This window comes from Lissotriton vulgaris, chromosome 1_1 (genome assembly GCF_964263255.1).
Source record: "Lissotriton vulgaris chromosome 1_1, aLisVul1.2, whole genome shotgun sequence".
Lineage (NCBI taxonomy): Eukaryota > Metazoa > Chordata > Amphibia > Caudata > Salamandridae > Lissotriton > Lissotriton vulgaris.
In genome coordinates this window covers 1,081,515,219-1,081,587,307 of record NC_141685.1, presented here as the reverse complement: position 1 = coordinate 1,081,587,307, position 72,089 = coordinate 1,081,515,219, and the positions used below count along the sequence as shown (strand labels likewise).

General features: G+C 46.2%; 1 protein-coding gene across 1 annotated transcript; it reads left to right on the top strand.

Annotated features, from left to right (window-relative positions):
* Positions 1 to 13,586: 13,586 nt before the first annotated feature.
* Positions 13,587 to 69,073, top strand: CBX7 (chromobox 7). Its single transcript, XM_086963409.1, has 6 exons — positions 13,587 to 14,890; positions 18,380 to 18,423; positions 38,368 to 38,433; positions 40,769 to 40,835; positions 41,185 to 41,530; positions 67,250 to 69,073. The coding sequence occupies exons 1-6, from the start codon at positions 14,822 to 14,824 to the stop codon at positions 67,405 to 67,407; spliced, it is 750 nt and encodes a 249-aa protein (XP_086819535.1). The 5' UTR covers positions 13,587 to 14,821; the 3' UTR covers positions 67,408 to 69,073.
* The last annotated feature ends 3,016 nt before the right edge of the window (positions 69,074 to 72,089 follow it).

The window sequence follows — 72,089 nt, the reverse complement described above, 5'->3', positions numbered from 1 at the left end:
GAAATTTGATTTTGACTGAAGGCATGAATAATACATTAAGTTGGGAGAGAGTTGCAGGTGTGAATGAAGATACATGGACCTCCCCCGGTGATAAGCCGCGATATACAAGTACCTGATTAACTGAAGAGTGTGAGGGAGTGAAGGGGAAGAGAAAGGGATGAAAACCCAAAGATGAAACAAGGAAATGAGTAGGAACAGATAGATGTAAAAGGAAAATGTGAATATCAGTTGAGGCAATGGGAAACAGAGTAAAGCAAGAGAATTATTAGAGCGAAAGGGGGATATGTACTAGATGGAGAGACTGTAGTATCAGAACAAGAAATACTCTGCAAGTACTTGAAGTCTGGAGTTTATTCAGACCTATAGAGGAAGTAGGGCCAAATACCAAAGAGAAGCATGGAGGCATTTTCTTGACAGTTTGTGTTAAAATTACCATACTGGGCTATTGCCTCGTAAATTGGTAATCCATTCCCTGTCGCACCAGTTGTGAAGGTCTATACTGCTATAGCAAGTGCTCAACATGTGCAGAATATAACAGCAGTCATAGAAGACTCACCAGGTCACCGGGTGACAGCAGGAGGACTTTTGGGATGCGGACATGAAACAAACCCTAAGTGAGAATGGAGTCAAAAGTTTGTATATTCACGCTTGCGTCTCTCTATACATTCCTTTTAGTGAATTAAGCACCTGCTCCAGCGATCAGTCTATAACCTACACATCACTCATGCCATAACTGTACATGTTCTGTGAGCATTGTAAGCTTGTACTTATGTGCCTTGCTGAATATGTTCTGTGGGGAATAGAACATTACACTTGCTGCCCTATGTGAGAGGGAAGCTTGCTTTGCCACAGCTGTGCTGCCCGTTCTATATGGAAAGAAAGTGGGCCTGTTGGACGTGGCCCATCTGGCAGGTCCGCCCCTGAAGTTTTTATGGTATATGTAACCTGGGGATGGTGATTTCCCCTCTGAGTGAGTGTGAGGAGAGAGCGACCTACCCTTCCATAGGAATGCATGGGGAATGGATGAGTCCTCGGTAGTTCCCGATGCGTAGGGTGTGCAGGGTCAAGTCTGGTATGTATGAACTCGTGAGATTGAATGCTGCGCAACGGTATATGAGGTATGAGTGTGTCTAGTATAGAAGTCCCCCTTTTGGAAGTTGGCATATTTGTGGAATATGTGCCTGGCGTATGATTGGCCGGGGCTGGCTGGTGAGCCTGGCTCCCAGGATCTGGGAGGGTCTGCCCCGGGGGTGAATGGAGTGTTTAGCATACTGATGTGAGGGGAGGAGTGAGCCTGGGTCTGCTTGTGGATTGACTGTCTGGTTTGAGTGTCATGAATGAGGCTGGGTTTTCCCCAGACAATGCTGGCTCCACCCCCTGGGGTGCGGCTGATGTTCCTAGCCTGGCCAGTGTAAAGAATCCCCCCATAACCAGTTCCAGCTGGTTCTCCCCCTGCCTGCCCCTTCAGACCAAGAATGTGTGTATAAAAAGGGTGCTGTGACACTCTGGACTTGTTCTTGTTCTCAACTTGAATCTACCAGGGGCTGCTGCTGCTTGGGCTCAGGGTTGGCTTGCCTCCCTGAGCCCTGCCCTACTCCTGGACTGCTGATGGCCTTTTCCCTGCCAGGAGCTGCTGTGCTCCCCCTGAGTTCCTGGACTCTTTGCTGGACCTTGCTGTCTCTCTGACCTGTGGGGCTTAAGGACACTGTATCCCCGCTACCTGCACTGGGAGCGCTGGTTCGGACCGGCGAGCGCGTGAGAGCATGTCATCTTGACCTAGCGCGTGGGGTAGCGCCTTATTCTTCTTTCCCCGACGGCCCATGCCGCTACTTGCTGATCATACCCCCCTGACAGGTGCCTACCCTGCACAGGGACTCTGCGCTGTGCCCATTGAGTGCCCACCTCGATTTCCGTCCCTTCTACCCCGAACCGGTGCCCACCCGGCATTGCTCCGAGATCGTCACCGCCGCTGCCGGATTCCGCCTGCGAGGCCCGGCGCCCGCCTCCCTATCCAGGGCCGCGCTGCCATTGGCGGCCCTGGAGAAAGCAGGCTGCCTGCTCATTGGTCCCGGCCGCCGGGACTCCGGCGACGTCATTGCTGGGCCGCGCAGGGATTGGCCCGGCCCGGAGGGCTTCCCCAGGCGCCCCCCGGCAGTCTATTGATCTTCCCGAGGGAGGAGCGCTGCCATCGACGCACCGAGGAGCCTCGAGGAGAGGAGCTGAGACCCCGTAGAGCCGCCGCCTCTAACAGCCGGTGAGTGCGGACGCTCCTCTGCCCGGGGGAGTGCTGTGGGTCCGCGAGGCCTCCTCCCTGGGTCCCAGAGTCCGGAAGGACTCCCACGATGCTCCGCATACGGCTCCTCCTTCCTTGAGCCCCTGAGAGGCTCCCTCTTGGCCCCCCTCATCTCCGAGCCCGGCGAGGCTCCCCCTTGGGCCCCCCTTACCTCTGAGCCCGGCGAGGCTCCCCCTTTGGCCCCCTTTACCTCTGAGCCCGGCGAGGCTCCGCCTTGGGCCCCCTTCATCTCTCGAGCCCTGCGAGGCTCCACCTGTGGCCCCCCTCAACCCCAGAGCCCGAGAGGCTCCACCGTGCCAATGCCCCCTCGTTCTCGAGCCCGAGTGGCTCCACCAGTTGGCATTCCTTGTCCCCAGGGTCGGCGAGGCCCACACGATGTCCCTCAGTTGCCCAGCACTTAGTGGGCAACTGCTACGTTTAGGTTTGCCCCGGGCTGCCTGCCATGAACATCGAGACTCTTGGGCACCTTGCCCCAGAAAGGCCCGCTGGCCTGTGGATGGCTATGGACTAAGACTAAGGTGATCCCTACAAGTATTCTATGTTGCACCTCTACCGGTGCTCCTGTATGTTGTGTACCTTGACCTCCTTCACCCCCCTCTGAATGCCAGATGTCCCCTGTATGTGATTCCTGGCAGTGGTCCCTTGGCCCTGTGCTGTACCTTCTTCCCTGTAGCCCCTGCCCGTGCCCCTGGCACCTTGTACAATGTATGTTCCTATGTGCCCTGCTTAATACAAAGACTATTTTTATATATATATCTGGTGTGGAGTTCCTTTTGTGGGAGGCCGGGGATGTTGTTGTTGGTGGGTGCGTGCGCAAATGCTTCACATGTCCTCCGAGATAGGCCTGGCTGCCCGCGCCGCGTTACCCAGAGGGCGAGCAGGGGTCAACTTTTCATAGGAGTGGCGGTCTCTGACTGGCTGCGGCGCAAGCCCTGGCCGGCCGGGGGTCCCATTTCCTACACTGGTGGCTAGCGGTGGGATCCGGACTTGTGTTTGCGCAGTACCACAATGATAACTGGCCTCCCTACAAAACTCTGTATTGTAAATGGTCGCAAAGAAAAGAGATTATTGTTTTAAGAGTTTACGTAAATGTCCGTCCTATGAAAGATGTGTTCTGGTTAGATGGCCCTAGCTAGGGAGGGTAGATCAACTCCCTAGTACAATGTGTTTTCTGGAACTCACCGGAAGGGTGGGATCCAGTGGTGGCAGCATAATTAGGTTCAATGTATATGGTCCCTGTCCATTCCTTAGAATAATGGTACCTGTGCCACATAGGGTCAGGTCAGGTTGCTAAAAATGTCTGTGAAAAATGTTAAAGATTGTTAGAAATACCCGTCCTGTGGAAAGTTTTAAGGGTTACTTAAATATCTGTTCTGTAGAAAAAAATGTACATGTATGCTGAGAGTTAGGTGTCCCTAGCTTGGGAGGGTAAATCATCTCCCTAGTGTAATATGGTTTTCTGGATTCACCAGAAGGGTGGGATCCAGTGGTGGTTGCAAAATTGTGTTCAAATATGTATGGTCCTTGTCCCTGCCCTAGAGTAATGGTACCTGTGCCCCGAGGGTCAGGTTGAGGAATCAGGGGCGGTGGAAAACTGTCCTACCAGTCTAGGGAACGGTATGTGCATGAATGTTGAGGTATGCTGAGTAATGGAGTATAAGTTCTCTGGGATGGGGAGCTTGCTGAATCAACGTTAATCTTGTCCTTCCTTATCCTGATGAATTGTGTTTGATGCATCATGCGTTCCGTACTCCGCTGAATGTGGTTTAGGCGTCAGGTGTCGCCCTGGCTGAATTTATGTTAAGTTGTATCCCGGACAAGGAAGACCTGCTGGCTCGGCCGCGGCTTGCCTTGGGGAGAGCTGAACCTTGAGACCTGCTGGCGCTGCTGCAGCTCGTTTTGTTAAAGTTATGGTAGTTGTATCCCGGACAAGGAAGACCTGCTGGCTCGGCCGCGGCTTGCCTTGGGGAGAGCTGAACCTTGAGACCTGCTGGCGCTGCTGCAGCTCGTTTTGTTAAAGTTATGTTAGTTGTATCCCAGACAAGGAAGACCTGCTGGCTCGGCCGCGGCTTGCCTTGGGGAGAGCTGAACCTTGAGACCGGCTAGTACTGCCGCGGCTCGTTTTGTTGAATTTATGTTGAGTTGTATCCCGGACAAGGAAGACCTGCTGGCTCGGCCGCGGCTTGCCTTGGGGAGAGCTGAACGCTTAGTTCCCAGGTGGAAGACCAGTGGAGGGAGGAAGTTCCAAGACTGTTAGGAAAGTGTGTTCTGAGGGTGTTTCTCCTGGGAGAACGCGGAACCTCAGAAGTAGAGGTAGGGTGGGGCATTCTTGCCCGTGACCTCTGGCAAGCCTGAGGGTGTGGACCCTAGGTGGAAGGAACAGTGGTAGTCGTGGCTACCCTGAGAAAGGGAGTGGAGAAGGGCTATTGTGGGCCCGGGGTTACCACCCCCCACTTCGGATTTGCAGGGACCAGTGGTATCTGGGTGGCCTAGGGCCTGGTCCTAGTCACGGACAACTAAGGCGTGCCAGGGGGGTAGCCTGGTTGGACCTATGTCTTTATTATTTTTTTTATTTTTTTATTTTTCTTAATTTTTAGCCTGTGTGTGTCTATCGGCCCAGGTAGGCGTCGAACTGGAGGGTGGCTCGGTAGCTCGAGCCACGTCCATGTTCTATCGCCCTGCAGCAGGGAAGTCCATCACGGTAGTGATTGGTCTACCCTGCGTTTGGGCTGGGAGGGGCATGTGTTGGACGTGGCCCATCTGGCAGGTCCGCCCCTGAAGTTTTTATGGTATATGTAACCTGGGGATGGTGATTTCCCCTCTGAGTGAGTGTGAGGAGAGAGCGACCTACCCTTCCATAGGAATGCATGGGGAATGGATGAGTCCTCGGTAGTTCCCGATGCGTAGGGTGTGCAGGGTCAAGTCTGGTATGTATGAACTCGTGAGATTGAATGCTGCGCAACGGTATATGAGGTATGAGTGTGTCTAGTATAGAAGTCCCCCTTTTGGAAGTTGGCATATTTGTGGAATATGTGCCTGGCGTATGATTGGCCGGGGCTGGCTGGTGAGCCTGGCTCCCAGGATCTGGGAGGGTCTGCCCCGGGGGTGAATGGAGTGTTTAGCATACTGATGTGAGGGGAGGAGTGAGCCTGGGTCTGCTTGTGGATTGACTGTCTGGTTTGAGTGTCATGAATGAGGCTGGGTTTTCCCCAGACAATGCTGGCTCCACCCCCTGGGGTGCGGCTGATGTTCCTAGCCTGGCCAGTGTAAAGAATCCCCCCATAACCAGTTCCAGCTGGTTCTCCCCCTGCCTGCCCCTTCAGACCAAGAATGTGTGTATAAAAAGGGTGCTGTGACACTCTGGACTTGTTCTTGTTCTCAACTTGAATCTACCAGGGGCTGCTGCTGCTTGGGCTCAGGGTTGGCTTGCCTCCCTGAGCCCTGCCCTACTCCTGGACTGCTGATGGCCTTTTCCCTGCCAGGAGCTGCTGTGCTCCCCCTGAGTTCCTGGACTCTTTGCTGGACCTTGCTGTCTCTCTGACCTGTGGGGCTTAAGGACACTGTATCCCCGCTACCTGCACTGGGAGCGCTGGTTCGGACCGGCGAGCGCGTGAGAGCATGTCATCTTGACCTAGCGCGTGGGGTAGCGCCTTATTCTTCTTTCCCCGACGGCCCATGCCGCTACTTGCTGATCATACCCCCCTGACAGGTGCCTACCCTGCACAGGGACTCTGCGCTGTGCCCATTGAGTGCCCACCTCGATTTCCGTCCCTTCTACCCCGAACCGGTGCCCACCCGGCATTGCTCCGAGATCGTCACCGCCGCTGCCGGATTCCGCCTGCGAGGCCCGGCGCCCGCCTCCCTATCCAGGGCCGCGCTGCCATTGGCGGCCCTGGAGAAAGCAGTCTGCCTGCTCATTGGTCCCGGCCGCCGGGACTCCGGCGACGTCATTGCTGGGCCGCGCAGGGATTGGCCCGGCCCGGAGGGCTTCCCCAGGCGCCCCCCGGCAGTCTATTGATCTTCCCGAGGGAGGAGCGCTGCCATCGACGCACCGAGGAGCCTCGAGGAGAGGAGCTGAGACCCCGTAGAGCCGCCGCCTCTAACAGCCGGTGAGTGCGGACGCTCCTCTGCCCGGGGGAGTGCTGTGGGTCCGCGAGGCCTCCTCCCTGGGTCCCAGAGTCCGGAAGGACTCCCACGATGCTCCGCATACGGCTCCTCCTTCCTTGAGCCCCTGAGAGGCTCCCTCTTGGCCCCCCTCATCTCCGAGCCCGGCGAGGCTCCCCCTTGGGCCCCCCTTACCTCTGAGCCCGGCGAGGCTCCCCCTTTGGCCCCCTTTACCTCCGAGCCCGGCGAGGCTCCGCCTTGGGCCCCCTTCATCTCTCGAGCCCTGCGAGGCTCCACCTGTGGCCCCCCTCAACCCCAGAGCCCGAGAGGCTCCACCGTGCCAATGCCCCCTCGTTCTCGAGCCCGAGTGGCTCCACCAGTTGGCATTCCTTGTCCCCAGGGTCGGCGAGGCCCACACGATGTCCCTCAGTTGCCCAGCACTTAGTGGGCAACTGCTACGTTTAGGTTTGCCCCGGGCTCCCTGCCATGAACATCGAGACTCTTGGGCACCTTGCCCCAGAAAGGCCCGCTGGCCTGTGGATGGCTATGGACTAAGACTAAGGTGATCCCTACAAGTATTCTATGTTGCACCTCTACCGGTGCTCCTGTATGTTGTGTACCTTGACCTCCTTCACCCCCCTCTGAATGCCAGATGTCCCCTGTATGTGATTCCTGGCAGTGGTCCCTTGGCCCTGTGCTGTACCTTCTTCCCTGTAGCCCCTGCCCGTGCCCCTGGCACCTTGTACAATGTATGTTCCTATGTGCCCTGCTTAATACAAAGACTATTTTTATATATATATCTGGTGTGGAGTTCCTTTTGTGGGAGGCCGGGGATGTTGTTGTTGGTGGGTGCGTGCGCAAATGCTTCACATGTCCTCCGAGATAGGCCTGGCTGCCCGCGCCGCGTTACCCAGAGGGCGAGCAGGGGTCAACTTTTCATAGGAGTGGCGGTCTCTGACTGGCTGCGGCGCAAGCCCTGGCCGGCCGGGGGTCCCATTTCCTACAGGGCCCTGCTTCTATCTGATTTGAATGTGCCCTGTTGATATGTAAACTTGGGCTGCTGCCTAGTTGTACCTGTTTTCAGGAGGGAATCTTGCACACTTTGTGCTTCAAAGGTACCCATTCCATGATGAAAGAGTGTTTCCATTGCTATTATCCTATCTTTTGAAAAAGCAATGGATAGATTGAATGCACCTGCATAACATGCCGTTGGAATGCTATTAGACTATTTGCTGTGTGATACTGAAACTTATAGTCCTGAGGAAGGTGCTTGACTTTGTAGGGACAATATTTGCGCTCTGAAACATATCTACAGAAAATAGAAGCAGTATCTGTTGCTCAGCACTCCTGTTTTTAATCAACCCCAGTAAAATGCAATTTAGCTAACCTACACACACTTTACTTTAAGTTTGACAATAACAAAAGGCGAAGATACGTGTTGCTGTATGGGATATAATATCTCCCAAACTAGGAAATGCAAAACTATGAGATTGTACAACCAGTGTACAGTGTGGCAGGGTCGTGAACCAGGGTCAGCCGACTCGATAATTCTCGCCTCGGTGCCTACTCTAACCAGGGATTACACTCGGCAACTCTGGGCATTAGCTTGCCTCATCTCCACAACGGCCCCCCACAAACGCCGGGGATGCCTGGTTTCACCTTGGAGATACCCAGGAGGGAACATCTCACAGGGAAAGCCAGGACGGGTTCCCCAGCGGTCTATAGCACCAGGACGCCTCCGGGTAGCTGTGCGCTTTACAAGACACACACATTTACATTTTACATTTAGTATGTAGAACCTATTGAAAAAACATACCACACTAGTTTGGTGAAGGTTAATCACCATATGCAAGTACAGGAATATAGAGTAAATTCCCAAAAAAGTTTGGCTGTTTCTTCCAGGAGTGATGTACTTCTAGTATGCTTTATGTCTTTTTAGGGATAGCATACAACCGTCCTTTAACTCATCTGTGTCGGCTACTTGTGTTGTACTTGTTCTGCATGAGTAAGAAGACTGATTTTCCTCCTGCTACTTTTCCTTTTATTGTTTTTGTGTCAGAGAAGGTTGCACTGCTGCTGCTCATGTTGTACCTTTGTTGTGAAGCGTGATATTAAACACACAAGACAACATAATTTGCATTGGCCAAACTTGTTTTTGATTTATGATGTGAATGAAAGAGTCAACACTCAAAAAATGTGTGAGGAGAGTTTACTTTTACATGGGAAATCTGCATTTTTTATATGGACCAGACAACTGTAAGATTTTAAAGCATAGCAGACAAACAGATCATGTGACATATTACACCCTTTATCCAGTTCTCGCATTGAAGCTGAAAGCACTTAGCATAGAGTTTTTTGTAACCCATAATGATAGTGTTAAATATAAAAATCCAAGTCCCACAATGCAAAATGCTGTTCGCTGATAGTGTTGTGTGTCACTTAACAGACTTGTAAATGCAATATAAAATGTAGCTCCTAGCTTTCTGTTATTTATCTTTTAATCAATCGAGGGTTAAAAAGCCAAGTGGGTGAGATGGCAGATATAGCCTGCTAATGGGCTAACAATAACAATTTTTAGAAAAAAGAACCTGGCATGCTAAAAAGACATTACAAGAACAGTGGGAGCAGCAGCTGAACATGTCTGAAGACTCGACACTAAGAAAGGAAAAGTAATGTGCTAGTACTCCTCTTCTTGAGCCTATCCCTAGTTTAGAGGTTGGTATGACTTATTTGGAGGACCTGCAACACAACTATGATGCCCCCCGTCTAGAACAAGTGCAGCATATTCTGCCCTGCAAGGGCTGCCAATCTGTAAAAGCTCTGTAAGGTGAAAAATAGTGTGTTGACGCTAGTTTGAGCTTGCTAATTGTCCCTGTACTGCCTGTAAAATGTTGATGTGTAGATTGGTGCCAGACAGGCGTGGTTAACAGCATAATTCAACACGGGAACAGTGTTTTAAGTTCAGTCTTTTGCTAGTTATTGTTATTTGACATTCCATTGCACAATCTGGCATTGACAAGGTTTTGCAGCACTTTTCGAGTGTGTTGATCTCATCTGGGTCAAAAGCCACAATGCCACTTTGTCTCTGTCACCTATAGAATGACATTTTCTGTGCTGCCATGATCTGGCCCAAGGTCTTATGTGATTTTTCACTGATGTCATCAAAATGTTAATTGGTGAGCTAAAAAACTACTTTTCTCGCAGTAAGTTGCCAAGCATGTCCAATATAGCGATCCTTAATGTATTGTTTAACAGTTACTTTTACAGCCCTGCCAAGCACAACTCATCAGGGGGTAGAATAATGCATATCAGTGCTGGTGGCCGCATCACCACATCACAATACGTTGGTCACCTTTTTAAGGTCTCGCATGCGCTGCATAGGAGGACCATTAGCTGTCGCTCTGCTCTTTTTGGAAGCACATACTCGTGCTTGTGACGGCATCCACCTTACGGGAGCGAGCAGGGGCGCGCAACAAGCACGAGTATGTGCTTCTAAAAAGAGCAGTCTGCACACGCATGCACCACTCTCTGGCTTGTTCCTTCCATGCAGTTACCAGTACCACGAGTGCCCGAGCGCACACCAGTCCCTGCCGGGCTTGTTTCAGGTGTACTGGTTTGTATACTTTTGTATGCCATTTCACAGTTTTTATGACGGGTTTTTGTTTGTCTTCTTGTTTGTTTATCTTATAATAAATACTGAAATCTCTTATGCTGTGCATTTCCTCATCTGATCCGTGCCTACTCTTTTCTATGCACACTTTCTGCTGCAGGTTCAGGAGTAAATGTCTAGGAGTTATGTTAGCCACATTAAACCTTCATTTCTTCCTCTATTGCAAAACAATTTTTTCATGGGAAGGAACCCTTTCCATCAGCTGTCTGTGAAAAATGTAATTTTGGGGGCTATTTTGGCAAACTATGCATGCATACTTCAGTGACTCTTTTATATTTGCTGATGAAGTAAGTTTCATGTGGTAGCAAACATTTGAAATGGATGTGACAACTTGGTGGGTGTACACATCCTGTCCAGTTGACATTCCATGTTCGTTCCCTGGGTAAGCCATGTTGGTGTGTTTTTTGAGTGCACCAAAGCCATATCTTGGTGTGTGCGAAAAAGTGCAAATCAGACCATGTGTATTTTGCTTTTTCGTCATCTGTTGTTTGGTATCCACTTCTGTTAAGTTGTGTTGTAGCTTATTCTGTGTTATTGCATAATAGTCCCAACTTTTTCTGTCTTTATGCCAAATTAGTTTGTTGTGTTGGATTTTCCAGTGTTTCATTGTGTTCTCTTAATCAAAGTATTTTATGTAGTCACATGTTTAGTATCAGATTGTTGTGTCTTCTGAAAGGACGTAAAACACGTATTTGTCTGTGCGTGTATGGATGCTTACCAGATGCTTGTCTATCATCCTACTTGAATTTGGTTGTATTATGTTGTTGGTGTATGTCTTTCACACTCTCATGCACCCAAATTCATTTGGAACTATTTACAAATGAGTGTACTTTTTCAAGAAGCTGGATGTAATGATACATCAGGCTGGGGGATGACATTAGAATCAAAGATTTAATGGCTTGGAGGGTGTTCGGAGCACGGCATGCACGTGTGCAGTTAGCGTTAACAATGTTTGGCAAAGATTATGTCTTGACTTTTGACTTATTGACTTTTCCAATTTTTGGGGCAATATTCTGCAGTATCAGTAAAACGCAAGATGCGTTTTGACGATTCTGTGAAGCACTGGCAAGCGACAAAGAAAACAAGCATTGGCATAGCCAATAGGTCTTGCCTTTGGGACCTTATAATTGTTTAGCCATGCAACAGTTAATGTTGTTGCACCAAGGATATTGTGCTGCATAACTAAATACTTATAAGGTCTCAAAGGCGAGACCTATTGGCTATGCCAATGCTTATTTTATAGCTCCTGGGACCAACAGAAGCGACGCTGCATTCCTGTAAGGTAGACAGCTAAGCGCTCGGCTTGTCAAGCTGCATTTATAATTATCAGCTCATCACTGACTCAGTCAATTTCTCAAACAGAAGTAATGTTAAGGTCTTGGCTCTAGCATGCGGATCTCTTTCAGTGCATAGTTTTGTATGTATTAGAAGCGGCCACGGCGGAGAGAGGATGATCCTGGAGTTCCCATTATCAACAAACTGATATTAAAATGTATAGTCTGTCTTGCATTATTGTTCTAAGTCTAAATGTTACTTTGTTTATACATCAGTGGTCTGTAGGTGACTGCACTGACTTTAGTTAGAGCAATGGGCAGTCATTGTCTTTACAAGTAGTAGATTAGCTGCAATCTGAATGTCTTTCTGAGCACACTTTGAAAGAGTGGTATTGCATTAGCAATTTCAGAGAGTAACGATTATTGTGTAGCGTTAGGTTGACCCAAAATGAATGAAGCCAACAGCTTATTGGTGTGGTTAAATCTCTTTTATGACCCGGCACACTGGTTTATCACCTCATTTTGTTTTAAAGCTTCTTGGACCAACATTATAAGGGGTGCTGCATTTATATAGGGCAGTCAGCATACTTCGTGCTCCAGCTTGTCCAGCCGCAATTATTATCAGATAATCACGGACTCAGCCCAGCGGGGAGGTGTGAACTTTTCTGAGCTAGTATCAATCAATCAAAAGATTTCAAGAGTGCTACTAGTCACCCTTTTGGGTATCAGGTGCTGGCAGGGTCCAGTTGAATAGCCAGGTCTTCTGAGACTTTTGGAACTCTGGAAGAAATGGGGAGGTCTATGGATGAAAGGGTAGCTCGCTCCAGGTCTTCGCTGGTATGCTAGGTAGGAGAAGGAGTGACCTCTGCATCTGCTGCTGGGGTGAGGGTTAGAGAAAGTGACGCGGAGCGGAGGTGTCTGGTGGGCTGAAGGAAGTTCAGGCAGTGGTGTGAGTAGGCGGGTCCGCAGTTATGTTTTACCTTGCAATGGTGGGGTCAGGAGCCAACCTGCTGTCAGCTATGACATTTTTCTCCTCCAAGCAGTGATGTTGGCAGTATGACTGCGATTCCACCAGAGCCTGTCAGTAGCACGTGCTGCACTCAGAGGAGTACGGCTGTCAATGGCAGCACAGTCTGAATTCAGTGGCCTCACAGCACACTCCAGATTGTAAAGCATACGCAGGAGAGGAGTAGAAGTGTGAAGTAAATTATTGTGTTAGATGCCAACACAGCATGAGGAGAGGTGGAGATAACAGGAGGAGCGTCTGGGTGGCAGATCAGCATCTGGTGTCTGTCCACATTCCAGAACCCTCAGCTGATGAAGGAGGGGAGGGGTACAGGTGATGGAAGGGGACAACAGTGAGATGCAATCACAACACAGATCCAAGATATTCTCTGCTGGCTGAGTCATAGCCTTCCTTAGCAGGCTCTTCTGAGATGCACAGATACGTTCAACAGCAGGACACTACTCATTGCAATGAGGCAGTGTTAGCGCATGGGGATGTGTGGGGAAAAGCGTGAATTTAAAAAGACGAAATAATTCTGTCTGTATTTTTGTTGGCTTTTCACCTTACGGTAACTACATTTAAAATAACAGACTCATTTTAATTGTGAAACTCAATTGGCTAATGCAATCCCTCTGCAGATGTCTTTCTGTGCGTTAACAGCGAGAAACAGAAAAGAATCCGACCTGGCGGAGCAGGGAATAATAACCTGCCTACTTACAGAGCTACGACATCACAACCTGCAACTGCAAAAACTATTTGACTGTACAAGTCATTAATTGTATCTCAGACAGTAAAAGATAAGTGTTACTCAAAGTGTCACATACTTGGCTACAGAATACCACTCCAAGAGTTTGTTCGAAACTTTCTGCCACATTTTGAAATGCTTGGACCTAAGATTAGCGTCCTCTGGAAGTCACTAGCTACTGATTGGAGGTGCTCTCTTTCCCATTCCAAAATGGACATTTATTGAGTTCATACTATGGATGCACCACAACGTGCCGCAGCGCCCTTAAAAGATTTCATGTATATCATCATTCCGAAAAGATCGCAAGACCTACATACTGTGAAAGGAGTACAGCCTACTCTACTTGACCTCTCGGAAGTCCCTCCTATAATAAGTTGAAAACGGCGAATAGAGTAGTCCTGTACTGCCCAGTTAATGCCGTTCCAAGATGGCCACTGTTTTGACGCAGACACGTGGGTGTTTACAAGTTTGCGTGAGGGCGGTGAGTCAGCAATGCGCAGGCGTGGTGCGAAAACGTTGCGCAGCTTGTTTTCCAGAAGCGGGAAGAGCAAGGCAGAGAGAGAGCTGTGCAGGGGCGGCAGCGGGACTGCGTCACTCACCGAAGAGCTGCTATCCTAGCCCAGGGCTGCGTTCCTAGCCCGCGGCCCGCTCGCTATTGCAGCGACCCCGTTGCAAGCGTCGGGCTGCAGCAGCTGCGCAGGCGGCGGCGTTATTTACTCCTTAGTGCGTCACGAGCGCATCTTCTGCGACATCCCTGCACGTCACTGTTAACTGTCATTGCAAACACTGGAGGGGACATTGGGCGCTGCCGAGGGAGGGGGGCGCCGTGCACTGAGGTTCCTTGCGAGCACTGCACTGTGGGTGGGCGTGTCTCACTGCACTGGGTGGTTATACGTTGCAGGAATTGCAACAAGGGACCATTTCCCTGTGAGAGTTGTATTTGGTTACTTGCATTCCACCGAGGGGTTGTTCGCTGTGCATTTACAAGGTTGTGTTTGCACGCTGCTAAAGGGGGTGTGTCTGAAGGCCCTGATACGGGTGCGCCAAACACGTGCTTTAGTGAGCTTCATTGAGAGCAGTGGGGGAGGCTCACAGCTTCATTGAGAGCAGTGGGGGAGGCTCACTGCTAGGTAGCACATACAACGGTGGAAAGGCACTGCAAGGATAGTTTGGTGCAGTGTCAGGAGAGGTTTGGGATGCGCTACACGCACTGCATGGCAAAGGGCGTGGTCAAAGTACAACCTCTTAGAAAGTACGGTAGAAAGATACAGTGAGAAAGGGGTGCTAACGTGTCAGGGTGGACAGCACAATCCTACTGCAAAGGAGGGTAGCTAGCGTTGTTAGGGCGCACACACTGGGGTTGCTCATAGTGGATTCCCTTGGCGCTTCAGTTTGTTATGGTGGCTATTGAATAAAGGCACACTGGGCATTGCAGGTTTAGGGCTTTGCTAGAGCATTGCGCGGGTGCTTCTTAGCGAATAGACGGCTGCAGGCCGTCGCTGTAGTGCAAGAGGGCGCCCACCAAGAGCTGAAGATTGCGGCCCTTGCCCTAGCGGGGCTCTGCCCTGTGCTGCCGCTGTCCGAACCTACCCTTCTCTCCTGCTCGCGGCAGCCACCCTGCACGATTGAACCGTTGAGTCTCTTCCCGCCCTTCCGGGCCCTTGCTGCTTTCGTGGGGCCCCGTGTCGAGCCTCTTACACCGCCCCGGGCCTCTAGCCCCGACTGGTGCATGGAGCTGTCAGCCATCGGAGAGCAGGTCTTCGCTGTGGAAAACATCCGCAAGAAGCGCATCAGGAAGGTGAGGAGAAAGCGGCGCTTAAGCATCCAGGACCCCCAGCCTGTTTCAGAAACTCCACAATTCCCCTCACTTGGTATCTGAAGTCCACGTAGATATGTCATCTAATTCCCTCCTTGTGCATACTCCAATATTTACAAGGGCCTGCATCTCCCCAGGTGTTAGCAGCCTGTTGCTATTGCCTGAAAATCCCCTTAAAGTGACCGCCCCTTCACACTCCTATTGTACACCTGTAGAACATAGCCACACCTAATATACATTGCCAGCTCTAGCCCCCACAACCTTGTTCTTCATGCCTCCTCAAATACAGGAATGTGCTCCCTTCCTTTGCTGTATTCTAGTCATTGCGTGGCAACCTTCAAAGGATTCGCCAAGCTACCTCCTCTTCTTTGTCCCATTGGAGCATGCTTATTATACAATCTATACATAACTCGTCCTTCACGAGCTCCACTAATTAGATCGCTCGCACGTGATCCTGTCTCCCCAGATATTTTCCACACTCTGGAGTGGTGCATTAAAGCCAGGTGGAACAACCACCCAATAAGTCTTGTCCCAGTATGACCCTTCACCTTGCTTATCCCAGACCTCTTTAGAACAAGTCCTGCTCTCCCAGGGAGATTTTGGAAAAGTCCTAAACATTTTATTTTAAAGAGCATTCTCCTGGGGAACTGTCTGTCATTTGTTTGACTCGTGTGATCCAGTCCGCGTACCCATCTGTATTTGTCACAAGTTACAAGGTTCTGGCATGTATCAGAGTTCACAATCCATGTAGCAATGTTGATAAAAGATATCCGGATTTGGTTTATTGATGGGTGTGTTCTTGTGTGCATAACTTGGGGGTTTCACTGTTATTGCTTCAAGCTGTGTATGGCTTCAGTTGGCTTGGCCAAGATCTTCACTAGGTGTCAGAAGGGTTCGTAATGTACCGAAGGAGTGGCCTGAGTAACAGGATGGAAGACGGCACTCTGTCCTCGAAGAAATCCTAGAAGGGTAATGTCAGGTTATATGAGGTCACACTTCCTAGAATGATTTGCTACTGAGAAGTAATAGTCCTACTGGGATTACTTGGTGGCTGTGCTGAAATAGCACCTCTCTAGGTGATGTAATAATTATTTAAGTGTAACAAAATATTGTAATGCAGAAATATCGGGCCACAAAATGCAGAATGTTAGACATCGCAAACAAAGATTTGTTGGGAAGAGAGGAAAGTTTAAAGATGAAGAGTAAGATAATGTATGTAAATATATCTTGTGAGTATGTAAATATTACATTACACAGTGGCGCTTGCTACCGTGTAGTTATGGTGCAGCTGCATTTTCTATTGATTTTTTTTGTGGCTCCCCCATGAATTTGGATCCAGTGGATGGATTTGCACAACACTTGGCATATCACGAGTTTAATTACCCAAGTTCCGACATGCCAATTTTCGTGTGGAGAAGTGCAGGTAAATAAAGTTAAAGGTCGGGATGTTTTTTTTTTGTTTTTTTTAAAGGGGGGGGGGGGGAGGTCATTAACCAAGTTGGCTCCCACAGGAGACTTTGCTTGTACCTATAGGCCAAACTGCTGAATGGAAAATTACACCAGTTGGCACGAAAGTCTAACTTTACGAAAACGCGTGCTTTGGTGTTCAGAATATTTTTTGATATTTGTATTAAAATGATTTGGCATGCTTTAAAGGGTTTATACGTTTGTACATACCTGCCTTAATAACCTGAAAGCCGTTCCTGTCAGTCGGGTTGTTTAATTTAAGAAATGTGATGAGCTTAATAAGGGCTGAGTTTTTTTCCAGCTATCTTGAAACTCGAGTCAACTCCAAAGTGACTCGGATGTCCTGCTGTAAAAATGTTTGCACATCCACCAAGTGCGGCCCTCGCAGGTGCTTGACCCTATGGGAGCGTTAAGGGTTACTGAAAGGTGTGGAAACTGAGGGTCGGTCCCGCACTAGGACAACTACCAAGATTAGCTAGTGTCGCTAGTCACTTAAGATTCACGAGTCGTGAGTGGCATTTTAGATGCCCGAATCAGCCACTATTTTGTGATTAGCTCTCAAATCACTTCTGACTCCAGCGTTTAATGCTGTTTACTAAGAAAAGGGAAAAAACGCTTAACGAGTCTCTGACCACAAGCAAAGATCAAGCCCTTTTCCGGGCTCGATCAAATGCTGTGCATTATAGGCTATAACTCTTACTATGTATGGCAGGCTGTGCACAGCGGGGTTGACAAATGGTAGAGTTGGGCGCAGAACCTGGCCCTCGGCCCAACTTCTGGAGCACAAACCTTAAGTGGGCTGAACGGTGGCCTATCCGCACGGTTTGCCCTGAGTCCAACCCCGCGGTATACAAAGGCTGTGAGGTGAGAGGGTTGGTGAACTTCTGTGGGCCACTACTGAAGTTCGTGTACAGCAGGGATTGCGAATTAGTTATATATGAAGAATTTTAAAACTAAATGGAGGGGCAGTTGCTCATCTCCGTAAAAAATATTATTAATATTTTATGAATCTATTTAAAACATGAGGGATGTTTAAAAACACGAAGGAAACTACAGTACTCTTCTTAAAGGAAAAAGTAGAAATAACAAATAAGCTTAGGGGAAACTTTGAAGGCATAAGAAAAGAAAACACCGCTCCGTAAGTAATGCAAGACTGCCATCTACAGGGGATAAAAACTCGCAAATGTTTAATTGTTTGAATTTAATTCCAAACATAAGAAGTAGAAGTACAAGAACTACTTCCTTATCGCGTTCTTCATTAAACATATTTGCTTTGAAATAATCAGACAACCATTCACTGGTTTCGTGGTTGGAGTTAAAGTAGGCCTACAGGTTTGTCATCTCACATCATCTGCGGTTTTCATCCTCATTTCTCGCAGTCGAATCCAAGAAGATAAATCATTGCATTGTATCGTTTGTCCAGAAAAGACCTAAAGGCAACTTTGCTCCTGATTGCATTTGCAAAACCACTGGCTTTCTCCCACAATTTGAGGGTTGTCATGATGGAAAAGAAGTGTGCAAGAGGAGAGTATTCCTGCTACGAGTGCTTGACTAGTCGATCTTGCTTTTGTGGGATGATTTGATGAAATGTATAAGAGTTGTATCCCAAGCCATTGGACTGGAGCCGATTGCCTCGCCGGATTGGACTTGGTTAAAGAAATGTAGGAGAGGGCTACAGTCCCTCCATTAATGCACTAGTTTGAACACCCATGACAAGTGTACCCTAGTTCTTGCCCCTATCATCCGCGGATGGGCCCAATAAATGCATACATTGAGGAAGAAAGGTAGCCTCACACACCGCTCGATCTGAGAAATACTGGGTGGGGCAGTCTGATGGAGTGGGCCAAACGAGGAACGGTCCAAAGCAGCCCATTTAGGTTTCGTTCTCGTTCAGGAGAACCCAGCCCACTTGATACCAGCAGTATACCTTTGTGTCTCTTTATAGCATGTACTGACACTTGCCTTGATTAACCTCCTTTTTATACTTTATTTCTCTTTCTCCAGGGAAAAGTGGAATATTTGGTGAAATGGAAAGGATGGCCACCGAAGTAAGCTTTATTCATTTTCTATCACCTTTTTACATGCTTTAATTGTGCTAATAAGAGTACTTTATTATTAGAACAACATTTCATCTTATATTGGAACAAAATTGTCATGTTTATTCACAGCCCAAAAAAGAACAAGTCCATCACTAACCGGGGCTAAATAACCCAGAAAAGGTGCCCCTGTTTTGTCTACAGACGCAAAGCAAATCTCTTATCTATGGCATGCACAAATAAGTCTTGAACTGAAATGTGCTAACGAAACAGAATATCGTGGACAAGTAAATTAAAATCAGAAAAATAATTAAGTAAAAGCCTTAATTTTAACAAGAAACTCAAGATGAGTTAACTGAATTTTTGTTATCTGAAAGAGAACTCAGTTTCTCCTTTAAAATATCAGTGCGAGGCATTCATGTAATCAAAATTTTCAGCTGAGTCTGGGTTCCAGATTTTTACTTCCTTGTCTCAATGTTCCATCACCAAAAATTACGTGTATGTTCGCCTTTAAGTTCTTGGCAAGATATTTTCCCCAAAGGAATCTGATTCACAACTAATTCTTTTGCTACATGATTCCTTAAGAATATTACGAGACAGTACGGAGCCACCTGCTTTGATCTTTTATTCTTCTGCATCTGAGCTTCTCATCTCACAGGAGCGCCAGCAGAGGCTTTCGCTTTCTACCCACAGTGGTGCATTTTGGCAGGGTTCTTGAAAAAGGAAACACATACTTATAATCCTAGTTCTGCAAGTTGATATTTTCATTTAAGTCATAAAAGTTAAAACAGTCTCACCGATGTGCTTGCTCCCAGAACCCTTTTTCAATTTATATAAATCCTATACATGCTTTGGGTGTATATGTAAGCAGTTGTAGCCTATCTAAGGCACATTTTTCAGATTGTTTTTAATTCTCTCTTAAAATGATATGATTTAATTTTAAACAGCGCGCCTTATCTTTTCTGCATAAGTGTTAAAGAATACCTGTAGGAAATAGTGGGAAATACTGCTATGGATGGGCGAAAAACTAACAGTCGTTTAGAGGGATTTAAGCTTCCATATCTCCATATGTTTTGTATTGTGAGTTGCTTCAGAGCCTCAGTCATTTGTGATGGCTTTGTGGAATCCCACCTCACAACTTTTAACCATTCTGAAGTCTATGCCAGGGAGCTGAGTGGGTTTGTGACTAGATGAAGATTTCTAAGAGACAAAACTAGGATTCCAAACATATAGATTTTCCTTCAGCATTGCAGACTTAATAGTCCTAAGCTCTAGAATAGCAAGAAAATCTCCATAACTCGCGTGAACAGGTCGGAGTTGGGGGTGTAGGGAGGCGACTGCACATGTAACACCAGGCAATACGTAACCAAATATATTTTTTAATGCTGCTTCACCTACCACAATATTTGCTCAGGCAGAGTCAAGGCAGTAGGATATTGTCCAAGTGCAGAAAGGTCTGCATGAAGCTATTTTACAAATGGCCGCAAATTGGTGGGAAAAAAGCATTTGGAGCCGCTTTTCCTTCCTTCGGTTAAATAAGCCATTCGCTTGCCTGTAAAGCTTTGTTTGCTGATAGCGCAGCATCATGCAAGACACAATGCCCAAGGGAGCGTGGGCTCTTAATAAGTAGAGACCCTATTCTGATGTCGCCATAATAAAATTGAAGGACTTTTCTAACAGCTGCCATGTAGCAACATCTACTGGAGAGCAGTAATTCTGGGTGGGGGGGGAATTCGGCAAAGAAATGATTAACAAGAAAGTCTGAAACCAATTTTGAAAGGAATAGGGGGCGTGGCTGGCCGAGCTGCGAAATGGCCGCTTCTTAAGCGAGCTCCGCCTGCCGGAAAGAAATCCTGAACGTAATCCTGAACACGGTGAGGCTATAGAGGGGCCAACAAGCCTCACTGTGCTGGGGGAACACTGGTGCCTGCAGAGGCACCAATTTCACGAAGACCGCAAGTGGAACGCTGTGGATACGAGAGGGTGGGCTGCACGGTGGCTGGAGCGAGGGCCAGGCTATCTCGAAAATCGAGCCTGCAGCTGTGTGGGCCTACCTTACCAGAAGTGCTCAAGTTGGCGGACGGCAGTACTGGAGGCCAGAGGAGGAAGCTGCTTATGTGCTGATCCCCAAGTTGTTTATAGGTATCAAGGACCCCCTGAGAATATGGATACGGTAATTCCTAGGTCAGGGATAAAGCAACACATGACATATAACAACCTAGGCAATTAATTCTTAGTGCTCATAGATACAGTGACAAAAGAGAGAATTTCTATAAAACATAAATTTAGTAACTCTGATTTTATTGACATAAAAAATAAAAGACAATAATAAAAAATTGATTCTCAAGTACAATTAATTAACTACCTTCAATAGTGATCAGATTAGCATTACACAATATCTCAATCAAAATACAATTAAAAGTCAGATTTAAAAATAGAGGGAAGGAAAATAAAGTGGCATAAAGTATTTTTTTCATTGCTCATAAATATGTCGAGTGTTTGCTAGAATTTGTTTGCAATAATCATATGCTACATGTCTTCTATATGACATAAAGAGAGGCGTTAGAAATATTGTGATTCACAATTAGTGACGTCATACTTTGTAACTGTTTAGCATAAAATATGTTAACATTGCAATCAATAATCTGTTAAAATATCATTTTTCTTATGTTATTAATTTTTTATAGATATTACGTGGCTACTCCAGAAGAAGGCGCTGGTCGCCGAAACGCGCGTCGAGAAATACTTTATGCCACTTTATTTTCCTTCCCCCTATTTTTAAATCTGACTTTTAATTGTATTTTGATTGTGATATTGTGTAATGCTAATCTGATCACTATTGAAGGTAGTTGATTAATTGTACTTGAGAATCAACTTTTTCTTATTGTCTTATTTTTTATGTCAATAAAATCAGAGTTACTGAATTTGTTTTATAGAAATTCTCTCTTTCGTCACTTTATCTATGAGCACTAAGAATTAATTGCCTAGATTGTTAAATTTCATCTGATCCCCAAGTTAGCAAGCAGATCTGAGGTGCCACCGGAAGCCAGCGGATAACGGAGATGCAATAAAGAAGCGAGGTGCGGAGAGCGGCTGGTGCCATCTTATAGTCACTCTCCTGATCCCTGCAAGGTGGTGCCCTGAGGAGGCAGCGAGGATCGTAAAGCCGTACAGCGATCTGAATTGACTGCCCTCCCCGGGTGCCGGGAAATCGCGACCCCGGGACGAGCTGCGCCAGTGAATGGAGCGCGCCGCTCCATTGGCAGTGGAAGCTGGCCGGGTGAGGGGGGCAGCGGACCACCTGCGGCTGAGCCTTTGAGGTGAAGGGAGTGTGCGGCGCACTGCCCTGGGACCGTGAGAATCGGCTGCACCGGAGGAGGGCTGTGAGACGGTGAGGAGCAGAGTCGCGGGCTCTGCGTCTTTCTCAGGCGGGTGTGACATGCCCGGAGACACCGGCTGGTCAGAGTGGATCCGAAGAGGATTGCGCTGAGAAGCGGCGGCCGCCAGTTTGGTGAATTGAAGCCTGAGCCTGATATATAGTGGCTCTGTGGTGGCTGGCGTCACACACGGACCCCTTACAACGTGAACACACAGGTCAGATGAAACTATATTGGGGGTCACTTATGCTATTAATCCCTGTGCCTTAAAGACTGTGATTACAATGCATGCATGGACTGTATTGGCCAGGAGATCTCCTTATACTAAAGCTGTGACTGAGAAAACTGATCCAGATCTGAGGGCGGGAACACTTGATATAGAGCTCTGTCTGGTTACGGTGCGGGGAGAGGGACGAGTCTGGGCCATAATTGTGAACTCCTGTTACCTGCGGTTGTGCTGGCCGGACAGATGAAAGTAGACATCAGACGGGAGCCCTGTCTCCCCTGCTCGCATGCTAAGTGCCCATAAAACTGGATATATAGCGCTGCCTCTGCCTGCAGTGGAGCACATGAATGTTCTCGCAGTTCGATCTGATGTGCATTGTTCAGTGATAGGTGGCCAGGTACAGTGGACTGAAAAACTACAGGAGTAGTGCCCTATCCTTTGAAATTGTGGGTGCACAGCTGACATGCAACCAAGAGAGTGGTGAGTAGTGCTGCAGTGTTGTGATGCGGGTACTGTGCGCATTGCTGGCTGCTGGCGACATGGGCAAGCCCGACGCTAAGCAACCCAAGATAAACTTTGAAAACAAGCGCTCTACCAGGCACACTGACCATGACCCTGACGCGCAGGGCGACCTCACCCAAGGCTCACAGTCGGAAGATTGGGGGGGGATCATGTGTCATGCTAGAAATACACTCCAGTTTGCGCAACATAGACACAAAGCTGGATAATTTGGCCACGCAGCTGGACTCTGAGAAATCAGGTGACCACGCACAAAACTAGGCTGGAAACTTGGAGAACAGACACACTGAATTCCATGAGTTTCAAACTGAAACTGCACATGGATAAATTATTAAGCGTCATAAGGGCCAAGAATGATGATTTGGAGGCGCGGTCCAGAAGGAACAACCTCTGAATTACTGGTATTCCAGAGACCACTGTTATTTAAAAAATGGAAGTATTCGTGTCGGATCTCCTACATGAACTGTTTGACCCGCACCTGTCCCCAGTATTCGTGGTTGAAAGGGCTCATAGATCTCAGGGCCCGAGGAACGCCAGGACCAATACTGGCCAAACTTCTAAACTACCAGGACAGAGACCTTATCCTGCGTTTGGCAAGGGAAAAAGGACATATATATCACAAAGGAAATAACATATCCTTCTACCCGGATTTTACTCCGGCATTGCAGGCAGCACGCAGAGAATTTCTCCCAGCTGAGCCTATTCTCCTGCAGGCGCAGATCCCTTACTCCCTGCTCTACCCGGCTAAACTAAAGGTCTCGCACAATGGTACTGCCCACTACTTCAAGGACACTAAGTCTGTGTAAAATTCGCAAAAACATGTAAACGGTAAAAAATCTAAAAATGCCAAAACCGGCATAAGGTCGCTCTGAGGGCCCACTAAGTGACAATGATTGATATGTTGCCAGTCTGCTGCCTAGCCTAATTGTAGTATTTTAAAATGTGCTTTGTTGGTTTTCATTTTCTGTCAAAGAAGATTGGTCTCATGTGGTTCATTGTAATCAAGCGGCTACATATTGTGAGGTGCTGATCCCCCAGAAGCCATGTGGCGCTAAATATAAATGATCCTTCATTTTCACACAATACCGTGTACTGCCTAACCGCATTACTCCCGGCCACCCTGTGAAGACAGGGGAGTCCGCCGGCTTTACCTCACCCCCATGGGAAGTCTCCCTATATTCTGTTTGCAAGTTTTCAAAGTTGGAACTGGGAAGGGTATGCTACAACCTGATTGGGTGGTTGGAGTGGGTGGAGGCAGGGTTTGTTTGTTTTGTTTTATGCCAGTATGCCAATGTCGGTTGCTTTGGAGTTACACACTGGAATGTCAATCAGATGCGGGGGTCGGGCATAAGAGTTGGTGGTGAGCGTCTCTTGTGGGAACACACGCTAACGCATCGAATGTTCTTACGTAGGGGGTTGAGCGATAGGAGGAAGGCCACAAAAGATGGGGAGAAACACATTCAGCTATTTATTCCAACTACGCACTGGGATTGGCAATACTTATTCGAAAGGGGGTTGATTGGCGGAAAGACACTACATATATTGATCCTGAGGGAAGATGTGTGATTCTGAGTGGGCAGCTGGGCGGTAGAACTATAATACTAGCAGCTGTGTAAGGCCTGAATGTCGACTCCCCCGATTTTTTTCGTGACATTTGAACACGGATCAGAGCACACGGCTGCCACATAATATGGGGAGGCGACTATAATGAAATGTAATAGGGTTGGAAGCGCACTCCTTGTAAACAGGGGTAATCAATTATTTGCAAAAAATGAAACAACTTCAATACAATGGTGCTGTAGTGAGACCCTCGCTATCTTACAAGAGTCAATAAACAAAAGAATGTGGATGCTACCAGAACGGTAGCAGCACTGCGCACTGTTCACACTGTGTGAACAGTGCAGTGCTGCTACCGTTCTGGTAGCATCCACATTCTTTCGAGGCGACTATAATGCCATCCATATTGAATGATGATTCAGACAGACATAGCTCGGCTCGTCCCCTACATCCTCGGGCTAGTATGGCCTTACAAGATATCATGTCTGACGGCGATCGATTAGATGTCTGGAGGGTCCGCCACCCTGGGCTCAGGGAGGGGACATGTATCTCTCTAGCCAGCATGCGGCCGTCCTGTTTTAGATTTTTGGTTGGTGTCGTGGGATGTCACCTGGACACTTAAAGTAACCCATCTGGCGCGCTAGCTATGGGACCATGCCCCCTGTTTGCTTAAATTGACATTGCCAGGCATACCCCCGCGTGCTTTCACTTGGCGACTACCCCCATATGCACTACTGGATGAGGCCTTCAAAGAGGAGATCCGATCTGATAGAATATTTTGCTCTTAGTTCTGGATCGGTGAAAACCGAAGCCTCGCTTTGGGAGGCATTTAAGGTTGTGATGAGAGGACAATGAATAGCACCGCAGGCTGGTATGCTTAAAGCTAACAGGGGCACTATAGCTGACCTAGAGGGACAGATAGGGAACTTGAAGGGCAATTTTACCCTAGGACAGACCCCGCTACGGCTGCGCTTCTGAAGGCGAAACTGTTGGAGTTTGCAGAGGAGTCGCAAAGGGAGGTCAAATTTTTGGGCAAATATGCAGAGGCTAGGCAATATGGCGAAGGTTACAGGCCAGGCTGCAAGCTGGCGCTTATGATCCATCAATCCAGATCCACTACCTATGCGCACGTGATAAATAGTGCTAATGGAGACCCCATTAGGGGCCAGTCAGAGGTTCTCAACTAGTTCTACACGTTCTATTCTTCCCTATACACAGCCACCCAGACTTCAAATCCAGAGGGCATGCAGGAGTTTTTAGACTCTATTACCTTGGTGTGGTTTAACAATACATACTGAGTCTACATGGACCTCCCCATTACAGTGGAGGATGTAACACAGGTCATAAAAAGTTTGCCACTAAATAAAGCCCTGGGAACCGATAGTCTGACAACCGCCTTTTACAAAACGTTCGCAGAAGAACTGGCCCCCAGATTGCTAGCCGTATATGAAGAGGCACTGGAGGCAGAGATTCTTCCACAATCCATGAGGAAAGCAGTGATTATGACGCTGCTGAAGCCTGACCAGGCAGAAACTGAGGTTGACTCGTACAGGCCACTTTCCTTGATCAATATAGACGTAAAGATGTATGCTAAATTGCTGGCGAATGGACTTCAGCCACTACTTCAGATGATTGCTCTCCCTGATTAGTTGGGGTTTATTCCTGGACGGTCGACCTCGCACAACTTGCGTACATTGTTCTCCGTGCTGCACTATCTCCACCCGAGTGTTTATACTGCTTCCGTTTTTTTTTTTAGACGCAACTAAAGCGTTTGACACGCTTGAGTGGCCATATCTATTTACAATATTGACAAGTATGGGTTTGAGCCCTCCGTTTATAAATCGAAATCCGGCTGCTGTATACAATGCTGCTAGCCCGGATCAGAGTCAATGGTTTAATATCTGACCCATTCCAGATATCGCAGGGCACACAACAGGGTTGCTCACTATCACCCCATCTCTTTGCTATTGCTATGGAGCCCTTTGCTGCCAGAATCCGGCAACATCATACTGCAAGGGGGATAGGTTTCAGTACACATAGCTTACTGATCTCGCTTTATGCGGATGACGTAACCCTGTACATTTTAAACCCCGTAGAAAATTTGGTTCCGATTCTTCGAGAGTTTATCAGATTTGGAGGGCTGGCTGGCGTCGCCATTAACTGGGCAAAGTCGGTAATTTTTCCATTGACTGATGGCACCCCTGTGGTGACGCCTGAGTTTCCGCTGAGGTGGGAGGCTGAGGCAGTCAAATATTTGAGGGTGTGGCTGAGCCGTAGTCTGCAGGAGATCTGGAACTTGAACTTTGGTAAGGCATATTCATGGTTGGAAGGTAAGGTTGCAATTTGGTCTAAACTGCCCCTATCCATTGCGGTGAAAGTGGCGCTGACAAAAATGGTTATTTTGCCGAAATTCCTATACCCGTTTGTCAACATGCCGATACCCCTCACAAAACACCTTTTACTCACGTTAAAGATCTCAATTGTTATCCCTGGTGTGGACAGGCCAGGGTTTCATGGGACTTACTGACACTTCCATTAATACAGGGTGGATTGGGCGCCCTGGACATGCAGCTCTATGCCATATGTGCCCAGACCCAGTTTCTTCATTTTTGGGTGCACCAGACGCCATATCGGCCTCATGTGGCGGTTGAAATTGACGCGGTGGCACCGGTGCCACTAGAGGTGGCGCCATATCAGAGTACACAACGTCCCAGGGGAGATGTAGACACGGCAGGTACCCTGTGCTGGGCGTGGCAAGCGCTCCAGAAGAGAGCTAACATCCTGGTGCTGTATGCGCCATCTATACCACTAGTACGCAATCCCATGCTGCCCTGCATAGAGGGGGGGGGGGGGGGTGAGTAAAACCCTGGTTAAAAACATGCCATTACACACCTTTGCATATTACAGGACGCCAATCAGCCTCTGCTGCATGCGACTACGGGAAGATGACCGGTTTTGGCGCTGTGGATACGCACCAGCATCCTTCTTGCATATAGCATGGGATTGCTCAAGGTTGAGTGTGTTTTGGCAGGAGATATTTACTGCGGTAAATCGGATAGTTGGCAGGACAGATGCCCCATCCCGCACGTTGGGCCTGCTTGGCTACGTGAAGGACACACCACCCAAACGGCGCAAACTGCGCGCACTCCTTTTACTGTATGCAAGACAACAGGTAGCCATTCGCTGGGGTAGAAAGAGGGTACCAAAGTTCCAGGGCTGGTTGTCCGATGTGACATTTGGCCACACACAGCTTGGAATATTCTGGGATCTGATGCCCCCGACTTCAAGACCACAGGATATTTGGGAGCCCTTCTTGAGCTGGGCGCGCGACAGAGCATAATCCCCTGTGTCCAGCCCAGGTACAGTTACTTAATGTTATGTTTCCTTGATACACTGGTCTAGTTTGCTATGTGGCTGTAAGGGCAAGTATAGATAATTTATGCTTTTTTGTTCACCTCTGTTGTTTCATGTAATATATGGGTTCACCCACGGGATGGTTAACGCTTATATTAAGGTATAAGTGGATATACTGCTACCTGACCGACAAGTGCTGCTTCTTTGATGTATCATTCCTTCTGTGTAACTCTAATGATTTGCATTATAGAATTTTGTACATTACGGAACTACAAACTGGCTGGTTCTTAGTTGGAACTTCTGTTCCTTTTGTTTGTACTTGGATTTTGTATAAACTTCAATAAAAACAAAAAAAAGTTGGAAAGGAACACAGTATGGGTTTGGAACTCTGCAGTTCCGAGAGTAAGTAGATGTTTATAGTTGGAACTTCTGTTCCTTTTGTTTGTACTTGGATTTTGTATAAACTTCAATAAAAACAAAAAAAAGTTGGAAAGGAACACAGTATGGGTTTGGAACTCTGCAGTTCCGAGAGTAAGTAGATGTTTATAAACTCTTCTAAGTGGCTCTGTGCATTGGCTCAGATGGTAACGCTATTAATTTATTCAGAACCAAAGACTAGGTCATTTCCCAAGTATTTTCTTGGGTTAGGGTAGAGTCAGGTTGCCCAGCAAGACCCAGTGGTCTTGTTACCTCAGGCTCACCTGTGCCACAGGGATTCCAAGGTATAGGCCGGGTCACCCGTTACTCCACTGAGATTGTCACAGGTATGCCCCAATATCTTCCCCAATCTTTGGCCGCCATGTGTTGCTGGCTACGATGGGGCCCAGTTCACATGCTGGATGGCAGTGGGGATGAGGGAGGCCCTGTTCCATTGGCGGATTAGTGCTGAACCCGTAAGAGCTTCAGTGCTGCGCAACCATCATGGTCGCTGGCATATCAACGCCCAATTGGATGTCATGCTTGATGGATATTCATCGTAGCCACAAATATATCTATGGTGAGGGACCATGGCTATAATAAAAAAGCAAGAACAGAAGTGAAATATTAACATCTTTTTGTGACATTTGTAATAAAGCTTGAAACATTGAGAGAACATATTTGAACAGTTGTCTAATGGTTGCACATATTTATGCTTTGGTGGCGCTGAGTGATGTGGTGCTCAGAGTGATGCTGTGGTGCCCCTGAGTGATGCTGTGGTGCCCCTGAGTGATGCTGTGGTGCCCCTGAGTGATGCTGTGGTGCCCCTGAGTGATGCTGTGGTACCCCTGAGTGATGCTGTGGTACCCCTGAGTGATGCTGTGGTACCCCTGAGTGATGCTGTGGTACCCCTGAGTGATGCTGTGGTACCCCTGAGTGATGCTGTGGTGCCCCTGAGTGATGCTGTGGTGCCCCTGAGTGATGCTGTGGTACCCCTGAGTGATGCTGTGGTGCCCCTGAGTGATGCTGTGGTGCCCCTGAGTGATGCTGTGGTGCCCCTGAGTGATGCTGTGGTGCCCCTGAGTGATGCTGTGGTGATGCGATAGAGTGAGTACGATAGATAGAGTGAGTACGATAGATAGAGTGAGTGCGATAGATAGAGTGAGTGCGATAGATAGAGTGAGTGCGATAGATAGAGTGAGTGCGATAGATAGAGTGAGTGCGATAGATAGAGTGAGTGCGATAGATAGAGTGAGTGCGATAGATAGAGTGCGATAGATAGAGTGAGTGCGATAGATAGAGTGAGTGCGATAGAGTGAGTGAGTGCGATAGAGTGAGTGAGTGAGTGCGATAGAGTGAGTGAGTGCGTGCGATAGTGGTATTGTGTGGAGTGTGGTTTGCATTCAGTAGAGTGTAATTATGTGGTGTGTAATTATGTGGCACGGAGTGGTATTTGGAGTGTATGTTGCATTGAGTGCTGTGTAATTATGTAAAAACAGTTGATGGACAAAACGCAGAACAATGTCCTACATTCACCCCAGTACAGAGATCTGGGGCTAAATCCATAGTTTTTTTGCAATAATTATGTGGCATGTAATTATGTATCGATAAATCAATGAAGAGAGAGAGGACCAGGTAAACTGGTCCGAATCCCCTGGGTTATATGTTCTATCAAAAAGGACCAGTACCATATATGTAGTTAGATAGTAAGAAGACTCAGAGTTGTACTTTTTCCGAAGAAAAGAAACCGCTTGGGTTTTTCATGAAGCCCTCACCCACCGACCTAGTCGGTGGCAGGCTTCATCATCGGGCCCACCACAGTGACACCGAATGTGTCCCGGGTGTGCTGCGACTCCAGATGTTACTGCGGAGCTGGTATTCTTGCGGAGTGTGCAGTGAAAAAGTGTGAGAAAGTGAAAATTAAAATGCCATACAGGAAAGTCCCAGTACCCGAGGGATTAATTAAGTTTAATTTCTGGGCCCCTGTTAGCACTTAAAAAGGCAAACTGATGCGGTGGAGTTTAAATTACGAACCCCGGCATCCTGTGTGGTCGACATGTTTCAGCCAGGCCTTATTATTAAAACTGGCTTTCCTCAGGACCTTATAGTATGTGAAAAAGTGCAATTAAATTAAAGAAAATTAAATTATACTGGTTGTGTTAATTAAATCAATGTGTCGCACGCCCTAAAGTGCGTTTGTGTTAGAGGGGGATTCCCTCTAGCATTGCTACACAGAACATAAAAGACAAGGACAGACGTACAAGAGAGTCATGTTTAGCATTAAGGCACATATTAGAGCATTTAATGCAAAGATGGCTTTTTTTTATTTTTTAGGTGGGTGTCCGACATATAGGCGGCAGTGACGTGGCAGAGATTATGCCGAAATGGCGTGACAATTTTACGCCAAAACTGGTCGGAGGTGGTGGTGGGCTAAAACAGCGTAATGTTAACCAAGTGAGGCACGAGTGGGTGAAACATTTTATCCTCACGTAGGCTTTTTCTGTTGTAGCCTTCTTGGGTCACCTGGCAGAGATAGAAACCCTAGAGAGAATGTATAGTTACAAAACATCCTGTGTGGCTTACCCCTCTTCTCGAGCTTGAGTAGGTGTGGTCTTACTCACGGTATTGCCGATCTGGATCCTCCTCGGAACCTACGTCATTCTGCGGTGCCCGGTACAGAGGTAATGGGCTTATGGACGATGGTTTTATGGGTAGCGGCATGACCGGATTGGTTGTACCTGTATTCTAGTAGAGGGTGCATGCTTGCGCTTTCGCTGAATCATAAGCCGCTTATCGCGCATGGGTGTGGAGCTAGTGTGATGCGGTGCTTCCAATGCGCATGTGTGCCGGAGTGGTGGCGGCCGAGCATGCGCAGTGCTTGCGCCTAAAGTCAGGTGCATGTGAGTCCACGGTGGGGGATTACCTCACAGGACCATGGTTATTAAAAGTTAAAGTTTAGAGTTAAAGAATTACAATTGAAGCGCAATGAGTTGACTGGGAACACTACTGTGGAGGGAAGTGTTTGAGGGTAGCAAATGTCGCTGCACCCAGAGTTTTAATGGTTTAAGGAGTTCCAAGGTATGGAGTCGTTCAAGCCGTGGATATGGGTAGAAAGGCGGTATATCCAGCGTTGTTCTTTGCTGAGCAGGTCCCTTTCGTTTCTTTCTGTCATCTTGAACTGTTCAATCACAATCCAGTTAAAGTCATTAGGGGTGTGGTTATGTGTTAGGAAGTGGTCAGTGAGCTTGCTGACATTCTTGCCACACCTGATCATGCTCCTGTGCTCGGTCATCCTCGTTTTTACTTTGCGGGTGGTCATGCCCACGTATCTCAGACCACACACACAGGTGATTAAGTATACAAGGTTGGCAGAGTTACGGTTTGTGAACTGGCGTTGAGTCCAGATTTTACCAGGCTCAAGTTACAATGTTTTAGACGGTGAAGTCAAATGGCACACGCTGCAGTCATTGCAGGGTTGGTGGCCAACGAGTTTTGGTAGTCCCCAAGCATTTAGAATTGTATTGCATTTAGGAGTGTTAGGTGATCTAGGTCTGGTAGAGACCAATTCGTCCCTGATGTTTTTGCTTCTCTTGTAAGCGAATCTTGGTTTTTCCCAGTTCCTAGTACCCGAGTTGATGATTTTCCAGTTCTTTTGGATTATTCTGGACACCTGGGTGGATGCTGTGTTGTACGTGGTGACACAGGTGAGTACTGGGTCTTCCGGGGGTTTGACGATGTTTTCCAGAAGGGCCTCTCTGTTCTGGTTTCTGGCCCTTTTCTTGGTTTTTTGTATAATTCTGTTGGGGTAACCTCTCTCGGAGAGTTTATCAGCCGGATCGTTGGACTGTTTTTTGAAGTCTGACAGTTCGCTGCAGTTACGCCGTAGACTTAAAAATTGTCCGTAAGGCAGGTTTTCCCTCAAAGGTCGAGGGTGGAAACTTTCAAAGTGCAGGAGGGAATTTCTTGCAGTTGGTTTATAGAATGTGGTGGTTCTCAGGCCTCCTCCTTCTGCCTTGATAAGTAAATCAAGGAAAGCTAGTTCAGAGCTACTGCTGGTACATGTGAATTTGAGATAAGGGTCACAGTTGTTAACCCAGATGAGAAAAGAATTGAGTGAATCTTGGTCACCTTCCCAGATGATGAGGATGTCGTCTATGTAGCGACGCCATAACTTGATCTTTGTCAGGTGTGGGTTGGTGGCGGCTTGGATATATGTGTGTTCAAAATGAAGAACGTATAGACCCGCCACACTAGGCGCAAAAACACTCCCCATCGATGTACCATTGATCTGTAAGTAGAACTTCCCTTCGTACTTGAAATAGTTCTCCTTCAATGCTAAGGTGGCACAGTCCATGATGAAGTTTACCGGGGTTTGGTATGTCCAGTTGGTACCCAGTAGAACGTCGCGAAGGACCTCCAGAGTGGCGTCTTGCGGCAAACTGGTGTATAGACTCTCGACGTCTAGTCCCACCAGGATTTGATTGGAGGGATCAAAGGTAATGTCCTTGATGGTCAGGAGGTGCTTAGTGTCCTTTATGTATGACGGTGTGCGTTGCACCAAGGGATTTAGGAAGAAGTCGCAGAACCGTGATAGTAGTTCTAAGAGGGACTGTATCCCGGACACAATCGGTCTCCCGGGTGGTAGACTAATGCCCTTGTGTACTTTGGGCAGGATGTAGAAGTATGGTGTTCTGACGTTTTTTGTGCACAGATAATCTGCTTCTTGTTTTGAAATTTTCTCCGTATCCTTGGCTTCCGTCACTAACTGGATGATGGTTTCTCTTAGGCCATCTGTCGGGTCCGATTTGAGCGGTTTATAGTTCCTGGCGTCGCTCAGAAGTCTTAGGCATTCTTTGTGATAGTCAGTTTTGTCCATGAGGACTATTCCGCCCCCTTTATCAGCAGGTTTTATTATGAGGGTTGGGTTGTTCTGAAGTTTCTTAATGATATCTCGTTCTTTTTTCTAGAAGTTGTGAAAAGGTTCCTTAGGTTCTAATTGTTCCACTTCAGTATATACCGTATATACCGCTTGTTCGAAGGTTGCGATCTCCACTGGTATTGTGGCCGGTGGTGGAACAAAGTTAGATTTAATTTTTAAACTCCACCGCATCCGTTTGCCTTTTTAACTGCTAACAGGGGCCCAGAAATTAAACTTAATTAATCCCTCGGGTACTGGGACTTTCCTGTATGGCATTTTAATTTTCACTTTCTCACACTCTTTCACTGCACACTCAGCAAGAATACCAGCTCCGCAGTAACATCTGGCGTCGCAGCACACCCGGGACACATTCGGTGTCACTGTGGTGGGCCCGATAATGAAGCATGCCACCGACTAGGTCGGTGGGTGCGGGCTTCATGAAAAACCCAAGCGGTTTATTTTCTTCGGAAAAAGTACAACTCTGAGTCTTCTTACTATCTAACTACATATATGGTACTGGTCCTTTTTGATAGAGCATGTAATTATGTGGCACTGAGTGGTATTTGGAGTGTATGTTGCATTGACTGCTGTGTAATTATATGGCATGTAATTATGTGGCACTGAGTGGGATTTGGAGTGTATGTTGCATTGAGTGCAGTGTAGGCGAATGGAGCAGGTCTCCGTTTTAGCAAAGACTATAGACTATACTTTGAACTGAGGTAGCACAGAAGAGAGTTTAGCAACAATTAAATATGAAGTTGACAGGAAATCTCTTTTGTCTCCTCAGTTACACCCCAGAATGATCATGACAGATATGATCACAGTAGCAAAATTGACATGTGGACTATATCTCCTTAGCCAAGGAATGCCAAAAGCCATAGCATAATTAGGAGGGGCTACTTTATTCAGAAGTACTGTTAATACAATCTTCAAAAGAGACCTGTTATCTTAAAGAAGCGTTTCTTACCAGATCTGAAGTTAATGGTGCACCATCAACAGTTCGAACTATTTTAGTCTTAGTCCTGCGAATATTGTTTTTTCAAGTCCACTCATGATCAATGAAACGCCCCACAATCAAACAGTGCAAAAATTAATTTAAAAAAAAAGCAAATTAAAATCCTTTGACACAGCTGTGCATTCTTTTGTAGAAGTGCGCAATATGCATGCACCCACCCAAAAAATTACGCAGACAGCATTTTTTCTTTTTAGTTGCCAATAGGAGTTGGATCGGTAACCGAAAAGAAAAGGCCCCAAACATGTTTTTCTCCTGAAGTGGGCAGATGGGAGGGGCGAGGGTCCCGATGGTATCAGAAGCAACACTAGATACTGTGATGCAACATCCCAGAGGGAGGGGGCAAACAACGAAGCACCACAGGGGAGGATGGGGGTAGAACATTGAAATAACAAGGGTGGGACATGAAAGCAACAGCGGGAGGGCTGGTGAGGGGACACGAAGGCAGCGTTGGGAACAGCATTAGCAAAAGGAACATAGGCAAGTGCAAAATAGAGGAGCAGGGAGAAGCTATCAGGCAACAAAAGAGTAACATGGAGTTATGGGGTGGATATACTCAATTGAGATGGCTCACAAACACTAATGGAGTGCTCTGCACTAAAGAAACAAGCTTTGCGGGGGAGCGCATTCCATTGAAGTCTGATGGGGGTGGGGCTGGGGAGCGGCTTCCTTTGAAGTCTGATGCCGAGGCATGGTGTGGGATGTGCCTGGCGATGTGCACGCGCCTGGCTTACATTAACTTTATCAAATCCGCAGTTTGGGTAGACTTTTCGGACGCCTTACTAGAATCTCGACAAACAAGCATTGCTAAAGCAATGCTGTAGGTCAAGACCTAAAAATGGCCCAGGTCTGCTGTGTTAAGGGAGGCTGTAATGAAGTGATCTGAACTAGGAAGCAGTCTATCAAGATCTCAAGGAAATGTTTTTTCTTTCTGAAGGATCTCCGAAAACTGTTGTATGTACTCCCACAATGTGATTTTTTTTAACATCCAAAAGTTCTGCAGCATTGGATGCTCCAAGTGCTATTCCTGGTGTACCATACACATTTCTCCCAGTAAAGTCTGAGCATTTGCTGTCTTGTCACGCGGCATTAAAGTTCCTGGTGCTGGGGCATGAGATTTCTGCAGCTCAGGCACTACTACCGAGTAGGCTCTCGACTCTCCTTTTAAGAAGACTGCTATTGTTCATGTGACTTACTCTAATTCAGTAGCCTTGGGGCAAGCACAAATGCAATAGAGAGGTCTTGTTGAACGTGTTCCGCTATTACTTACACTGATCCTGCAGAGTCTTCAAGGGGAATCAAGAGAATGTCTGCACATATTTTTAGCAGGTGGTGGATCATTAATTGGCGCCCTGCGTGTATCCGTGTGTGGGACCTCAAGGTCTTAGATCTTTATGAGCTGTCAGTCATTTTAGGTTTCTGATTAAGGACACCTGTTGGCAATTACAGATGTATGTGTGTATAACTTTGCAGCAGGGAATGTGGAATTCCTATAGCCTGAGGCCCAGGACATATTATTTGGGGTCAAGGGCAACAAGTTTTCGTGTGTATTTAGCCTCGGGACAAGTAGGCCCAACCCCCTGCAGCACAAACCTTTTGGCTGCCACTTTGCAGTACCATGTTATGGATCAGGAAAGGGCACTGTCTGCAGTTAAAGTAATATTTTAGTCCATATGTTAATGCTGTTTAAAATTGTATTTATGGTTCATTAATTGAAAGCCTTTATTATTGGGGTGAGCGTTCTTAAGTAAATGTTATAAGCTTTGACTGCACTATTGACAGTGGATTCAGTATAAAAATGTGAACACGCGTTTTCAAAGTTGAGCAATATGAGGCTTTGTGCAATGCTCCCAGAATGCTCTGATTTTATGCAAATATTTTCAAAAGCTTGAAAGCAAGATTGATGATTCTTTGCTTTCAAAATAAAATGTTCATAAAAATGAAAGCGGGGGAAAAACATTTAGCTTAACTACTGTAAAATTCCAGTTACCATTTCTTTGCAGCATCATTTAGCAACATGTATTGATGCATGCTAGTAGTCCCCAAAAATATTCATTATGGAAAATCAGTGTAACCAGTTTCAATAAGATTATGGGAAACAAAACAAAAACTGGCATTGGCAATGCCAGTAGGGCCCAAGTTGGTGGTCAGTTTTTTAGTTTTGTCAATGTGTGAATTGATTTGGCATGGTTTTTGTAAAACCTCATTGTGTGGGAGCTGCAGGACCCTCACCATTATACCAAATATTAGCAAAAGTAAAATAGTTTTTGGCCTCCAAGCACACACTGCCACAGTAGTTACAAAAGTACTTTGTGTGCTAATATGCTCCCTGTGGAAGAGCAGAATGTGGTCACTCGCAGTGAAGCCAGCTGATACAGAGAGAGAGAGAATTTTAATAAACTCAAAAGGTCATGGTCAACGCCAAACCAAATTAAGGGCCCAATTATTAAAGAAAGTCTAAAAGTGCACTCATGGAATATGTCCTTGCATTAAGTTTATCTTTACGGATTTCGTGAATTCACATGAATTTACAGAAGTAGGACAAGGAATGGTACTCTTAGAAAATATTTGAACTGCATTTTTGCATGAGCAAATATTCATGTGTAGAATTGCTCACGTGAAAATGAGTGTTTGCAAGTTCAATTTCCCACCAACCACTTTTTCTCAACCCTGGAAGATAATTTACGTCTGCCATTGTCAGCAGTTCATTTCCAACATTTCTCAGCAGAGGAAAAGATTAGAGAAGAGGTGTTGAAAACCCTTAAAACATGCAAGTTAATGGGTTTGCACAGACCCAAAAAGGCATTGTAACCCTGTAACTATTGCTTACCACTACTTTCAGCCCAAATATGTAGATCTGCGGAAACGTGGCAACATAGATTACACGTATTCAAACACTACCATGGTATGAGCCCTGCCATAATCAGAGAGGCTATATCAGAGCTCCTATATAATGAGATTGCTGCCATAATTTTTGCCGTACTACAATGGCACCAAAGGAACAAGTGGATTTTGTTACAGGACAAGTAGGTTTATGAAGCGACCTGCCCCATGGACAAGTAGCTATTTTATTAAATTCCACACCCCTGTTGCAGGATGATAAATCTTCTGTAATGGAGAGACTGATTCCTTACTCTGGATGATCAGTGGTACACGAAGCTGCTGTGGAAGATGAAGAGGCTGTGAAGGGTTTGCAGTGGACATAAACTGGAAAAAAGAACTATGGTGCTTGAGCAGCTGCCAATACAGATGATTATAGGATATGGAAGCTGCTGTGTTACTAAAAGATTAGTGTTAATATTTTTAGCTTTCCATAGTTGCTGCCTATGTTTTTAGGCCTGAGTATTTTTTCTGATACACTAGTGGAATCTTGTGCCAATTTTGCGTTCTATGGAATTCCAGAAATTATGCTTTTATGTCACATAATTGCACTTTGTTCAGGTTTTTAGCATGAGTGCAGGGGAATAATGTGAACGGGCAGAATGTTAATTGCTTTTATAGATTTCTGAGCTTTGACAGCTCGTTTTAGTATTCAGATTTCCCGTTGGCTTGCTTTGGACTGCAAGGTAAATAAAAATCACAACCTCAAATTTAGAAACTGCTGTTCACTGCAATGCTGATTGGAGTTCAGCTCCAAAGGAAAATTCAAAGTTGACTTCTGCTACAAAGCTGTGAAAATATTTCTCCCTTCTTTAATCTAAATTTGAAGTGCCTATTAAATTGTTGAAAAGTGCACGTTTGTAGGCTCTGATTCAAAAATCGTTAATCGAAACTGTCCCAAGATTTTGGATATCCAAGTGCATGCGCAGAATTACTCCGACTTGACTATTTGTCATATAATGAGCTTCGTGTTAGTCTGCAGTCCATTGCTAAGGCTACTTCATAGTCTGTTCCTGCCTAATGCAAATGTTAATTTGTCTTCTGCCGAATGCAAAAGTTAATTTGCAGGGCACAAGTCCTAAAAAACAAAGTGGGGGGACGCTGTCACCGAAAGTGACGTCACGAAAGGTGGCTTGCACCATTGGGCTCATTGCCTCCCTTCGCTCACCCCTTAGATGCGATTGCATCTGAGAAGTTAGCGCGTGAGCAGCGTGCTGTGAGCTCCGAGCTCCTCGTCCCAGAGTGGCCAAAGAGTGAAGTCCAGCTGTTTGGCAGGGGGGACAGCGTCCACCCGGTAAAATAAGTGGGGGGATGCAGTTCACCCACGTGGTACCCTGACTCGAGCACTGTTAATTTGTCTGCCAGGTTTACCAATTCTAGATTGTAGCTCTAAAAATGTTTTAGCACGCTGGATTTGCGACTGTTTTGAGCAGCATGAGAAATGGCGCCATGAGCAGTGATTTTTCTCCAAGCATACAGAAAGATGTTGGCTTTAAGTTAATTATTGAAAGAAAAACATTTTAACTCCCACTGGGGTTTGAATCACTTTTCCTCCAGATACGTGTTTGTCTCTGGACACCACCGCTTTCTGGGAGAACAAATGAGTGTGATTGCAAAGAGGGCGGATGTATATGTCCCTCTAATCCTAGTTTGTCTTATTATAATCTTTTAACAGTCTGGCTTTTGGATTTCCCAGGTACAGTACGTGGGAACCAGAGGACCACATCCTGGACCCACGTTTGGTGATGGCGTATGAGGAAAAGTGAGTATTGTGCGAGGAGCTGCTCTATTGAAGGCTAAGATGGGAGCCCACCGATTTCCACAATGTTATTGTAGAGCACAATATTACTGCAAAATCTGTATGGAAGCAAGGTATTGGGTAAATTGTGACTTTCATTACGAATTTGCTTTTAGAAACTACTAGACTTGTACGGAGTTAAATCATTAGTTTACACCAAATTCTAATGGATATTGACTAGCAAAGCCAATATGGATCGCCTTTTGAATGGATTTGCTTTCCCAATGCCTTTTGGCCATGCTGTGCAGCATAGCCAAAAGGTGAAAAGAAAACCATTTTTCATTTTGTAGGTGCATGAATGCCTTGTTGCGCATTTGTGCCAACACAATGATGCTGGCGTCATTCAAACAAATATTGGTGAGCCAAGATGGATTGATATAAAAAAAGTATTTAATTTGTTTGAGGTGGGGATGCAGCAATTTGCTTCCTGGTTCTCTCTCACCTGCATAAATGTTTTTAAAAAGATGGGCTTGACAAGGGGGGGAGTGATGAAGGAACAGGGTGGAACAGCATCAAGAAGGACCGGGAGAAACACGAGTGAGGAAAGCAACACAGTATCTTTGGGGACAATGGGAGTTTAATGAAGGGACATGAGAACTTGCGACACAAGGAAGACCGCACCACTGAAGTAAACACAGGGAAGAAGTGCACAAGGGAGAGAGCTGGAAAACACATGCATCCTCATTGAGTGCTTGAGCAAAAAGAAAACGTTTCCTACATGTGAGCAGTGGAAGCATTGAAGCAAGCCAATTAAGTATTAAAGAGACTATGCTCCAGGGTAAGGACTAACACAAACTGGACAAAGGAAGCCATTGAATAAGAAGCAAGCAAATGAGAGAAAATAAAGCCAACCAATGGTAAGCAATAGGAGGGCTGTAAAACCCCTGCAAGTTCCTGGTAAGGTTACAATAGGTATTTTGCAACAAGACTGCTTGCGCGGTCTGATACACTTGGCCTAAAAATCACGACCCAATAGCCAACCTGCCGTTAAGGTATGATACAGCTGCCTTGAGGACAATCCTTTTGTTCACAAGGATCCTTCCCTGGTGGCCTTTTACACTCTCTTCCTAGCACTTTATGAAACTACCTCAGGGCTACATTAAGTGTTTAAGTGAGCAACATTAATTGTGGTTTACTGTGATAGTTTAATAAAACTAAAGACTATTTAACAGGGGTTTGGATCTCCACTTTTAATACAGATCTTTGCAGTGGACTTTCAAACAATTGAGTTATTGGTAGGCTTATTTTAAACCTAGTTACAAACTGGGACTGATGGACAAGCTCCAAATTTCATAATCTGACAAAACGATAAGGGAAGCTTCAGGACCACTTTTGTGGGTTAGAATTGCCTGTCAGCAACCACTTAGTAAACAAAGCACCTCCAAATTATATTTTATAAATAAATTTCTGGTACTAAAAGAGTAAAGTTATTCGACTTCTTTGAATAGTGAGAGGCTGTTAGTTCCGAACTTAAAGAAAATCCTGATGAATAAATTAAAAATTCTCTTAGGACTTCAAGCTGATCGTAAACCCACCCACCATTCAGTATTGTCAATACATTGTCAACAAGCATAATCAGTTTGGAATCATGCTGAGAAGCGTTGATTGCCGCTAGCAGATGCAACTTAAAAACGTGCTAGATCAGATTGCATACATCAATGATGGCATTTAAGCAGGGATTTAAGTGGGCTGGGTCTTGCTGGCAGTTCTAAAAAGCAGGTGCCCCCCCCCCCCCCCCCCCTCGGGGTGGAAAAAAATCCTACCTGCAGCAATACCACCCTTCACTGCCTTTGAGGTAACTTCAAAGACACTCGTTATATAGTTCTTTTACAGTCTCATCATTTCAGAACTGAAGTATTTTCAATAATCTATTCAACAAATCCATAGCTGTTGCTTATGCAACTAACAGCCATTGACAAAACCAATAGCCCCAGCTTGTTGTGGGAAATCTAACTTTTTGTATTCTATTTCTGGTTTCAATCACAGAAGAAGCAGAGGCAGTCTCATGTCCTAGACAACCTAAGAAAACAAGTTTTTAAAGGGTCTGCCTTGGGCTTATAAAAATGTATCTCCCTTGCGTTCCCAGGTATTGAAATACTACATTTTCGCATTTGTTTCTGGAAATGGCAAAGTTTTGTTTACCAAAGTCAGAAAAATTACTTGCTAGAAATCAAAGCTGACAAGTACAGATCTAGCAGAACTTAAGTGCATAACTTGGCACGGATTGGGGGGTGTTTCTAGTGACAAACCTAAGGGTATGCTTTGCGTCCCACTTTGTAATATGTTTATTCTCTTGTAGGGAGGAGAAAGACCGTGCATCGGGATGCCGAAAGCGAGGACCCAAACCAAAACGCCGCGTTCTGCAGGTACTTTTCAGACCCACTATCTAACGGCCTCTTTCCCAGACATCCACCTTGCCCAATTCCCAGCACTTTGATGTGTAGTCTGTCTGAATGTGGAAACTGGTTTGGGGACTGTGTTGATTGAAAGAAGGCACCACGATTCAGATGTGGCAGTGGTGGGACCATGGTGAAAGGTGCTATGAAAATTAAATTGGGTTACCTCCATCCTGGCGGCAAAACTTGTGCCCTTGGAGGTGGTTCTGTATTACAGTAGCTTAACTGAGCACCAGAGTCAGACGGAGCCTTGATGCTGGGTACTTCTTACTTTTGGGGGTAAAAAAAAGTTGTGACTGATTATCTTTATGTTCTCTAGAGGCTTTATGGCATGGACCTGCGGAGTGCTCACAAGAAGGTGAAGGAACGCAAACTCTGCTTCCACTTGTCACGGAGGTTTGGCACTGTGGACCAATCCAAGCCCATCCATGTTGATCGGGCTGAGGCCCAGCCCAAGCCCCGCCCCCACCCCTTGAGTGTCCGCCGGCAGCGCAAGAATCGGAAGTTTCTGCGTCTCTCACGCAAGCTGGGCCGGGCGGCGGCGTTAGAGGCTTTGAAACGACGCCGGGAGTACTTGGCAAAGGAGTCTGAAGTGAAAGTGGCAATATTTGACCCCCCTCCAAAAGCCGTGATTGACTGGCCTGAGCAACCTACCAAGAAAGATGGTAATGATGTTTTAAAGTGTTTCTTTTATGCTTTTGGATGTTATGGGGCAGTTGTTTGAATTGGGTGTGCTTTGTTCATGTTAATTGACAAATACGTCCTAGATTTATGAACGAGGGGTGTTGTTATTCCACACAAGCCTAAATTAATAATCTGAATTTTTGTCCTACTTTTTGTTGAACAGTGACAAAAACTGGAATCTTGATCTACGAAAAGCTAGTGGGAGGTGGTTAGTTACATTGCCTTTTTTTTTTTAAAAAAAAAAGCCCTGTTGAGTTGTCAAGTCCATGCGGATTTCTTCTTAAGTCTTGTGACCAGAAAATTGGTTCACCCCATTCGCGAAACAGATGGCTGAGAGAATTGTACTTGAGGAAAGGTGAGACCTTTAGCACGTGTCTCACAGGCACCTAAATATTCTCTGCAGACAACAGCTTTCAGGCCTGACCAGAATTATCATTTCCCAACCAGTTTTAAACCCCACATTTTCTCTTCTTTCTTTGCTCTTACAGTATATTCCCCTTTATTATTATCCAAGTGTCTTTCAATTCAGTTTGAATGTACCATCTTTTCTGTGAAGCAAAACCCAATTCAGTCTAGATTAATCTCACTTGACGGGTCCTGTCTCATGGTTTCTTGTTCCAGAGACATTTCTCTACTGCAGAATGCTCACATCCCACACTACACTGTTAAAGCATTGGAATGTCTCACACATATGTACTCGGCTTTATGTTATGTTATTCTGAACTTATTAAGCGCACGGGCACCCAGAGGTTTCATGGTGCTGCAAGTGAGGAAAGAATGAAACAGTTAACCTATCCCGAAGCTTGCTTGAATAGCCAGGTCTTCAATGCTGCCCGGAACTCCATGAGGTTGGTGCATTTCCTGAGCGAAAGATAAGCAAATCGACACCCGCCTTGGCGCTTCCGTTTGAAGCAGGGTAGAGTGAGAAGGGACTGATGAGCAGAGCGAAGATTGCGGATCGGCTCATGTTTGATTATTAGGTTGTTAATGAACATGGGACTTTTCCAGTGAAGAGCCTTAAAGGCCAAACATCCTACTTTAAATATTACCCGTTGGGCTATGGGTAGCCAGTGAAGAGTGGCCAGCAGTGGTTTCGCCGAACTCCCACCGCGGTTCTTGAAGATTAATCTGGCCGCTTGGTTTTGCACAATTTGCAAGCGTTTAGACAAGAACAGGAGGAGGCCTAAATAGATAGAATTTGAAAAGTCTAATCGGGACCGGACCAAGGCGAGAACCACATGAATGAGGGCTGAGTGAGTAGATGAGCAATTTTTCTGATTTTGCACAATTGATGGAAGCTGGACGAGATCACAGCTCCCACCAGGCTTTTCAGAGAGAGATCGGAGTTAATGGTAATCCCGAGGCTTTTCACCGAGGGGGAGGGGTGGGGGGGATCCCATTGATGACGGCCAGAAATGAGGGCCCCAGCTGATCGAACTTTTGCCCGGGAGTACCAGCTCGGTCTTCCCGGGATTGAGTTTTAAGTGGTTCAACTCCATCCACCGTTAAATGTGCAGCATGGTTGCCTGAAATTCCACGGCGGAGTCAGTTGAGTCCAGTGGGAAAATTAACTGCAGGTCGTCAGCATAGTTATAAATCGTGACACACCTGTTTTTTAAGGAGTGTAATAGGGGTTTGAGATATAGATTAAACAGGAGGGGGTCCTTATTCTTAGGTCCTTATTAGGTCCTTACTCTTTTAATGTCTCATCTGTTCATTTTGACTTCTGCTATGTTAATACCTTTAGGTAGTTAAATGTTTGATATCACCTTCCAGATTATGCATATTTAAAGATGAGCATCTCATAATAAAATGTTGATGGCATTTCTGGCCGTAGATACACATGCTCTGCATAATCCTGCCTTCCAGTGTTTGGTTCAGACTTTCCAACTGTCTAAAGAATCATGGATGCTTAGAGTCACAGGTGTTGTTCTATGACTCATCCTTTAGTCCATAATATGTATGGGCACCGACTCCACCTTGTGTGTGCGTTATTAAAATTATTTTATTAATGCACTGTCTTGTTCAGACACATTTACCAACACCTCCAAGATCAATGTGCTCTTCGCAGCCTTTCCGGTCTAATGGTTTGACTTTTCGTGACCAGCGACTTGTAGAACAATACGAAGTTGACCGCTGTTCAGCTGTCTCTGTAGGACCACTGCTTCAAATCTGCAGGCCAAGACTGTCTTGCTTAGATGCCCCTGTGACTGGCTTTCTGGGTCTTCAGCTTGATTGAGTCTCCTTCAATCCCAGTACACCACGGAACTCACCACAGAGAAAGATATAGAGTATGATGGAGCGCACACCGTTTCTATTTTGGCCACCGTGCAATGCAAAGTACCTATGCACAGACCAAAACAGCGTTTGCCACCTTTGCCTGGCAACAAAGAGACCTTGTGAGCTCTGCCTCACTTTACTGTGCAAGAAGACCCTAAGTTACTGAAGGAAAAGGCATTGGGCACCCTCAAAAATGCAACTGTCATCCTCCAAGATGCCCAACATCTTTGACAAAAAGTAACCACTCAGCATAGAGGAAGAAAAGTGGGTTTCTCCTGGATCCTGGTAACTATTGATGCCTAGCCTTGAGACTTTTCCCTCAAGTGCCTCTGAAGATGATGACATAGAAAGGGCTCCTATTTGGCCTACAGGGCCTCACACCAAGAATACACTGGACAACACAAGTATAAGTCCTAAGGCATGGACTGGCAACCTGCCCTTTTAGCGCCTGTCAGAGTGGCCAGGCAGGAGCCAGGTAGATAAAAAATTGCAACCATCAGTCTACTGCTGCCCAGCCAGACCCCCGAGTGTAGAGGTATGACTGTCCGATCTGCTAAAGTGGGGCAGGGCAAAAAGTGTGGTTCTGTGCAGGGAGGAGGAGAAAGGTCTCCGGAAGCATCCGATCGCACAGGACTGGGAGCGGATGCTGGTGGAGGTGGAGGAAGAGGACCTAGAGATATCACAAGAGACTACCCCGTGACCAGAAATACAAGATGGGGGGGAGGGCGGACCACTGAACAAGGATAGAATCGCCGGAAGTACAGGATAGACAGCCACTTAGAACTGCAGTGCTGGATAGAATACGGCTGTCATGCCAGGAGTTACAGTGCCTAACTGATGGAAAAGCTAGGAGACGGAGAGGGTGGGGGGAGGTTGGGAGGGACCGAGTTTCGTGAAGAGGCGATAATGTAATGTATGTATTGTTATAATAACACTGAGACAACCTGCAATAATGTCAAAGGAGGAAAAGTTATTTGTACAATAGCCGGAAGTTAAAGGGAGAAAATGTGAAAAGACTGCTGAAGACTGATGAGTATAAGTGTAAAATGTAATAACTGTTACAGTCATGAATAAAGAGTTTAAAAAAAAAAATCAGTCTACTGCTGCCCTTGGGCTCCGGTCTGCACCAAGAAAAGGCTTCTGCGCTGAACTAGCTCCCCCCAAAAGGAGTTGTGCCTCGGCATCCTCCTGACCCTGCTCTTGTCTAAAGGGGACATAAACTTCCATCTTAAGCTGAAATTGATGCCAAGACTGTGTCCAGAACTGAGTGCTAAGCTGAAACCAAGGAGCTTTTCCCACACCCATATCGGAGGAATCCAGAGTCTCCTATCCTGGAGAGACTGGCAGAGGATCTCACCGCCAGACAGAAGTCGCTCTTAATCCACCCAGAGGCAGGCAACATTTCTGCTAAGCAGCCCCCAGAAAGGACCGGAACTACACTGACTCTGATTCGCATGAAACGGATGCTAACTTTTGAGAATGAACTCCGATACCCAAGAGATGTTCGTCATTCAACAAGTTCTCACCCCAGCCTCTTACACCCAGGCACTCGCAGCCGCCTACACCACCACCATGCCTTTACTTACCCACTTTCCCACCTCCTGCTTAGTCGCCTGATGGATCATTCAATTTCTCTTCTCACCTGGCGACTAATATGTGAAGTAAACCATTATGACTAGCCTGCAGGGTATGTAGATGATCCCTGGCACAACTCCAGTTTCAGACTTCCCATCCCTCCCGCTCCCCAGCTGTATCCATCCAAGCCATTTTCATCAGATGATACCACTGCCATCATCCAGATAGCGACCCCCACCCCCCCAAAAAAAAGTATGCATGCATGTACTACAAGACCAGGACAAATTTGTGGTGGAGACCCTCTCCAAGACAGAATTCACTGTCCTATTGCTGCCCATGCTCAAAGGCCCGCTTAAGTTAGCCCCTGACAACTTCAAATACCCTGTCGGGGCTAAGGTGGTAGTGCCATAGGTTTTAAGTTTTCTTCGAATTGCCCTCTGTACATCAGGGGGTCAGCTCCTCCCAGATTCCCTGGTGGTACCCGCAGTAAGGAAATGGGCCTCAGCCAAAACAGGAGACGGTCCCCAATATAGACAGAAGCATTTCCACTCTTGCTGCAAGAAAATAACTTCAGATCAGTGGGTACTATCCGTAGTTTAGCAGGGCTTCGACATCCTCCCTGCCCACATTCCACTAGGTCAACAGATCCTCAGCCAAGAACACTTCACTGTACTTAGGGACCTCAAGGATGCATACTTCCACATCCCCATCCACCCCACCCATTACCAGTACCTTTTGTTTTAGGTAGGAGTCAATATGGCTTCAACTGTCTGGTGGTGGTAGCTGCTCATCTGCGCAGAGCGGACATACACTCCTTCCCATATTTTGATGAATGGCTTATCAAGAGTAGCAGCAGGCAACAGTGTCACAGCTCTAACCCTGCTCCACAGCCTAGGTCACACAAAAAATGCAACAAAGCTCTACCTCCAAGCCCACCAGTTTCAGCCTTTCTTGGGCTTGGTGTTAAACAATGTCAGAGGGAAAGCATATCCCAACAAGCAGAGTGTGATGGCGTTCCAACAGCTGCTGCCTCTTTTTCAATCCACTCATCCACTAACTGTAAAAACTGTAATGAAGTCCTTGAGTATGATGGCATCCATTGCAGCGATTGTGCTGCACACCAGATTGCACATGCTCCACGTACAGCAGTGCCTTGATAGGCAGTGGTCCCAATCGTAGGGTTTATGGGAAGCTCTAGTATTGTTAAAGGCCAGCACTCTGCAAGGTGGCACAGCTCTCTAATGGTGAAAGAGCAACAACCTGTTGCTCAGAAGGCCTTTCTTGGACCTTTTCTACAGGTGACCATTGCCAGTGACTCATTGCTCACTGAGTGGAACGCACATCTCTGCAATATGACTGCAGTCTGTTGAACCCCTCACCAGCAGGGTCGATACATAAACTACCTTGAGCTATTGGCCATCCCCTTAGTCCTCATAGAATTCTGCAAGTTAGTTTACAGCAAGATGGTGCGTATAATGACATACAATGTGACAGCCAAGACATGTATTACATACCTTCTCTCCAAAACCCTTCTCCCTTCCTTAGCCCCAGAGCTGTCTGCACTAGCCGAAGAGAATTGGTGCTGGGCAGTCTGCAACAAGATGCATATTCCAGCAGAACACCTTTCTGGAGTGGCCAATGATTCCGCAAACATTTTAAGCGGTAAGCATCAACCAGTCCTTGAGTGGGTACTCCACCCATAGGTACTTTGAGCGGTGGGTAAACCCAGCCCTCAACTTTGTCCCCACTCCCATGAAAATGCAAAATGCCCAGGCAAGTATCCTCGCTGACTGTGACGGGCAATGCACTATGAATGAACTGGTCAGGGATATTTGCCTACGCTTTTCTGCCTCTGCGACACATAGCTGTCTTGGTGAGGACAATGAGACCGATGTCCATGATCCCCAACCTGATGGCCACAATGTTGGCTAGAGTGTCATCATACTATATGCTCTTCTAGATGTTCATCATGTCCCATGAGAAGCTACCAATCAGGCTGACACTTCTCATGCAATAATGTTAATAAATGTGGATCCTAAATCCCAGTTAGCTCAACCTAGTGTTTTGGCACTGGAGGTCCTAGCTACAGACACCTCTTTGAGTGTATTGACATTATGCAGGGGCCACGTAGGCACACCACACACGTTATGCAGCCAAGTGGGAGTGATTTGTTTTCTATTGCATCTCTAAGCAACTAAACTCCTTCAGTGTCAAGGTTCAGGATATCACTTTTCAGCTTCTACACCTCTGAAGGCAAGTTGTGCGTATACCTATATGTGCCTCCACAGCAGCAGCATACATGCAGAACAGGGAACACTCTGCTCTCTTAAAGATTCTAATGCTCAAGTTGTTCATAGAGCGACTCAAAATGGCAATACCTGCAAGAGCACAGTCCACCCCTGCAAGGAACCTTGATGTGGTCCTCACAAGGCTTATGAGGCTTCCTTTTTAAACTTCTCTCTTGCAAACTACAGCTTCTTGCCTGGAAGGTAGCTTTTATCATAACAGTAACTTTGCTCAGGCGCATCATTGAATTACAATCGCTCTATTCAGGAACCATTCTGGTACACACAGGCAGGGTAGTGCTTCTGTTTAATCTGAAATTCTTACTTGAGTACCTATCACCTTTCCACGTTGGCCAAACTATTGAGCTGCCCGTATTCTTTCTACAACCTGATTCTATAGCAGAAAGGTCGTTACACATCTTAGAAGCATTACAGTCCTTCCACAGAACTAACCAGCTCTTCGTGGCCTCTACAAAACTCCACAAAGGTCTCTTTATTTGCAAGGCTGGCTTTGCAAGGTAGATTGTCAAATACATCCATACTAGTTATGCCAAAGCTAAGCAGTATATTCTACACGTAAGGAGTCCACCATGGCTTTCTTAGGTAATATAGGCTGACATCTGCAGAGCATCAACCTATTCAACACTCACCAACTTTACAAAGCATGACTGTGGACATGCTAACTTGTGATTGGCCGGACTGTGTTAATACATTACTCTAAACATCTGTTTCATCTGCCCTCTAGCCTCTGCTTGGGAAGAAACTGCTTTACAGTTCATGCAGAGTAGGTCTACTACCACACGTGCTATGAACAGAAAATATTACGTACCTACTAAGTATCTATTTGTAGTGTGTGGTGCTGTAGATTCACAGGGGCCCACCGTCTTCCCTGGAAGCCAGAAGTAATAGCACATTTCTCACCTACACATGATTTATCAACTTGCAATTCAACAGAATATTATAGTACTCCTACTCTACATTCCACTTTACTGACGAGTGAAAAACAACGGCAGCGGTTCTTAACCTATTGAGTTGAGTGGGCCTCCCACTGAATCATTAATGGATTAAGGGTCCCCACCTGAGTCGTCATTGGAAGCTGGGGACTCACGTTCTAAGCAATTTCTATGATTTGAACTTCAAGCAAGTATACACCAAACAAATGCTGAAATATTTTGTTCAATTCAAATATAGAAAAAAAAAAATTTTTTCAATTTTGCTTCACAAGTTGCATTTTATTCATTTTAATATGTTAATTATAATATTTAATTTGGTAACCATCGCGGAAAGTAGGAGTAGGCCTTGTAGACCCCTATGGGTCCTCGGACCACAGATTAAGAACCACTGGCCTATGGTATATGCATTATGGACTTAGAGAGGAGGTGCTGCACATCTCATGCCTTGAAGCTTATTAGAGGAAACCCAAGTAGTAATGTCCAAGCCCAATGTTAGTCTGCAGGAGTATGCAGACAATATGGATCTAGAGCACCACTTGCTACGAACAGATGCTTACAGCGTAAGTAACATTTTCCTTCTGCTCAAACCCTCTCATTTATTTGGTGACTTTTCTTTGTTCTGTCAGTGATCTGTTATTAACCTCATGGGCATGTCCTCTGAGATCTAAACACAATACTCCGGACAATGCCTTTTTGAATTGAACACACATCTCAAGATCTATCTGCCATGACTGAACACATTACCTTCGGATAAGACCTCTTGAACTGAACAAAGTACAACGGATGTACCCCGTAAATTGGATACAATAGCTGTTGGTGACTGGGTTTTAAAATGGGTGGAACAGAATCGGATTCGTCTCTGCCAGCTGTCGTAGGATCTAATTTCTCTGTTCCGTATGATCCCACACAGTGGGATTTGACAGCTCTGGTAGTTTTCATGTTAAAGTTTAAGAATTTGTTGGTGTCCCACACATATGGTCGGATCTTGCGCCTCTGAAAGGGCTGCAGGACAAGAGGTTGTCAATATAGGTCTGAAGTAAGAAAACTTCCATTCAGCCATAACATTTTGTTCTGACTTTTCAATCTCTCTTGAATACTTTTACCTCATTTTCCAGAGGGGCTATTCCTATTTTTTTTTTTAGAAAAAACCTTCATTGTGTGAAGGCAGTCGAATCTCCCATTCTGTTCATACTCTGACCTGTTTTTGAAAGGCAGATACGAGGGGAGTACCACTAGTTGATATGTAGTGACACTAAAAATGAATTCCTCTTGATGCTGGAGTATAGTTGAGCATGGTTTCAAAGGGAAACCTTGTAGTACACTTGGTTTCTCTGGAAGTTTGAAGCTTTTACCCGTACCTCCCTAGCATTTCATATTGTAATGTAGGCAACCCTCCAATTTTTATCCTATCTCTAGGCGAGTATATCATATGGAAGAGCACCTTACGCTTCAAATTGTGCCAAACGGCCCCATGCAGCACAGGAGACTCCTAGTGTCTCCAAGGCGCCCCCTAGATTCAGACGCCAGTGAAGTGCCTCCGGTAGCATGGCATGGATCAAAGTGCGTTCGCCCACTTGAAACAGGCCTTCATGGCCCAGAGCCTCCTGGCCTTGCCCCCTTCTGATCCAGCGGATCTGCTTGAATCCCCACCTTCCCTATCGCCGTACCAGCAGGACAATGAATGACTCTCACTCCGAAGATGTGGGGTCCTCCAGGCCATGGTGACCTCCCTCCTCCCCAGCTGCGACGGCTGAGTCTGACATGTTGGACCTGGATCACGTTCTTTATCCCTGGTCATCTGTATAGGTTCCCGGCGATAAGGTGGCGCACTACGTGACAAACCACTTCCGGAAACCACTGGTAAAGGAGGCTCGTAGCGGTCTGAAAGCAGGGTGCCCACGATCTGGTTTGCAAGGCTGCCTCACACTGGACATAGACCCTGGGATGACCACATTCTTAGCCAATTTAATTAAAGGTCCCGCAAAGTGCATAGACTGGTCCTGGAGAGAGTGCCAGAACATGCTCTTGGATGGTGGGATCTTTGAAGAGCCCTTTAATAAAGTGTTAGGAGCGTTTAAAAATACTTACACTTCATTGCACAAAGCCTAATATTCCATTAAGCGGGTGTTCCCCCACCTGGAGATTCCAAGGGGCCGGCCATGGTATGGGCTGCTCCGCCGGCCTGGATGCTTCACAAGCCCCCACTAGAGGGCAAGGCTCCAGGCGAGGCTATTACCAAGATCAGAAGTGTTTACACAGCTTTTACCCCACCAGGGGTCAGCAATGCAGAGGCTTCAAGGGGCAGTCTGCCCCTGCTAATTCCAGTGAGTATCCACCCTTCTATCTTGGTGCAAATGGGAGGCAGACTAGTTATTTTCCCCACAGGTGGAGGACTATCACAACTGACAGTGCAGGGTTTCCAGATAGTTTTATGGTACCCCGATTCGGGCCACCAACCCACGAACGAGCCAATTCTCTTCCCAGGAAGCTGCGCTTATAGATGTGAAGGTCCAGTCGCTCTAAGTGAAAGACACTATTTAACCAACGGTCATCCACCCCCACGGCTTTGTCAGTAACGTTTTGCTAGTGGACAAGGCCAATGGGGGGTGGCGTCCCTTTATCAGCCTACGAGAGTTAAGCGAATGGCTGGTGTATCGCCATTTCAAAACGAGGGGCATCCACCTCCTGCACGATGTGCTGCAGTTAGCTGATTGAATAGTCAATGTGGGTCTCAAGGTCGCCTGTCTGTCTGTCCTGATTTTCCTCCTCACTTAGTTTTCCAGTCTTCCATTCGTGCTCTCCTTTGCTGCTTTACCAAGGTTCTCAAACCAGTGATGGAGCACCTTCAAGCGCAGGGCTAAGCCTCGTTTTATATCTGGATGACATGCTCACCATGGACCAAATGTCCTCGTCCGCTGTCGCTCCAGTTGCAGACTGCGATAAACCTTCTAGAAAGTTTGAGGTTTGTGGTCACGAGTCAAAGTCCCTCAAGCTTCCTTCCCTGAAGGCATCCTTTTTGTGGTTTCTGATGGACTCCGCCACATCTTCACTGGACCTTCCGTCTCAGAAGATCACAAAAATCAAACACAAGCTGTGGCGAATGCTAGTGAAACCTCACACTTCATTGCAACATAATGCCCGCCTTGTGGGGCTCCTTTTGTCTCCCATACAGACCATCTTCCTCTGTCCTCTACACTACTGGGCTGTTCAGTGCCTCAAAACCTCCCATCTGCGCAGATGGCTCACATACTTCGTGATAGTATCACTCACTGATGAAGCAAAGGAGGCAATGGCCTAGTGGCATTCTCACATGGAAGCATGGAGGGGAGGGGGGGAGAGTGATTTTTGGACCAGCCCCGGATCTCGTCATAGAATCAGATGGCAGCAGGTTAGGATGGGGCACACAATGTTGATGTGTTCTCTCTCCCCTGCCAAACCCCCTACCCCCCTAGTTGCATTTGTGGTCTGATTTTGGATGAAGGCCAGAAGTTAATCGTTTTCTTCTGAATATAAACAGCATCTCAGCAGTCGACGATACATCAGCCATCTGGAGTGCAAGCGGTCCAAGGTCCTCTCCGACATGGCAACTCATTTTTGGCAGTACTGTCTGGAACATCAGGTCTCTGTGGCGGCTTAGTACCTTCAATACCAGGCGAGTCAGGTGGCGGACTGGCACTCCTGTCGTTTATGGGACCCCATCCTGTGGAAGCTCCGCCCAGAGGTGTTTGCCAACCTCCACGAAAGATGGGGTCCCTTTTCGGTGGTTCAGTTTGCACCTCAGTTGGGCCACCAACTACCCAGGTTCTTCAGTTTGAGGCCAAACCCGCCAGCGGCACCAACAGATGCCTTCATTTAGGATTATGCCCCAGAGTAAGGTTAAGCATTTCCCCAGTTCGCAATGATCACTCTGGCTTCTGCATAGATCCGGAGACCGCAAGTAGATGCAGTGATGATCATGCCGACTTGGAGGTCTCAAGTACAATTTCCGGTTCTTCTGAAATTCTTTTTTACGCAGGGTCACCGGAGACCCGCAAAGTACACCTATGCGGCCACTCCTGTTAGATTTAGGTAGGAAAGCAGTAGAAGACCTTGCGAAACTTCGCCCTTTATTGTACAAGCGAAGACTGGTGTACAGAAGAACTATCGCAATATGCTAAAGGTCTTAAAGATATAATGGATGCAGACTCCTTTCATAAGATAACCTGGTTGAAGGAGATTAGACTGTTCCTATTGAAGATGGGTATGTGTGAACTGTGGAATGACCCCTCCAATGTCGATTTTCCCTCAAAAAAGATTTTGAAGGATATGTATTTGGAATTGGTCACAATGTGGAAGGCGTCAGAACAGATTTCGGAGCCGAGACTTGTTTTGGTGCCGGTGGGATTGGTACGTGTGCTTGGAAGTTTTTTGCCTTGAAGTAGTTAGAAATATAGATTTCGAACCGGAGAGCAAAAGTTGCATTCGAACCCAATGGAGGAAAAAAAGAATCTAAGGATGGAGTTGATGCCCATGCGCACTATTGTCCAAGGAAGGAGTCACCTATCTAGTGACTACAAAGACTTTTTCCAAGACAACAACAACCTGCAAGCATCCGAGCCCAACACCAGATGGCGATCTAATGTTAAGAGTGAGATCTGCAGCTCATATGCCTCGAACACGGTGTTTCCCCACCGTGGATCCCACCACTGGGATGTGACCCGCCCAAATAGCAGAACAAAAAGTGTTTATAGATTGACAGGCCAAACCTTCAGTTGCCAAGAAATTGAGGATCTGAACTATGTTTGCGACTACGGGATCCATACTCAAACGTGTCCATCTAGTCCAAGCCAGCCTGGAGCTCTTCATGATACTATCCGTCCATGCTCTGGATAAGAGCTCCTCAGCCTGTTTGGAAATGTCCGGGTCCGATCATGTCCCCTGTAATCCGCAAAAACATCAGACCTAGGGGACCCTTCAACACCAGCCGGTGTGGAAGTTGATCCGGACTGAGAAGAGGCGGAAACAGGGAGATTTGGATTGGAGAATCCAAGGAAAGTTCTCTGCTACAGATAGTTGATTTACGTTTACAAACCCCCATAGCTCGGCTCCATAAAGGGCGGAGCTTAATACCTTCATGCAATATATCTCCAGCACCGGGCTGATTGGTTTAGTATAAGAAGATTTAAATTTGGCTGTAAGAACCCCTGCCTGTTGCTTGTGTTTTAAAACAGCCAAATCAAGTTGGCTTTTCCAACCAATGTCCTTCTGTAGGGTTACACCCAAATAGGTGAAGGCATTGACCTGTTCCAAGGGAGCTTTATTCATATAAACTTTACCCCGGAATGATCTATGTTCGTTGAAGGATATGAACTTGGTCTTCGCCGTATTAATTTCTAAACCCCAAATGCTGCAAAAATGTTCAAACCGATGTAGGGCCCTTTGCAGCCCACTGGGTGTCTTGGAGATAATTAAAGTGTCGTCCACAAACATGAGGATAGGAATATGATCACCCGCCAACACTGGGGCCTCGGTAGGAGCCAGGGAGAGGTAATCAGCCACCCCATTGACGAAGAGTGAGAACAGAGTAGGTGCTAAAACAAAACCCTGTCGCACTCCCCTGTCAACAGGGAAAGACTCAGTAACCTCACCCCTAGACCCCCACCGGACCCAGGCATAATTGTCCTCATGTAGGCGGACGATCAATGACAACCGCTCCGGGGCCATCCCCATCTCCCTCAGGACACACCACCGCTTACTATGCGGTACCAAATCGAAGGCTTCCTTCAAATCAACAAATACGGCATACAATGCCCCTTTCCCCAGAACTACTATCTTCCAGAAAATGGTAATAAAACGAAAGACCTGGTCTATTGTGCTTGTAAGGGGTCGAAAGCCAGCCTGCAGTGGAGTCAAAATTTGATTTTCCTCCATCCAGGACTGGACTGGTGGAGGAGTGTGGCTCAATGGTTAGAGCGGCAGACCCTGATGCAGATTTCTGGCCTGGGACCAGGGTTCAATTCCCGCCTCGGCAGGTCTTGGGCTCAATTTCCTCGGACCTGATAATTCTCACCTCGGTGCCTATTCTAATCATGGGCCCCACGCTGCAACTCTGGGCAATAGCTTGCTTAACCTCCACACCGGCCCCAACAGCGCTAGGATTTCTGGTTTCACCCTGGGGGTGCCCAGGAGTGGGCACTTCACAGGGAAAGCCAGGAGGGGTTCCACAGCGGTATGAGTAATAGCGCCAGGAAACCGCTTGGTGACAGTGCGTTCTACAAATACCTTGACATTTACATTTATATAAAGTCAACCTCCCCATGATCTTTTGGGGGGGGGGGGGGAATATGTTTATTGCATAAAGAACAGATCTCCTACAATATTACACAAATTATTGCCACATCCCCATCATATATATCATCACTACGCGCAATAGTTTCAAACAACGCCTATTTTACGTTTCCCTCTCTTCACCCCTATTCCTTCGTATTTCTAATTCTACCACTGGGGACACACATATGTCTCCTCTGTACATGTTCCACTTTGCCCATTTTCTAGCCCATTTCTTCGGACACCCACGGACAATAAACACTTCCTTTTCAGCAGCCATGCATTTTTCCAGTCCCCTCATCCACACTGCCACTCCTGGCGGTCGGACACATTCCCATCCTCTAGCAATTTCTCTTTTAAAAAGGGTAAAGCCCAGCATTGCAAACTGCTGCTCAGTTGCAGTAAGATCTGTGGCCTCCCATATGTTCAGTAGGCATAATCGTGACGTCGGGGTAATTTTCTTAGTTAGGGCTGACCGCAGGTTTGTAGCTACTCTGTCCCAACGATTCTGCACCATCGGGCATTCCCAGACCATATGATAAAAGCTAGCTGATTGCCCACACCCCTTGAAACATAGATCGTCTGGCTTTGACCCAATCTTTGCCAGAGTAATCCCAGTCAAGTATGAACCGTGTAGGATACGGAGCTGTATGAGTCGGTATCTAAGTGTAATGGCAGCCTCTCTGGGAGACACTAGCGCTCGTCTCCAATCCTCCTCCTCAACCCCTAGATCCTTTTCCCATTTCTCCTTAAGCTGTGTAAAGGAATCAGGCATGTGATTGCTGAGCTTCCTATAGGTGAGGGAGATTGCCTTAGTATGTAATTGTCCACCTAGTAGACGATCCTCTAGGGGAGAGTATTCTGGTATATTTGCACAATCAAGAAACGCCAGCATCAATGCGTGTCTGACTTGCAGATATCGGAAGGCTTCACTGGGTGCCAGTTGATAAGCATTCTGTAGCTCTTCAAGCCGCAAAATCCTACCCTTCTTGATCAGATCCCCCACCACTGAAATACCAATCATATCCCATTCGTCAAACCCGGGGTGTTGGCAGAGCATACCCAACCTTTGTGCGAACCATAGCGGCGTCATAGTAGTAAGTCTGTGTGCCCAGCCCGATCGGGAATTATCGAGCCTCCATATCTGCAGTGTATGCTGGGTGGGGCCCACAAATGGCTGTCTCCGTAACGTCGAGTAAAGCGCCCCTAGATAGCCTGCTCTGTCCATCTGATACCTATAGAAGGCACACGCCGGGTCATCAGGTGGGGCATATTTCCAATTATTTACCGTTGTCAATTGCGAGGCCCAATAATATAACAGAATATCTGGCAAAGCTATACCCCCATCATACCATCCTTTCGTTAATTTTTGAAACACTATTCTGGGAGCTTTTCCATCCCATAGTAGTGTACGCACCTCCCCCTCTACCGCACCAAAAATAGGCATCAGAAACTCTAGTCGGATAGTTCTGAAGAACATATAGGAAACTCGGGAGGGCAAGCATCTTAAAAAGGGCAACCCGACCCACCAGGGACAGCGGCAGGGATCTCCAATGCTGGACATCCGCCCGCAACCGAGTAAGCAGGGGCACTAGGTTGCTCTTATAGAAGAGTCCCGGATCTGGCGTAACGAAGATCCCCAGGTACTTAAAACAGTCTACCGCTACCACTAGTGCACAGTCCCTTGGAAGACAAGGAGTCCGTCCGTGAAGCATGTACAATATCGATTTGCCCCAGTTAATAGCATATCCAGAATACTTCCCAAAGTTAGTAAAAATATCTAGGACCACCCTAATGGATCCATATGGATATGCGAGGTATAACACTATATCATCTGCGTAGAGTGATATTCTATCTTCGTACTCTGCGGACCATCTCAAACCTCTAGTCATCATGTCTTTCCTTATCCACGTTGCTAAGGGTTCCTACGTTAATGCAAATAGCAGCGGCGACAAAGGGCACCCCTGCTGAGGACCTCTACGAAGGGGAAATAGTCTGGACGTGAAGTTGTTCACTCTAACCTTACCGGAGATGTCAGTGTATAGCAATCGCACCCATCGTATGAATTTCGGGCCCAGTACCGCTCTCACTAACACCTCAAACATATAGGACCATTCTATCGAATCTGTTGAATCCAAGGCCATAGAGGCGATAAGATAGCAGCGTCTTCTTTTAAATATTTCCGCCGGGCCAGCACAAGGCGACGGATATTAAGGGCCGTGTGGCCAGAACCTTCGCCAAGACTTTAGCCTCCATGTTTATCAATGAGATTGGTCTATAAGACCGACAATCTTCCACTGGTTTGCCCATTTTATAAATAACAAAAATACTCGCCAGCCGCTGGTCTGCGGGTAGGAATCCCTTTTCCCAGCTCTCTTGATACATGGCCCGTAGATGCGGGACCACGTGGGTGGCCATTACCATAAGAAATTCCACTGGGGTACCAAGATGTTTTATTATTTAAAAAAACATCCTCAGGGACACAATCGGTACCCGGAGCTCTTCCAGGTGTAACTGTATCTAGTTCCCTATCCACCTCTTTCGAGTAAATACCCCACTACTGTAAAATTTATGTACGAACGGTTCAATGTTCCATTCATCTGCTTGGGAAGCATACTGAGGTTTAAAATGCTCCACCCAAAGGTGCTGTACTACATTGTTCTGCGGGGGGTCTGGACGCCCACCCCTATCCCATTTATAGTTATCCCAAAATAATGTTGGATTCCTAGCCTCGCATGCTTCCTTTAGCTCCTGCCATCTGCCCTGGTCCCATGGCTTTTTAGCTTCCTTAACGGCTTTCCTATAATGATCCCACGTCTGTCTTACTCTATCTGGATCCCCGTTTCCTAGGGCTGAACCTAACCCGGCCCTGGCATGCCGACATTTCTCGTTATACCACCCTAGGGGTTTCTTGTTTTTAACTTTCCTGGTGTTAACTGGTTTGCAAAAATATGACTTCAATCGGTCAAAGAGGATAATATGTGCCTCTATCATTTGAGACTGCGAGTTCAAACTGTCCTCGCTAGTTCTAAGCACATCAAATACATTATTAACATCATTATTTATAGCTACCAGTAATTCCGGATACTCAATGTTACACCATTTAAGGTGGCGCATGTCATTAGTTGGTACAAGTTCTCGAGCCAGCACATCCTCCTCATTATTAAATATAGCTGTTTGGGATACTTAGCAGTTTAAAGCCTGCCGAACCCAAATCACCAGCGTTCGCCTACCCCCCCCCCCCCCCCCCCCCCCCCCCCCCATCACTAGCCGGCCTTTATCTTTCTTAACTGCGGGGACCTGGTGATTAAGATTTCCCAGTCGAAACACGTAATCTACAGCCCATGTCTCTTGAAAGAGACCTATATCATGTTCTTCAATAAAATCTGACCACTCGGGCAGGGATAATTTGGAACCTAGACCCGCAATGTTCAAAGACAATCATAACATACTATTAAAGTGTTTTGGGGAAGGGTCCGCTATTAAAGGACATTTATCCAATGTGTAAGACCGCCCTGAGCTCATATTCACCCCTATAGCTAATGGTAGATCTGTTCCTCTGACACCATCAGTGGGTGATAAGTTAAAGTCCAGTGGGTCTAAGACTATTTTATCAACTTGTGGTGAGACATTTTCAGGATGGGGGTCTGCTGGCCCATTTTCAGTGTTTTCCCAAACAACTACTGTAGTCCTGACCCTGCAAAGGATGACATCGGGCTGCACATCTGGGGTCCCTAGTTGTTTGTGGGTAATCTGACGTCAATCATAATCTTCTAGGCCTGATAACACGTCATACCTATTCCTCATGCTGTTACCCCCATATTCCCAGGATCTGCCCCCCCCCCCCCCCCCCCCCACTGATGACACTTGGACGGGGGCCATATAGTTAGCAGGGTAAAAATAGGTTAGAGGCAGAGATTTAATTTGGGTTTCCGTGCATACCTGCGCCCATCCACAGATATGCTCGGCAGCTCTTCTATCCCTAAAATTAATGATAACACAATCGCCCCTAACAGACTTTTTCCTAGTCCCCACCCAATCCACCCTTCTGGAAAATAAAATCTCTGCCGACACCATTGGGGGAAGTGGCCGGTTCGCATTAAGCCAAGGTATACTCTTGTTCTTAAGATCCGCATTGTTCTCACTTTGACCCGATCTCAGTGCTGGAACCCCCACTAGTTTTGCCACCTATGGTACAGATGCCGGGCGTAGATCAATACACGGTAAGCTATTAGAGGGTAGATCGTTGGGCACCATGCTACTTATACTTGACTGCTGGTTCACAGACAGCAATCCCTCCACCCTTTCTAAATTTCTACTCAAGGGCCGGACTCCTGTGGCACCATTCTCACAGGGCTGCAATAGGGGTGCTATGGTGGTCACAGTGGAACGACTAGTGGCAATCGTATCCTTTATTATCCGAGCGGGGGGGTTAGGACTAGCAACGGACCCATTTATCAAATCACCCGGTCTCTTTGACAAAAGTGCAGTCCCGGAGTCCCCTTTGTCCTGTTCCTGGGCCATTACTGACTCCAGGTTAAGAAGTCTGCTTTCGATGTTATCCAGTCCGTTATAGATGGGGATGCATGTCCTATAAAATAGTTGCTCCAATTTATCCCAGATGTCCTGACTCCATTCACTTGGTGACTCCAATCTGGGGCTTGATACTGGGGTGGCCGATACAACTATAGAATGTGCTTCTTCCGAACTGGATTTCGATGCTACCCCAGTGCTTTCTGTAACAACATTAGGTTTCATGACTTTAGCTTTCCTGCCCCTTTGGGCGGCACCCACACGTTTCCTTTTAGATACCATTGTAGTTTGGCCAGATTTTGAGCTTTGTGTGGATCGTGCCTTTACACTATCTCGGGAAGCTCAGTCAATGTACTACATCCGGGTGAATCAATTTGCGCATCAGTTATATCCTGGAGTTGGATTAGATAAGCCAACTGCGGCTTGTGAGGATTGAGACCCTTGGACTTCCCCGTTGCCATCAGATAAAGATACAGCAGATCCAGGGAGGGAAGTAGGGGACAACGCCCGGGCCAATCTACCCATTGAAGACCTCTTATTGAAGACGGGGTCCAATGACAGTCTCCTTTCTGTCAAATCTATTTCACGCGCTAGAGCTGATGAAGCACGTGTAATAAATTGGTCAAGAGTACCCAAAATTGACCCACCATTTGTAGTTTTTGCACCCCTTACGACCTTTGGAGCCATTACTGATGCGTGTATACAAATGTCAATGAACACTTGTAATAGCAGGAATACCCTCACGGTTTGGCTTCGATAGCTAATAAGTTGGCAAACAACCAAGGGTTAGAACACTAACCTTAATGTGTAGATATTAGAGGAGGGCCCCGTCCCATCCTCAAATGTTCTCGAACGGCTCAAACTGTCCCGGGCTTCGCATGCCCCGCGACGCGGTAGACGTGGACAACTAAATATAGAAGAATAGGGGGCGGGAAGAGAACACAGCTGCGGGCTATAACGGGGCTGCTGGTCCTCACAGTCCAGTGGCAGGTAGAGCACAGAGCACCAAAGTCCCAACAAAACTGCTACGAGCGGCACTTGTCACTATTTAGAGTCCATGCAATTAAAACCTTTATGGAAGGCCTAAAAAGAATCATTCCTCCTAGGTTACCACCCTCTCCAGTGTGGAACGTAAATATTGTTATTGCCAGGCTCATGGGACCCCCATTTGAACCTTTACACAAATGCGAACTACAGTTCCTCACATGGAAAGTAGCTTTCCTTGTTGCCATTACCTCTCTTAGAAGAGTAAGCGAGATACAGGCTTTCACCATACAAGAACCATTCTTACAATTACATCATAACAAAGTGGTCATCGGAACAAACCCAAAATTCCTTCCTAAAGTCATCTCTCCATTTCACCTTAATCAATCAGTGGAGTTACCAGTGTTTTTCCAAAACCCGGACTCTGTAGCAGAGAGAGCTCTACACACCTTAGATGTTAAAAGCGCCAATCTTTATTACATTGACCGAACCAAATCCTTTTGCAAAACAATTGTTTGTAGCTTTCTCCCCAACGCATAAAGGGAATCCCATCTCTAAAGCTAGGATTGCAAGGTGGATTGTTAAATGTATCCAAATATGCTACCAGAAAGCGAAAAGCACATTAACAATTCCTCCCAGAGCGCACTCCACGTGCAAACTCGGAGCTTCTATGGCTTTCTATTGGAACATTCCCCTAGAAGACATCTGTAGAGCAGCAACATGGTCTACAACACACGCCTTCACTAAACACTATTGTGTTGACGTGCAAGCTGCTGTAGGCCAAGCTGTTCTTAAAATTCTTTCAAACTACTGCAACCGATACAGGTGACCACCGCTAGAGGAGATACTGCTGTATAGTCTATGCTAAGTGTGAGATCTGCAGCTCATATGCCTCGAACGGAAAATGCCACTTACCAGTATGCATCTGTTCTTGGCATGTAGAGCTGCAGATTCTCACACGCCCACCCGCCTCCCCGGGACCTGCATCTGTTTCAGTTCTATCTTAATTAGATATACACACATGGACATCTTTTTTTGGGTTTCGTCCTATTCCATTCCGCAAGGAATGAATAGGACGAGACTATTGGGGCGAAACTAAGAGCTAAACTAAGCTCTCAAAAATGCGGATTTCCAGAAGAGCATGTGTCCAGTGCACGCGCTTCTATCCGCCTGACAGCCTGCCTCGCATCACCACATCAAAGCCAGCCATCTGTTGCTTCCCCAGAGTGGTGCCGCCAGCAGCTTCACTTCAAAGGGATCCGCTCCACCCCCTGCTGCATCAAAGGCTTTCATTTTGCGGCCGCGTTTATTTACTTTCATTTCGCGGTTGCGGTTTTTCTGCCCCTGTTAGGCTCGTTTCTTGTGCCTTTCTGCCCCTATTAGACTCGTTTTTCCCATTTTTCTGCCCTTTTGGCCTCTGTTAGACTCGCTTTTTTGTGCCCTTCTGCCCCTGTTAGGCTTGCTTTTTGTGCCTTTCTGCCCCTATTAGACTCGTTTTTTCTGCCCCTATTAGGCTCGTTTTTTGTGCCCCTGTTAGACCTGTTTTAGTGCCCCTCTGCCCCTATTAGACTCGTTTTTTCCCTTGTTTTTCTGCCCTCTGTTAGACTCACTTTTTGTGCCTTTCTGCCCGTTAGGCTAGTTCCCCCCCCCTTGCAACCCCTGCATCAATCAGCACCACCACATTATCACTGGGCGCGACCCCTGCATCACTGGGCGCGACCCCTGCATCACTGGGCGCGACCCCTGCATCACTGGGCGCGACCCCTGCATCACTGGGCGCAACCCCTGCATCACTGGGCGCAACCCCTGCATCACTGGGCGCAACCCCTGCATCACTGGGCGCAACCCCTGCATCAATCAGCACCACCACATTATCACTCGGCGCGACCCCTGCATCACTCGGCGCGACCCCTGCATCAATCAGCACCACCCCTGCATCAATCAGCACCACCACAGCACAACTCTGCGCAACCCCTGCATCAATCAGCACCACCACAGCACAACTCTGCGCAACCCCTGCATCAATCAGCACCACCACAGCACAACTCTGCGCAACCCCTGCATCTATCAGCACCACCACAGCACAACTCTGCGCAACCACTGCATCAATCAGCACCACCACAGCACAACTCTGTGCAACCCCTGCATCAATCAGCACCACCACAGCACAACTCTGCGCAACCCCTGCATCAATCAGCCCCACACAGCATCAGTCAGCACCACCACACAGCATCAGTCAGCACCACCACAGCACCACTCAGCTTCACCACATTATCAAACAGCACCACCACAGCACAACTCAGAAGCACCACACAGCATCAGTCAGCACCACCACAGCATCACTCAGAAGCACCACACAGCATCAGTCAGCACCACCACAGCACCACTCTGCGCAACCCCTGCATCAATCGGCACCACCACAGCACAACTCAGAAGCACCACACAGCATCAGTCAGCACCACCACACAGCATCAGTCAGCACCACCACAGCACCACTCAGCTTCACCACATTATCAATCAGCACCACCACAGCACAACTCAGAAGCACTCCACCCTCCAACTCCACCCTCCAACTCCAACCACACCCTCCACCCTCCAAATACACCATCAAACCGACTCAAAACAAAACCGTAATCAAACTCCACCCGCAAAATACAAGTCCACCAAGTTATTTTCAAAAGTTTTACCAATTACCATTATACATTACAATAACTTTTATTTAAAAATTAATTCATACATTTCATTAGAAGACATTGTTATTTGTAATATCAATACATATAAGTCACATACAAACAACGCATATTGTATTACAATTGCAAAAGGTGTCACATAAAAAAAATTAAAACTATTGGCATTGTAAAATACATAACGATTAATTCCTATATTTTCACTATTAAAAAACATAAATAAATATCATTTACAATACCAAAACATCAAACTTTCCTAAAGCGAGACCTATTGCATTGCAAATGCTTGTTCTTTCTACTAACTACATCATTTCCCATCATGGCGAAAAACAATCTAAGGATGGAGTCGATGCCCATGCGCACTATTGTCCAAGGGAGGAGTCACCTATCTCGTGACTTCAAAGACTTCTTCCAAGACAACAACCACCTGAAAGCATCCGAGCCCAACACCAGATGGCGATCTAATGCTAAGTGTGAGAATCTACAGCTATACATGCCAAGAACAGATGTATACTGGTAAGAAGCATTTTCCTGTTTGTACAGTCTTCTGTGCTTTTGTGACATCAACCAAGTGCTCAGTCTGTTCTTGTCCTGGCAACCAAATAGATTCCTATCCCGTAAGGAGCTTTCACTGAAACTGGTAATGTAGTTATGCCTAATATCCTGCAAACCGGTTTCTGGTGTTAGATCCCTGAATATAACCATTGGTAGACAAAGTCAAACACCAGGACTATTTCAAATCCAGCTTTTCAGGATTCTCCAAAGTTGTGTGGTACAATGCCTCTAAGCATATGAGGAAATGTCTGAGGAGTTCAAACCTCTCAGTGAGAGGCTTGGAAACCACATAAGGCAGTGTCCTCCCCCCCCACCCCCCCCCACTATTGCCCAATGGGTTTGTTGGCTGATGTAGGTAGTTGTATTGACCTAGTGGCTTTTGGAGCCTAGTTGCTAGAGTGACTGTGGCTTCTAAGGCTTTTACACTTGGAGCGTTCTTGGAGGACATCATGAATGCAGCTGATTAATCCTCGAAGTCTACCTTCAAGAAATTCTACTTTAAGCCAGTGGTGAATATGGCTCATTTGATGTTGAGCAAGCTTTGAACTAGTATAATCCTAGCTTCTGGTCCTTACATAGAATGAAAATTGTTCCTAGCGTGTAGGAAAGTTTTAATTCTATTAAGGACACGGAGGTGTGAGGATTATCCTCACAGCAAGGGCTATCTTCATGGATCCCACCCTATCACTAGTAAGTACGTAGATTCTGAGATAATATAATGCTTTGTGGTTCTTCAGAGACCCTGTTAATGGTTTTCTTGCAATTGTTGTTTGTGGTGCGACTTTTTGTACTGGAATCATCCATACTGATGACTTAGTTTATAGGATCAGAAGGGCAGTACTGAGGCTTGATTTGCGTGATGAAAGAGGTCACAATATGGAGTATGGACTATTGCCGATCCTGGACAAGCCTGATTGGATATTGTTGGGACGAATGTGTTTATAATGGGACTGTTATCATTGTGCCATTCCCAGAGGTTCGTGGAACTGGTCGTTTTTTCGCTTTTACAGTTGGAAATTATAACAAAAACGAGAGACAGGCTGCTATAATAAACCTGCAAAGGAAGTAAAGAATATCCTCGCCTCCGGGTATTAATAGAAATGAAACTTTCCTACACGCTAGTTAAACATTTTCTTTCAGTTGATGAGCTTTATTGCTGTAATTATGTCGTTTGTACCTGTTAGCAAGTGTTGCTTTAGCTATCAAGTTGTCAGTCCTGGAGACCGTGAATTGAGAAGCTTTTCCTTGCATTTCTGCTGTTAACCTCTCCTGAAACACTTGAATAGTCACTATTTCGCCCTATGATGGTCATGGGGTCACTTTAACTGATTTAATCACTACTTAAGAACACACATACATACATACATACATACATAGATACTTTACATTGAAACAATGTTATATTGGCTGTTAGGAATTTCCATGAGCAGAAAATGCTCTCTCTGTGGGGACTCTTTGATTAGATGCTGTATCCCCTTCCCCTATATTTGTGGTAGTTCTAAGCATGTGAATACACAGAACATGCTCACATCACCTAGTTCTTTTTGCAGGTAAGTATCTTTTTCTTTGATGGCACCAGTGTTACCAGTGGGGAAATGACATTGTTTTGGTAACTTAACAGAAGGTGTTTTGGCGTCACCCATTCATATGCCAATTTAACCTTGGCTCGGTAATTTTTCCTGCCACACACAGAGAGGACATCTCGTGCAGGGTTTCGCGGAGCCAAGATGGGCGCGCCTGAACTGGAGCCTCCGGATAACACCCTACCAAAGACCACTTTATGCCTGCTGTTAAATCATTATTATTATTTCAACCCTTTTAAAAGTAATCTATATATGCTTTTCTGAGTGTACACTTAAATGGTGCAGTTTTAATTGTAGTTTGATTACCAGGTGGCAGGTATAATTTGGTATCATTAAGAGCATGTCCACCAATGCAGGCTGCCCTTTTTAGAATAATTTTCTCTTTTGCCAGTATGTTCATTGGATTTATGCACACATTACCTGTGCAGGGCAACGTTTTAGCATTTCATCGTGTGGCCATTTCATGTAACTTATTTCTTATAATTGAGAATGCAATTTGGGGCCATCTTTATATTTCGTCTGTCGCTCGTCTAACCGAAGCATTCACACCATAATTAATTTCATTCAGTAACATAACTGTTTAGTTTTGGCAACAAAGACTTTTGGGTAAACTTAAAATCCGTACATCCCTGATCTGCTAAAGAAGCATCAGCGGGTTTTTATTGTACCAGAGGGTGGAATTGAAATGCTTATGGGTGTGGACCCTACTTTGCAAGACATCGTCATCTCAGGGTATAGTTGTAAAATTGGAGGACTTACTAACCTGCTGCCTTTGGGTTGCAACTTTTTGTGTATCCCTCGATGGTAAAAGGGGGGGGGGGAATGAGAGCCTTAGTTGTGAGAAAGGGGTTTTCTTCTCGAACCTTTTAAAATATTAGTGGCCAGGGAATAGACAGTGGGAAGACAAAATCGGGCTCTGGTTCTGGGCATACTCTCATCTTGGCAACGAGTGTGGATCTTCACATTTGGTGGCAGCAGTGGGATCTGAAAACTGAATCTGGAAACATGAGTAAGTTGCCTGGTGGTTATGTGGTGAGAAAAAGGGTGAAAATGCATCTGGGAAAGAAACAAACTCCTAGTTACAAGCAGAGAGGTAGACCTGCTAATTTTGTGAGCTGTAGCCTTCTGCTGGCAGAAGTGTCTTTGCTCTTTCTGCTTGGAGTGGAATGTTGGTAATGGGGGTAGAAGGGAAGGGAATTATTGCATGCTTTTTCTAAGGTGTCGGGTTGGAAATCAATGACAGTAGTTTCTCTTTTCTCAATAGTTTCTCGTTTCTCAAGCATGCTCCATACGATGAGCTTTAATCACCCTGTGCATGTTGGACACAGATTTGGACCAACATGTCCTGCATAGTCAACCCATCAACCCCTTCCAAGCAAGCTCCCACTGGTATATATCTACTCCTACTTGGCATGCCCCACACAGATAGTGGCCCAAACTAGCATGGAACAAGCCTGCTCTTCCCCGGCATGTCGCATACGACAGCACCCCACCCTCCCACAGGGTTTAACAGCCAATCTCTTCTTGGAATACGTGTTGCAGTGACCCAGCCTACATCAGCAATGCTCCATATAGGTACAATGACCCAACCTGGTGTACTGTAACCCTGGCACCATGGGTACAATTGCACTGACACCCTAGTTTTTGATCAGGCTTGGATTGGTAAAGGTACCTGCACCTATGTTAGTCTATAATAAGCTCCTCTTCAACTCACTCTATGCCTACGTTTGGCATAGTACCATGTGTTTGGATCCTTCGTAACGTATGCGGACAGTTGAACACTCTGCCCAATCTCAATAAGTGAGTGAAATGGGTGACCAGTTGAGGGCTTTAACTAATAGCAAATCGAAATCGCATCATTCCCACCACTGATTGCGTAGATTATTATTTTGTACAGCTGATTCCTCTGCACAGGATTTGCATGACCAGGTCTTCCAACAATTGTTTTTCTCTTTCCAGATGTTTCAGAGAACACAAAACTCCCTCCATGGCAACCTGCCCTCTTGACGCCTAGCGAAGTCACAGTCACTGACATCACGGCCAACTCAATCACCGTGACATTCAAGGAATCTCAGACAGCTGAAGGCTTCTTTCGTGACAGAAGCTTGGAGATTTAAGAAGAGGAACTATATTTTTCGTTTTTAGTAAAAAGCGGGAATCCTTTGTCAACGTGAGGTATCCAGTGCTTCTCCCAGTTCACCCCCATTCATCTGTAAACTACAACAGGAGAGATTGGTGTGTGCACGTAGAGCGAACAAGTGATGCTGCTGCTGCGGCATCAGTTAGAAATTGAGAGTAGTAGAGATTGTAGTACTTTTGGACTGGAAGTATGGTCACTGGGGGGAGGGGTGGGAGGGGATTTATCATCTGTCCAACAGTGTTGTCACTGCATGTGGGACCGAATCAGTGTCATCAGTAAGTTAGGAAGTGATGTCATTGTCCGGAAATGATTTTATCCTGAAGATAGGAACTAGAGGAAATTGTGACAGAAAAGATGGGCACAGCGAATCAATTTGAAATGTAGCGAGAGCACTATCGGATGAAATTGGACCTTCTATGAAATTGGAAGGAATATTACTGCTAGAAGAGATCAATGTCTTCTAGAAGACATGAAGTGTTATTTCTTCTGGCGGAATTTGTAGTCCTCTTCAGGACAGGAAGCAGTGATGCTGGGCTTCCTCTCTTGACATAAAAAATAGCCACTATTTGAATGTACGAGTGCAGGCTTTAACTTTTGTTGGTTTTTGTAAAAATCTGCTCTCGCCTCCTTTCAAGCAAAGTAGGTGATTGTGGACTGGGCAGAGGCTACCGTGCCATTTTTATTATTTTTTTCAAGTTGGAGAAAAGCATGGGTGCAAAGCTGAAAGCTGTTGCAAGCAGGTAGAAGTTAGAAATGTTATAGTACACGAATGAACACTCCACCCTGAATGCCTTGGACCCAGTTCCATTCTACAGTCTCCATTCTCTAAGTAGAATAGACCTATTGAGAAACTAAATGATTTTCAGCAGAAAAATGGCAGCATTTGAGGTACTTTTAGTGGGGTTCATTGCTTGAGATTCTGCATACTGGCTTGTGCACTTCTACTTTAAAGTGTGTGCCTGTGTGTGTTTATAATTGATTCTCACCTGTAGAGGGTTGGGCTGTATCATGTACTTGTCCCCCCTGATTTAGAGAGCTGCTCTACTGGAAATTCTCTGGTAGATCGGACCAACAGCAGCGAATATGTATTCTCCTGTTTTAATTTTCCAAGGAATATCTGACCTTTAAAACAGGGAAGTTACCTTTCAAATAAGGTAAATGTAGAAGACCATTTTGAAATAAACTGAGCTACTCAAGGGAGCTGCATTCTCCAAACATAATCTTGGTTAGAAACCAAGATTATGTTTGGAGAATGCATCATTAGTACTAGATTTGGTTTACTGAAAGTTTTTTTTGTTGTTTTTTTTTAAATATAATATATGGTGCATTGTTTCCTTTGAAAGTGCAGGACTGTGGGTGTAAAGTTCCCTGCTTGCAACCCTTTCTTGCATAAAATAAACTGTTCTATAAAATGTTCCTTGCTTTATAGGTCTTCTGAAAGGTTTTGCACCTCGGCCCAACATCTTTAGAAGACAAACTATTTCAAAACCACCCCCTCCTAACCTTGCATACAGGCTGAGTTTATCCTCTGTCCTCCATTTGTGGTATTCTGTCCCTTGATGATTACCTGCCCCCTTTTTCGCCATCACCTCAGACTCTCCGGCATTAGATATTTTATAGATGTTGATAAGAGTACTCAACCCGCAGTGCTGAAGAACTATAGCTTCCGGCCAAACTGGCATTTAGGGCACATCACTTTCAAGATCACCGTGTACCCAGGCATATGAATGAGATGATTATTTTTGACTAATTAGATTTTTCATTTGGGAGGACAGCAGCATTTCTGATAAACGAGTTACTATTTCACTCTTGTCAGTTTGGGATGTTTTTGTTTTGCATCCAGACTTTTTTTTAATAATATGAATATTTGTTGTTATGGAAATGTCTAACATGTACTTTGTCAACTACACTGTGAACCAACAAAGTCTCTGAAATTTGAACATAAGGCAGAGGCATGGTGTGTGAGGCAGAGAAGATGCTAGGACTGCCAATCATAGTAGTAGGACATCCTTTAGTTTGTGCCAGTACTGATCATGTGCCCTCCATAGTGTTGAGAGCACTATTCCACATGTTCAAGGAGTGATCCACTGTCTCTTCTGGTGTTAGGGGTTCTCTTCCATATGCATTAGCCCTGACCTAGTACCTCCTACGGTGTTGGGGGCACTCTTCCTTTGACACAGCAGTCACCCAATGCCCTCTTGGTGTTTAAGCAGTCTTCCTCTGACACAGCCATCCATTATGTAAAGGGCTTTCTTTCGCCGAGACCCTACTGACACAAAGGCTAAATTGTGTTGGTGGCAATTCTTCCATTTATGCTAGTAGTGGCCCAGTGCCACCCTTGGTATCGGGGGAAAAGTAGATATGTGATTACTGATACAATGGATGCTATCATGTTAAGTAGCGCACTTCTTTTTTGTGCCACAACAGGGAGGAGAAAATGTTCAATGTGTAGAGTCCCAGGAAAACACTCATAGGGAATGAGCATTTGAGAGGGCCATCTCCATGTGCAAGGTAGGGTATGTGAAAGCTATGCAGGAATCTATAACACAGGATAGTGTCTTTGTTGAAAAATGCAAACCAAAATACCCCAAAATAACTTCTGTCACACAAGCACAGTCAAACTGCAGGAGGGAAGTAAAGATTGCCCATGGTTTAATTGTCTAGTGAGGCACAGTGGCAGTTAATATTTAAAGAAGACTGATGCCCAATGGTGGTGGCCTTAGCACAGCAGATTCAACAGCCAATGCATCAGCATGAGATATTAGAGGCAAACTGATGCCCACCTTTTTAGACACAGGTTTTAGTGCAGAGAGGGTGCTCAGCAAAGGCCCATTCAGTACGTGAAACTTTGATTTGCCTGAACTGAAATATCAGAGATTCAGTATATTTGCAAATAAAAAAGGAACAGAAGGGTAAAATGAAAAGAATTTGAAACTATCAGACAGGCCTGGACAGCTGAAATAAGTTATAACCAATGTTTTAGAAGATGGTACAGATTAATATTTTGCCATTCAAAATATTAATCTTCCCACAAATGAAGGGATTAATATTCAGTGTTTCCACAAATTAATTTGCGACCTTGGGTCTTCTTTAAAAACAAAAAAAAATAAGTAGAGGCTCTAAATGTCTCCTCGATCAATGTTGAGATAGCTTGTCTTGGAACTAGGTTAAACTTTAAATAAAGAGATAACGTGTTCCTCTGTGCATAAAGGAGGCTTGGCTTATCTGAGATAATCCCCCTTTAGTTGCTGCTGAGGGTCTAATGTTTTTCTTATAAATGCGGTCAGAGATTTGAAGATATGACCAGCAAGAGATCTATGGAGAGCCTATAAACGAGCTTTTTGTTTCCTAGAGGTGTTCCTGGTTTGTCCGTTAGAATTACCTATGTTCCAGGGTAGTTGGCCAGCTCTCCCTCCCTTCCATCTGTGGATTTCCTGAATATTTTAGTTTGTTAGCCCTGGAGCACCACCCACTGATTAAACTGAAGTGAGCCACTGAAAAAACGGGGGAAACCAACTACTTACTTTTTTTCCAATTCGTTTTAGTTGAAAGATCATGACTACATTTATTAACCAAATGTTGATCCTTTTTCAGTTTGCTAAAATGTAAAGAACTGAGCGTCTTTAGGAGGACAGCGGTGGCCTGAAAACATTTATTTTGGGGATGGGTGAGAACCATACTCTGGGGGCGCCAAAAGTATTGGTTATTTTCTGAAAGCTGATGTGTAAAAGGACACCTATTAGAAGCTGCATCTGTATGTGCGAGATTAGTCTCGGATCACCAGGTCTTGTCCAGTAAACTCTCTATTTTGTATTTGTTTTGCGGGGGCTGAAATGTGATATGAAGTGAACCATGTGCCGTTTCAGACCTAGAGTCAGGGAGAACGAACAGAGTCTGATGCGGAGGGGACTGTCGCTCTGCATTCCCTCCATGGGGGAAAAGCATCAGCAAACGCCATAGAACACATCTTCAATAAGCCTTTAGGAATTTTCGTGGTTGCAACATGCAGACTGTACTTTCCTTTTCTCCTCTTTCCAGTTCTCTGCCCCCACCCTCCCCCAAAAAACCTTGGCCTACTACTCTTCTAATGATTTCCTCCTCTACTTTCCATCCATAGCTTTGCATCCCCCTCATCAGTTCTGCTTGATCTGCCGTTTGCTCTCCCTGCAACAATCCATCCTTAATTTTCTTTCCTGCGCATAACTGATAGTCATCTCTGCATTGTCAGCTCATCTTTTTCTTCCCCAGTCTCAACAGTTCCTGCCTCCCCCATTGCGTTTCCCTTCTGTTCCTCGCTATTTTTCTCTCTCCACTAGCTCCTGATTATCATCAACTATTGCTGTTTGTCACTGCTGACAGACTCTTTAAATTGGGTTCCAAATCCACAAGTAAAAGCGTAACCTGGGTTGTTCACCTCGTTCTCCTTGTGTAGAACATCAACCAGTCTGTTCTGTTGACAGCTTGCACTCTGTCACATATGTCTTAAATATTTTTACCTCCTCCAATGTTCTCTTTATCCCATCCGCAATATATTTCAGTCTTGTATGTTCAAAGAATGTTTTGTTCCCCAGTGGGGCTTTTTCCTGTAAATCTCCTGGCTATTTTATGGAAAGTAGGTGAGCCAACCTTGGTATGGAGGGGGGGGGGGGGTCGTTATGT

Bases quoted from the DNA above. Each gene is read 5' to 3' on its own strand.
- CBX7 (XM_086963409.1), top strand. From the start codon at position 14,822: ATGGAGCTGTCAGCCATCGGAGAGCAGGTCTTCGCTGTGGAAAACATC. The intron at 18,424-38,367 runs GTAAGCTTTATT...TGGATTTCCCAG, and splicing joins TGGAAAGGATGGCCACCGAA to GTACAGTACGTGGGAACCAG. The intron at 40,836-41,184 runs GTACTTTTCAGA...TATGTTCTCTAG, and splicing joins CAAAACGCCGCGTTCTGCAG to AGGCTTTATGGCATGGACCT.